At 34.9% G+C, this 60,948-nt stretch overlaps 4 protein-coding genes and 1 long non-coding RNA gene across 9 annotated transcripts; 2 read left to right on the plus strand and 3 right to left on the minus strand.

Annotated features, from left to right (window-relative positions):
• Window positions 1-7,334: 7,334 nt before the first annotated feature.
• On the minus strand, window positions 7,335-10,514 carry LOC114405646 (UDP-glucose:2-hydroxyflavanone C-glucosyltransferase-like). The gene is made up of 4 exons (XM_028368088.1): window positions 10,401-10,514; window positions 10,085-10,297; window positions 9,486-9,597; window positions 7,335-7,615 (listed from the first exon to the last, which is right to left on the minus strand). The coding sequence occupies exons 1-4, from the start codon at window positions 10,512-10,514 to the stop codon at window positions 7,335-7,337; spliced, it is 720 nt and encodes a 239-aa protein (XP_028223889.1).
• A 183-nt stretch (window positions 10,515-10,697) lies between these two features.
• LOC114405647 (protein MAIN-LIKE 1-like) lies at window positions 10,698-13,188 on the minus strand. The gene is made up of 3 exons (XM_028368089.1): window positions 13,150-13,188; window positions 11,174-11,539; window positions 10,698-11,060 (listed from the first exon to the last, which is right to left on the minus strand). The coding sequence occupies exons 1-3, from the start codon at window positions 13,186-13,188 to the stop codon at window positions 10,698-10,700; spliced, it is 768 nt and encodes a 255-aa protein (XP_028223890.1).
• A 598-nt stretch (window positions 13,189-13,786) lies between these two features.
• LOC114405937 (UDP-glycosyltransferase 72D1-like) lies at window positions 13,787-22,077 on the minus strand. Of its 2 annotated transcripts, XM_028368465.1 has the most exons (3): window positions 20,907-22,077; window positions 19,954-20,103; window positions 13,787-14,255 (listed from the first exon to the last, which is right to left on the minus strand). In XM_028368465.1, exons 1-3 carry the CDS (start codon window positions 21,883-21,885, stop codon window positions 13,912-13,914), a joined length of 1,473 nt encoding a protein of 490 aa, XP_028224266.1. In that variant the 5' UTR covers window positions 21,886-22,077; the 3' UTR covers window positions 13,787-13,911. The 2 variants fall into 2 exon arrangements, with proteins under 2 accessions (XP_028224266.1, XP_028224265.1); XM_028368464.1 differs by lacking the exon at window positions 13,787-14,255 and having other exon boundaries at window positions 19,473-20,103; window positions 20,907-21,885.
• Window positions 22,078-45,035: 22,958 nt separating this feature from the next.
• Window positions 45,036-58,375, plus strand: LOC114405938. 4 transcript variants are annotated; one of them, XR_003665311.1, is made up of 17 exons: window positions 45,037-46,105; window positions 48,221-48,763; window positions 48,856-48,975; window positions 49,057-51,018; window positions 51,093-51,209; window positions 51,517-51,699; window positions 51,798-51,860; window positions 52,464-52,535; window positions 52,644-52,904; window positions 53,812-53,931; window positions 54,429-54,488; window positions 54,798-54,838; window positions 54,944-55,021; window positions 55,104-55,188; window positions 56,322-56,488; window positions 56,603-57,786; window positions 58,031-58,375. XR_003665311.1 is itself a non-coding variant. In XM_028368466.1 (16 exons), exons 1-15 carry the CDS (start codon window positions 45,293-45,295, stop codon window positions 56,445-56,447), a joined length of 4,644 nt encoding a protein of 1,547 aa, XP_028224267.1. In that variant the 5' UTR covers window positions 45,037-45,292; the 3' UTR covers window positions 56,448-56,488; window positions 58,031-58,375. The 4 variants fall into 4 exon arrangements, 2 of the variants coding, with proteins under 2 accessions (XP_028224268.1, XP_028224267.1); XR_003665312.1 differs by lacking the exon at window positions 54,944-55,021 and having other exon boundaries at window positions 45,036-46,105; XM_028368466.1 differs by lacking the exon at window positions 56,603-57,786.
• Window positions 58,376-59,052: 677 nt separating this feature from the next.
• On the plus strand, window positions 59,053-60,119 carry LOC114405939. The gene is made up of 2 exons (XR_003665313.1): window positions 59,053-59,138; window positions 59,780-60,119. It is a non-coding gene; the product is annotated as an uncharacterized LOC114405939 (long non-coding RNA).
• The last annotated feature ends 829 nt before the right edge of the window (window positions 60,120-60,948 follow it).

A 60,948-nucleotide genomic window follows, 5' to 3' on the forward strand; every position in this document is an offset into this window, starting at 1 on the left:
ACATATCCAATGAAATACCCAGTAATAGTCCTAAGGTCTAGTTTCTTCTCTTGTGGATTATAAATTCTTACTTCAGACGGGCATCCCCAAACGCGTATATGTTGCAAACTTGGTTTCCAACCCTTGAATAACTCAAAAGGTGTCTTTGAGACAGCCTTGGTTGGAACTCGGTTTAATATATACGCAGCCGTCATAAGAGCATTAATCCACAAAAATTGAGGAAGCTTTACATTACTCCTTATGTTTCTCACCATGTCTAATAAGGTTCGATTTCTTCATTCTGCCACACCATTCTGATCTGGAGAACCAGGCATAGTGTATTGGACAACAACCCCATGTTCTTGAAAAAATTTTGCAAATGAACCTGGTGCTTGTCCATCCTCTATGTATCTACCATAGTACTCCCCACCTTTATCTGATCTCACGATCTTAATTTGTTTTCCACATTGTTTCTCAACTTCAACCTTAAAAACTTTAAAGGCATCTAAAACTTCATTCTTAGAATGAAGTAAGTAGAGATACATATATCCTGAATAATCATCTATAAAGGTTATGAAGTATTTCGGACTATTTGCATCCATGTCTAGACAAAATATGTCTGTATGTATGATTTTTAATAAATTATAACTCCTCTTTGCACCCTTTTTAGACTTGTTAGTTTGCTTACCCTTAATGCAATCTACACAAGTCTCAAAATCAATGAAATCCAAAGTACTAAGTACTCCTTCATTTACTAATCGCTTGATTCTCTCAATAGAGATATGTCCTAATCTCCGGTGCCACAACATAGAGGATTCTTCATTCACAATACATCGTTTTAACCCAACAGAAACGTGCATAGAATTATAGTAGCGTCGCTTTTCAATTCAATCGAATAAAGACCATAAACCAATTGACCACAACCAATAATTTCATATTTATTTAGTAAATTAAAACCAAAGTCTGTAAAATTAAAATAAAATTCCAAAGGTGCAAGTATAGAAACAAAAATTAAGTTTTTACAAAAACTAGGAACATAAAAAATTTTCTCCAAATGTAATTTAAAGCCACTACTTAAAACTAAGACGCACGTTCCAATGGCCTCTACATGCGAGCTCATCCTACTCCTTGAGTAGATGCACTGCTCACTTCCCACTGGCTTCCTTAGGCTTTCCATACCCTGCAAGGTATTAGAAACATGGATTGTAGAACCAGAGTCAATCCACCATGTATTATGATTCACATTAATCATATTAGATTCATAACAAACGAAAGTAAATGGTGTACCTTTCTTCTCAAACCAACTTTTAAATTTGGGGCAGTCCTTTCTTTTTACAGAAGAAACACTTTGATTTCTTTTTAATTGTTGGTTGAGTCGGAATCCTTCCTCTATTGGTGCCTATAGACTTCTTCCTATCCTTTCCAAAAGTAGAAGTAGTCAAATTTACTTTCTCACCCTCTTCCATTATCAATCTCGCCTCTTCTTGAACACACATGGTCATCAGTTTATTAATAGACCATTTATCCTTATGTGTGTTGTAGGAGATTTTAAAGGGTGTATACTGTTAAGGTAAGGTGCACAAAATGAAATGTACCAGGAAGGATTCAGACATGGTAACTTCCAGGGTTTTCAACTGAGCCACTATGTCCCTTAAGCGCATGATATGTTCATGCACACCTCGCGTTCCAGTAAGCTTAATGGAAGAGAATTGCATAATGAGTGTGCTAGCAAGCGACTTCTCAGAGGTCGTAAACTGTTCATCAATGGCTTTCAACATATCTCTGACCTTATCATGCTGATCAACTGAACCACAGATACTAGCGGATATGTTGGTTTTTATGAACATAACGGAGAGACGATTAGATCTCTCCCACTTTTCATAAAGGTCAACAACATCAGGTTCGCTAGTTTCAATAATAGCCGGTGGCTCATCCTTCCTTATAGCATAGTCAATATCCATCCAGCCCAAATGAAGAACTCTTTCCTTCCAAACCTTATAATTATCACCTTTCAATATGGGAAGGTCACAAGAAATATTCATAGATTATGAAACTGCAAACAAACACACATGCTCATTAAGAAAATTTGAGACAAAACAAATGTCATCTTTTGCCAATGCAAATCATGTCTCAATATATGAATCTAGTGACACAAAACTTGCCTGTGGGCTAAAGTCCTACTCAATTAGATTCATCATGCAACTTTATGATAAAACTATTAAATCATGTTTTTTTCCTTAATTCCTGTGGGTAAATTAAGAAATATAATCTAATATTTTATCTTAATTAATCATACAAATACAACAAAATTCCAGTGGGTAGATTTCATCACATTACATATGATTAATCACAATTAATATTTCTAATGTGATTATAAATTTAGCATATAATTTTACTCAATTAAAGATGTTGTGCCTATTCTCTAATTTAATAAAATTATATTAATCACTTAACATTCAAAAATAATCTTTGCATAACATACTTAATAATGCAAATATGCTCAATATTAAATCATAAAAATTACATGTATACCAATTCAAAATAATATTGTACGTATATCCATTCAACATGTAATAAACTTCAAAGGATCAAATCCAATACATACCAGTATTTAACATAATATTACATGTTCAGCATAACTTAGAGACACACAATTTTAAACAGTTTGCACATAAATGATTTATCATTCAGAAGTTATAAATATACATGAACTGCACCTAATAAACAAAAAAAAATCGCAATAGCTTAGTGGCAAAGGGAGTCATTTCATGTTGCAGGGCGAGGGTTCAAAACACGCACATCTTCATCTTTAACCTCCAGTAGGGGGTCATAAAAAAATGTGATTATTACCTCCAAATCCGATTTCGAGAAACCCATACCATTATATGCATTTTAGACACCCAAAAATCCGTTTTAAATCACAAAAAATTAGAAAACTCATATCATTCCTAATTTTGAGGTTATTTCGAATTAAGGAGGCTTAAAACATAACACCCATATACTCAGAAAATAAACTTCATAAACGCATAATAGGAATGACTCAATAAGCAAGACAGAGGTACAAAAAGACTCTGATACCAAATGTAAATGAAACAGGGCACTGATCTAAACATGCAAATTAATTTAAATAGCATATTCAGATCAAACAACAGAAACTAAATATTATGAGCATACCTCTAGCCATTGCAAATCGAACGCGAAGCGGTGCATACACGAACTTGAAGGCAGTTTTGTTCTTCTAGACCCTTACTGCTTTGAATAGATGGTGTATTTTTTCTGAATAGAGAAGCGGGTTTGGTGATACAAAACTGAGAGCACCTCATCCTATTTATAGGGTATGTCTATCACAGAGCTCAACCAACTTGTTATCAGAACGTGAGATAGAAGTTATTAGTACGTGAAATAAAGGATGGGTACGTGATTTGTTATTGAAGGTGGTTGCAAATATGTTGCAAAGATATGGGTTGAATATGGATGGAAAATGGACCAGATTTAGAAAAAAAAACAAAATTTTCCAAAATAATAAAATAAAAATAGAAGCACTTGGAACATGGGGAACATAGGCTTCCAACAGATCCAAGTATAGCCAAGTTCATAAGATTGTCTATAAACAACTTTATATGAGGACCCTTGATAGAAGGTATCTCAAAAGGTGTAGTATTCATCCCCTTAGGAAAAATGTGAGTGATGGAAGCAATCCAAGTACAAAGTTGATAATGAGTTCAAATATTTAATTGATGTTGTAATTGATTATAGAAATATTAATTCATTTCAAAGGATTAGATTCTTAAATGAAATGGATGATTAATAAATTAATTCATTGAGGATTCATACAATCAATTTGATCGTGCAAGTTATATGAAAATGATTATTTTTTCATATCAATCTATCACAAACAGATGATTATTGACATGTTCATGATCATAATAAAACTAGAAAACCTAAGAAAAAATATAGAAACAACAAAAGATGAAGAAACTATACACAAATTGACCTTTGTTGTGATCTCAATCCTCCTTCATAGCCACAAAGTTACAACTCTTTTTTTTCCAAAATCCACAAAAACATGCTCAGGAGGAAAAGATAAAAGTTTCTCTTCAAAACCCGCTATTACAAAACCTAATTTGAGTGGTTATCAACACAAATAGACCACAACATTGGTCAAGTTACCACAGTCATGGTCAGATGACCACAACCATGATCAGGTGACCACACGGCCATGGTGGATGTGGTAGAGTTCATATTTCTTTTAGATTGAAGTTTTTTTACTTTTTTCCACTCTAGAGCTCTTGAACATCTATCTTACACAAACGAAGACTAAAACATGAGTTTTGTTAATGAAATAAAATAAGATAATATGCATGAATATGACCTAAAAATTCGCATGAAAGTACAGTAAAAATACCTAATTATCGCCTTCAACCCTTAAATTCTCTTTCCCAATTACCAAGTCAACCTTATAACTCAATTATTTTATTAATTACAAACACAATTAATCTTACACTATTTCACCATTTAAAATATTAAATAAAAGTTAGCATTAATCTAAAACAACCAACAAATTAAATTGTTAATTATCATCACGAGTACCACTAAACAAACAAACAATTATTTTAACAACCACAAATAAGTTATCACACCCCATTTGAGTGAGTGATTTTTGAAAGTGCTAAATAAGTAGGACCATCATGAGACCAAGCTCTTTTTGCTATGTGCTTAAGCTCTTTAGCCCTTTCCCTCATTACACTCCCTTCTTTGTCACCCTTATCCATTATCTTCCTTATTGCTTTTGATAACTCCTCCCTTCCAACCATGTTGGTAGATGGTGACACCTCTACTCGAATTGCATTGCCAACTTCCTCCATTAGCATTGTGACACCCTCTACCCCGACATATATATAAATAAATAAAATATATAAAAATATATTGGTAAACAAAATCACATGGGTAAAAGGTTCACATTCACTTCAATTACCAAATAAAACTTATTAAAAATATATTCGGCTCGAAACAAGGTCGTCAAGATTTACAAAATGTTTTGTTAAATCAATAAGGTAAAATGAAATAGACTAACATCATGCAATTAATATAAACTTATGCCCCCAATGTCACATCCTATCAGAGCATTGTGTCCTGACGTCCTTCAGCACAAGGTTTCTTGAACAATTCACCTAGTCATCTGCTCCCCCGAACACAAAGTTCAAGATCATCACAAGATCCAAACACAAATAACACACAAGGAGTGAGTTATCACATTCCTAACTAATGAAGAGAAACAAGATAACATATAGTAGCCAAATACAATTTACTTAGCATAGCTCACATTAATTCACCACTTTGTCATTCAAATTTCACTTTGTAATCATCAATCATACCTTTCAATCATCAATCACAATACACAAGAATCACACACTCCGATCAAGACATAATAACACATCAATTTCATAATAAACAATTAGCAAGCATATGCAACAGTTATGCTAAGACTCAAGCCTATATGCAATGTGGTACCATGTCAATAAAAAACCTCATCGGGCGCCTATGAGTACATGACAAGACAAATCACACACTAGTAAGTCAAGTCACTCTCACTAGGTAATATCATAGGGAGACCAGTCAGGGTCACAGTGTTTTGCGAGAATGCTCCAACCATATGGGATCAACATAGGCTTAAAGGAGCACTCAAACCGGGTGACCCCCAAGGCCTAGACTCCGAACAGTCCGTTAGGGCCTTTTTCTCCTGATTCAGGTCCAACCCAGAAAACATTTTAGCACGCAAACTCTATCTATGAACTGTACAAAACACACGACTCCTCAATTGTTCTCAAATATTTTTAACTCGTCACCTTTTAAGGATCTTAGCATTAACTCGTCGCCCTTAAAGGGTCTTAGCATTAACTCGTCGCCCTTAAAGGGACTTAGCATTAATTCGTCGCCCTTAAAGGGACTTAGCATTAACTCGTCGCCCTTAAAGGGTCTTATAGTCGTGTGATTGTATAATCCATAGTTTACAACTCAATGCACGCAACATCTCAATCACGTGCATACTCAATTTATCACATACACTCGATTTCAATCACAATGTTATAATCTCAAAATAACAGGTTATCACACCCCATGAATCATACACACTTTACCTCTGAACTATGCAATACACACAACTACTAAATTATTTTCAAAATCAGTTTAACTCGTCGCGCTTGTGATTAAACTCATCGGGTTCCCACAATGGATCCCATCACAATACTCGTTGCGCAAAACTCGTCGCCCTTAAAGGGTCTTACAGTTGTGTGATTGCACAATTCATAGCTCACAACATAATACACATCTCAATATACATGTATTCCATCATTCATCACATGTTCAATTCACCACATACTCACAATTTGAATCATCATTTCATATTCTCAATCTAACAATTTATACAAAAGACTATCACAACATGGGAACTAAAACCCCTCAAATAATATTACACAATTATATCAAAATCATAGGTCAAAATATACAAATATCAAGAGTGCAATTTATCAAGCAATTCTCATCAGAACATCAATATTTTATTTATAATCATAGATGAAAAATTGCAATTTAATAAACATCCCAAAATAAAATCCCAATTTAATCCTCTAAGGATTCTTACACATGTTCTCACTAACCCCAATTGTGAATAACGCATCCCTTACCTCTAAGCGGACTCACATGTCTTTCGACAGCGATAGGGGCATCTCTAGCGGTTTCCTGAGATTCCTCTAGTTTTTTCTCCGACTACTCCGATAGAGTTCCCAAACGTCAGAGAGATGGAGAAGGGATTGAAGCCTCCATTTGTATTGTCATCATGTGATTCCTTTTTCTCCCTCCAAGATTATTATCTCGTAAATCCCAACGATGAAGGTGTGCGCAATTGAATTTCTAACAACATATCAAAATTTCGTGACATGTTTTTGCAATTTCCAACGATGAGAATGCTAAGAATTGGGTTGCGAATGTGGTGCTCAAATTTCACGACGATCCAACGGTGAATGAGTCTGAGATCGTAATTTTTCTGAGACAGGTTTGGTGAGCTGCGGGAAAAAGAAAGGACTTTGGGAGGAGAAGAAAGAAAAATGAAATTGAGGGGAAGAGGAGGCATCCTTATTCATTCTGAAAACTGACCTAACATCACTATTTATACCTAGGATGCTCATAACTTATTATTTACTCTATTTATTTTTATTATTTTATAAAAAGAAACTATATTTTATTATCTATCAAATGAATAAATAAAATACATTTTTTTCTCTTAAACTATTATTTTATTATAACTATTTTTCTTTATTTATTTAATTATAAAACATCATTATTCTCTAAAAATTTATTTACCAAAAATGGAATGTTACACGCATCGTGGCACTCATCATTTGCTCTCCAAAAAGAGGCAATCCAATTATTGGCACCCCACATGAAACACTCTCTGTTAGTGAGTTCCACCCACAATGAGACACAAAACCACCAATAGATGGGTGCTTCAAAATATCCAATTGTGGTGCCCAATTTGTGATCACAATTCCATTGTTTTGTATGCGGTAGAACTCATCAGGAAAAGAGTTTGATGGTTCATTATTAGACCCAAGGGTAGTTCCGATTTCTCCTTCCTCACCTGCATTGATAATAATTTAAAAATTGTCATATAGGATTATTTTAACAATTCTAATTCTTTCACGTTTCAAAAAATTTACCGACAACTAATAGGGCTATATCTATGTCAAGAAACTTAACTTAAACATATCCAAGAGGTGCACCTACAATTCAACATATAAATTAATAATTATATGATGAAAACTCAAGCACAATATAAAAATTACTAAGATGGTACTCTAAAACACCGATTCTATATCATTAAGGGGAAAAGGGAACTAATTAATTCTACAATAGAATAATATATCATATAATAGTTATGATCAATAATTAATTTCAATTATTAAAATTTAAAAAATGAATTGTCTTTATATATATATATATATAGTCTCACTCTAGTGAAAATACTTGCCTAAGTGTGAAAGTGAGAAAAACTAATATCAATCACAAGGTCAATACTTAAAAATTCATGTAATCATCAAATCTAAAAAATATAACAAAATAAAAATTAAATCTATAAAAATATTATCGTATTTAATAAAATCTCAATTATCATATTATTATTTTTTAAAATTATCGTTAATCAATCATTATCACCAACTTAATTATTATTGTCAACATCATCATAATCACCATAATCATTATCATCAACATAATTACCATCATACTTACCAAGATAAGCAATGATGATAATAACAACTATAGTTATCAATTAAGTAATCTCACATGTCAACCTAACTTGATCCACTTCTTGACTTATTGAATTATGTGATCCAACTTACTTATTTTATTAAGTAAATGAGACTATTAATATTTATTTTGCCAGCTAATTGTGTCTATGTTTTTTTAGTCCCCAACTCTAAATCTATATATATATATATATATATATATATATATATATATATATATATATATATATATATATAGATTGAGAATTTGAGACTCCCAACTAGTCTAAAAAACATATGGCACAGATAAGTGATTCTGCCTTAATTATAATAAAAAAAATAAAAAATGTCACACTGTACCGACTCACCTGTTGTGAGATAGTTGCCGGTTCCAGCTTTGGTGACAGGTGGGCGCACAGACCAAACAAATTTATTTGAGTGTTGCTAGGTGCACCCAGCATTCTATAAAAATGATGAAATTGTCCTTGCTTGATTTTCTTCTTACGGATCAAGTTGATCCGTAACTTGATCCGTAAGAAGAAAAATAATAATTTTTTAACTACATATTTAAAGATATTGTTTAAGGTTATTTTATACATATTAATAAAAATCAATAAATACATAAAAGATAATAATAATTTTATAAAATTAATATTATCATCATTAATTTATTTTTTATTTTTATAATTAATCATATCATTATTAATATTATAAAGAATATAAAAAATAATTAGTATTATATTAAAAATTAAAATACTAACTACTTTATAATACATTTTTTTACATGATCATTAGTATAAGTGAAAAATAGTAATTATAAGAGAATTTAAAAATATTAGTATGTTATATAAAATAAGGATCTTAGATAACGAATGATGTCCATTTTCTGTTTAATTTTTTTTACACCCTTTTCAACTTCTTTATTTCAATTATATTTAAAGTTATATTTTAAATTATTTTTTATTAGTTGGTAAACTAAGTTAACTAGACCATTTTAATAACACGCGTGTATATAGACACAAATGGAATACACAATCAATGAAAATAAATAAAACTAACATTAGTAATGAAAATAAATAAAACCAACAATACCCATGAAATGAGTTCATGTACAATATCTGTATATACAAGGAATATCAATATAAAATATGTACATAAATTACGCCTAATCAGTGTGCCCCCTACGTCTACACCTAACGTATACTAGATGGTCATGTGTCACACTCCTGGCCAATCTGAGGCATTCTTCGATCACCTCATGTGTCGATGAGCCAGGCGTGACCACCCCTAGACTCAGATGGCGCTCCAACCTCTTAGCAATGTCATCACAAACTTCCTGTTACATACAAAACAAACTGATTACACAAATTATTATGCAAATATTGAGGTAAATGACGTAAATTATTAGTATTACTTACCACTGCATGTCTGGGCTCCTCCGCAGATGTCGACGATGCTCCTGGCTCCGGCACGCGAGGGATATCCGTCTGCGGAGCCTAAGGGATGACTCGGGGCTGCGGGGCATGACCATGAGGCAGAGGATCTAATGCGTGGCCTGGTGTCATGAAAGGATGGGAGATGCGGAAGAACCAGTCGATGTAGTCACTGGAACACGCCCCTAGTACAACGCACACCTCACCTGCTGGTACGATATGATCCTCGTAGTGCATCCACCTATCGTGTATATCATCATACGAGACCCATGAATCGATAGGAGGAGCAGGAATGGTCTGCGTGTAGCCAAACTGTCGCACGACCCTCTCCGGTCAGTAATAAACAACAACAGGCCCCCAGCGCAAGAGACCGGAATAGCATGATCTGACGTGGAAGTCTCGGAACTCCCGATGCTCCCCATAAGGGATCCAACAGACATCTGGAATCCGGAGTCGGTCCAGGCGCTCCCTGTACGACGGCGTGCGAATGCTCTTCACGGTCTTCTTCGTAGCAATCCACTTGCACGCACGCGGAGAAGTCTCGTCGTAGTCCCGATCAGCGGTGGACTCCGCGACCGAGGGAAAGTGCTCGTAAATCCAGCACTACAGATGTAACATTCAAATTATAAACATTAATAATGAAAGTGTAACAAAATTTAAAGTTGAACATTGTTTAGCCTGAATGAATGAAAAACATATTTGTTACCTGCAGCAGTGTGATGTAACCACCAAGCTGTCGACTGTGGCTCATAGATGCATCGTTCAGCTGGTCGTACATATGAACCAAAGTAGCCACTCCCCAGGCGTACCTCTCTGTCATACTGAGGTCACGAAGGGCCTCAAAGTAGACAACATGGACATCGGTTGCACTCTTGTTAGCAAACAGAGTGCAACCCAGTAGGTGAAGAAGATATGTGCGAGCCGCAGCTGTTCAAGGACCTTCCTGGCATCGGCGCTGATATATATCACGTACCCATTGCAGACGTACGTACGATCTGCGACACTAGACAGTCTCAGCCCTAGCAGACTCTGGAGAGACCATCAACAAGTCCACCAGCATCTGAACCGCATCGTCCACGTGCAAGGGCTCAAATGCGTGTAAGTCGCCAATAACCGGAAGATGAAGAAGAGAGGAGACGTCGTCCAATGTGATGGTGAGCTCTCCCACCAGGAGATGGAAACTAGACGTCTCCCGGTGCCACCGCTCCACAAACGCGGACAAAAGTCCCCGATCGCCGGTGTCTACCGAACACGCGATCAGAGGACTTAGTCCTGTACCAGCAATAAGTCCCTCAATGGCAGGGACAGGCCTGCCTAAACTGTGGACCTTCCTCCCATGAGAGGATAGCTTAAATTCATGACGCTTCTGAATTGAACTATAAAGGAACGCAAAATTCGTTAAAATTATCATTTAAAGGAAAACTAATTTCAATCATAAAGTATAATTTACAAGTAACTAAAAATAAATAGTATAAATACCTCTCCCATCCATACGCTGTAAGCAACGTGATCCGCATACGCTGTCAACACGGATGGGTCGCTCGGACCACCCGGAAATCCCTGATGTTGATCCTCAGCCGCCTCTGCGCTTGCGTCCGCAGGAATGTCCGCAGGAATGTCCTCCACAACAGCTGGTGCCTCCATCGGGTCATCCTGAACATCTGGCGCAGGGATGACTAGCTCATCGACGTGATCCGCAGTCACAGCGACTCGCTGCCTCCATGCGGATGCAGTAGGCCGTCGACGCTGCGGAGCATCATCGGAATCATCACGATCTCCTCTGCCCACACCTCTGCCAGTGACCTGACCTAAGGCACGACCTAATCCTCTAGTCCTAACATTGATCTGCAAATGAGTGACGCAAATTCAATCACCCATTTCATTCACTCAAATTTCATTGGTCTAACGCAAATTTCATTGACTGAAAGTCGCACTTTATGCTTTTATCGGGTTAGTTTTTATTCAGTACACTATATGATTGAATGGAAATTGATTATGGATCCTAATATTATTGATATTAGATGAACAAAGCCAAAGAAAGAAGAAATCAATCTTCTTGATATTAGATGAACAAAGCCAAAGAAAGAAGAAATCAACCTGATGTGGACTGGTCAAGCTTTATGCTTATTCATTTGGTTCAACCTATAAAGGAAGTACATGGTCATAACTTAGTTAAAGGATACTCTATCCTTTATGAGCTATTTCTTTTCTAAGGATACTCTATCCTTTATGGTCATAACTTAGTTAAAGGAAGAAATGGAAGCAACTACTCATTTGGTTCAACCTATACTGGCAGTGAAGTGCATTCCTATGAGCCCCAAGCAATATTAATTGAAATATTAACTACTAAGTAGTTTACCAAGTGTTTTTACGATTCATTCTAATATCTCATGCAAGTTGTGATAAAATAATGTTTAGTGTAGCCCAAAGTCAATTCAAGGATCTCGAGGTTGTGATTAAATTTAAAGTCCCTTTTATTAATTGAGAATTTGTGTTTTGTTTCTCTACCTTTTATGTTTTCAGTTTTTGAAATTTAATTGATGATTATGATAGGGTTTTGGGAATTGAATTAGTATTAGCATTAGGTGATAGAATGGCTGCTTAATTGATGACCAAAATGCTTATTGCTCTAAAGTTTGATATAAAACCATTTGTATGGAATAGTTGGTTCATCATTTGTGATATTATATTATAGCCGACCATGTGGCTTAGAGTTCTAAATAACTTAAGGGTTTGGGATAGTTGGTTCATGATTACAAATGCATTTCTTCACATACAGGCTCAGAGGTTCTAAGCAAACTACCATCATGTCAAATTCCCAATTCTATCATGTCAAATTCCTATTTCCTAGTTTAATCCATTAATTGCAAGTATTTGCATCTATCTAAGGTATGAATTTAGGTACAAGAAGCTGCAGATTGTTATTCATTGTTGTTCTCCTCTAATTTGGATTTAGGTACAAGAAGCTGCACATTGTTATTCATTGTTGTTCTCCTCTAATTTAGGTACAAGAAGCTGCAGATTTTTATCTAAGGTATGAATTTAGGTACAAGAAGTCGCAGATTGTTACTCACAAGTATTTGTATCAATCATATTGGTCATAACTTAGTTAAAGGAAGTACATGGAAGTTGGCTTATATGGAAGCACATGGAAGTTAGCTTATAGGGATATCAATCATTAGCATACATTCATGGCAATTTGTATGAAACAATAGATATTCATGACACTATTTATCAAATATTTAGCATACATTCAGAGGTATCAAATAATATTTGGCAATTTTTGAATTAAAATCAAACTGTGAGTTTTACGGATCAAGTGATCCGTAAAGTATGTTGAGTATTTTATGGATCAAGTGATCCGTAAACTACTCAACATACCTTACGGATCAAGTGATCCATAAGCATCTTCCGGATCAAGTTGATCCGGAAAATGTTTACGGATCACTTGATACGTAAAGCTCCCAGTGATTTCCGACAGCGCTTTCCGCCATCGCCGACAACACTAGAGCAAAAAAAGGTAAGGTTCACGGTGCTTACCTCGACGGTGGACGCGCAAACCTCCTCAATGACCGTTGCTCTTTGCGGAAGCTTCCTCGCAGCACCACCGCAAGCTACCTCGGCAACCTCCTCAACGAAGAAGAAGAAGAGGCACAAAGAAGACGCGCAAGCAATGAAGAAGAAGACGCAAGAAGAAGAAGCAGGAAGATGAAGAAGCAGGAAGAAGAAGAAGCAGGAAGCTGATCCGAAAGAAGAAGAAGCAGAAGCGCAAACGCGGGGAGGGAGAGAGAGAGGTTTCATTTTTTAAAAAAAAATTAATGAAGGACATTATGACCTTTTCACAGTAATTGTTGGGTGCACCAGCAAAACTGCTGGGTGCACCTAGCAACACTCAATTTATTTCCACTCAGCTCCAACCCCAAAGCCATCTCTTTCATTTCCACAAATGACATTGTGTATCCAGTCCCAAGTGACACAGACAATATTTGACCATTTAAATATTAAATAGAAATTAGCATTAATTTAAAACAACCAACAAATTAAATTTTTAATTTTCATGATGAGTACCACTAAACAAACAAACAAAAATACTAGTTTGTAAGGAATAAAATTAAATCATAAAATTTCAAACAAAGCAGTAATAATGATTGTTTATTCTAGAATAGAATTTCCTTTTACCAAAGTGAGTATTTATTTTAACCACCACAAATGAGTTATCACATCCCATTTGAGTGAGTGATTTTTGAAAGTGCTAAATAAGAAGGACCATCATGAGACCAAGCTCTTTCTGCTAAGTGCTTAAGCTCTTTAGCCCTTTCTCTCATTACACACCCTTCTTTGTCATCCTTATCCATTATCTTCCTTATTGCTTTTGATAACTCCTCCCTTCCAACCATATTGGTAGATGGTGACACCTCTACTCGAATTGCATTGCCAACTTCCTCCATTAGCATCGTAGCATTCATCATTTGCTCTGCAAAAAGAGGCAATCCAATTATTGGCACCCCACATGAAACACTCTCTATTAATGAGTTCCACCCACAATGAGACACAAAACCACCAATAGATGGGTGCTTCAAAAGAAAAGAGTTGTGTCTATATATAAAAAAGAAAAGAGTTTTTATATGTAAAAAGTGTATGGAAATATTTGGTGTGTGTGTAAATAATGTGTGAAGAGAAATTCTCGTGTGTGAGTAATGAGTGTATATAAAGAAATTTTTGTATAAACCACGAGTGTATCTTTGAACAAGAATAGAGTTTTTATGTAGACCGTGTGACGTAAAGAGAAAGAGTTCCAATGCGTGTATAGAAAAAGTTTGTCATGTATAAGAATGTAGATGTACAAAGAAAAGTTTTCCTCATAGAGGGTCATGGGTGTATAGTTTTGTGAATATAAAAATGAAACAAAAAAGGAAAAATAAAGAAAGACCTCGAAGGTCGACATGTTATAGTTAGGAAGCATAAATCATTCGTAAAGAGCAGACATATCTTCTGGAAACAAGGGACTGACGCTAAGAGTTTATTTTCCTGAATAACCGAGATAAGAATGGATGAATTCATTTAACTGATGAAAGAACATAATTGGGAAACGTTGGGTCTGTTTGTGTAAATTCCCGACCGTAGTATCACAATGCCGTAAATGGGATGCTTGAGTGCCCACCTGGCTGTGGCCATGACTAATTTTGCACGTTGTTTCCAAATCATCATTGTCGCGCGTGCCTTGTGGAATAATATGGAAGTTCGGCACGAGACCGACACCTTGACACCCAAATTTGTTTTACCCCAGATATCAAGATCGGGCTCCCATGATAAAAGCCCCCATTGAGACACAACCTTAGAATTTTTTGAACCTTGGCCTATCAAAAGAATCCTCATCCTTTCCCCCAAAGCAAAGGACAACGAAATCTCATCTCCTCGAGGGAGAGCGAATAGAATGCTAAAACCCGATTTCCCAAAGAAAGGAATGGAGAAAGAGAAGTGAAAAGAAAGAAAAGGAAGAAATGGAAAGAAAGAAAAAAGAAAAAGATGAAAACAAAGAAAAGAACAATAAAAAAGGAAAGAAAAAGAAGGATTCCCGATCGAAGATCGAAAGGAAGTGAAAAAGGAAAAGATCGAAGGAAAACAGAGTAATTCCCGATCAATGAAAGAAAGAGAACAGAAATTCTTCAAGCCAGATAAATTTTCGGCAAGGTAGGTGATTGCCGGCAAAGGAAAACCCATTTTTTGGTGGTTCTTCCTTTCAGATTGCCACTCAAAATCATTCTCGACTGGCGATATCCCGCCCCACATAAACAAAGAGGAAAAGACCGGAACACCCAGTTTCCTCTCAAAAAACACTACCCTCGAGAAAATCCTATTGATCCGTGATCGTACGTGTGATCTTTGATTCGATAGGAAATCGTGTGCAAAATAAAGTCGTGGTGCAGTTATGGTTTGGGATTAGGGTAAAACACTTTCCTGTGTGAGTTTTTATACACTATGAGTGATTTATTCCCAGTTTCAGCTTAACCTGATGTTTCCCCTGAATGTTCATTCAAAAGCTAAAAGTTGACATCCTGCCTTTCATTTTCGGGTACAAGGAAGATTACCCTTGGCATAAGTATATCATTTTTCTAAGACATTGTGCTCTCGTGAATGATTTATTTTTCTTTGCAAAAAGCATGTTTGCCTTTTTTTAGGTGGAAAAAACCCAGTGGACCATTCGGTCCTGCCTCGCCTTTTTCGGAGCCCCATGAATTGCGTTTTCGTTCATGCATCCTCCACCCACGAGTTTGGAGCCATGCGTAGTGATTGCTTAGTGCAATTCTCCATTCTCTACCCCTTTTTCGGAGTCCCATGAATTGCGTTTTCGTTCATGTATCCTCCACCCACGAGTTTGGAGCCATGCGTAGTGATTGCGTAGTGCAATTCTCCATTCTCTACCCTTTTTCGGAGCCCCATGAATTACGTTTTCGTTCATGCCTCCTCCACCCATGAGTTTGGAGCCATGCGTAGTGATTGCTTAGTGCAATTCTCCATTCTCTACCCTTTTTCGGAGTCCCATGAATTGCGTTTTCGTTCATGCATCCTCCACCCACGAGTTTGGAGTCATGCGTAGTGATTGCTTAGTGCAATTCTCCATTCTCTACCCCTTTTCCGGAGCCCCATCAATTGCATTTTCATTCATGCATCCTCCACCCACGATTTTGGAGTCATGCGTAGTGATTGCTTAGTGCAATTCTCCATTCTCTACCCTTTTTTCGGAGCCCCATGAATTGCGTTTTCGTTCATGCATCTTCCACCCACGAGTTTGGAGCCATGCGTAGTGATTGCTTAGTGCAATTCTCCATTCTCTACCCTTTTTTCGGAGCCCCATGAATTGGGTTTTCATTCATTCATCCTCCACCCACGAGTTTGGAGCCATGCGTAGTGATTGCTTAGTGCAATTCTCCATTCTCTACCCTTTTTTTTCGGAGCCCCATGAATTGCGTTTTCGTTCATGCATCCTCCACCCACGAGTTTGGAGCCATGCGTAGTGATTGCTTAGTGCAATTCTCCATTCTCTACCCTTTTTTCGGAGCCCCATGAATTGCATTTTCGTTCATGCATCCTCCGCCCACGAGTTTGGAGCCATGCGTAGTTATTGCTTAGTGCAATTCTCCATTCTCTACCCCTTTTTCGAAGCCCCATGAATTGGGTTTTCGTTCATGCATCCTCCACCAAAGAGTTTGGAGCCATGCTTCATGATTGACTAGTGAGGACCCTCTAGTGCAATCCTCCATCCTCGCCCTTTATTCGAAGCCCCATGAATTACGTTTTCGTTCATGCATCCTCTACCAATGAGTTTGGAGCCATTCTTCATGATTGCTTAGTGTGGACCCTCTAGTGCAATCCTCCATTCTCCAATGTGTTCTTCATTGTCAAGTGCGGACCCTCTTGACTGGAAAATGTGATCTTTGTTATTTTCCCGATTGATTCCTTTGCCAAACGTGTATATTATGTTATTGTTGTTTTTGTTGTTGTTTGTATTTTGTTTTGTGTTGTGTAGAAAAAAGAAAGAGTAGAGACGAGAGTCGTCATGGACTAATCACGGAAAGGGCGAGACGGACGAAATCAGTGTCTTATCTTTGCTTTCCTCTTATCTCCGATAAAAGGTAAGTAAAGAGGGGCAACTGTCATACCCTAATTTCGTCCGGGAATTATTACTTGACGACATGCAACCTTTGATTGGCCGTTTCAAGATACTTGGCACCCTTTGTTGCACAATATGTAAGTCTCGAGACGCGCCGGAAGTCAGAAGGAAGCAGGGTTACGCGATCCGTGAAATTCCATAATGTGGCGGAAACCAAAAGGAGGTGTTGTTGCGCAATTCGTGAGTTTTCGTAACTTCTTCGAAAGCTAAAAAAGAGTAAATACATGATCCGTAACCTTACGGAAAGAAAATATGTATCGTTACGAAATTCGTAAAGTTTCGTAACGTTACGGAAAAAGAATCACCAAAAAACAGCAAGGGTGTATTTAGTAAAATGGGGGTGCAAATAGTAATTTTCGAATCTGGGCCTTCTAGAGGTTTCTGGCAATTTCTTGCTTAAGGTGGAAGCAACCTAGCTCGCCTGGGCGAGCTAGGTGGCAACCACCTCCCCCGTTTGGTTTAAAAATGGAATTCCAGGGCTTCCGGGACACCCGTAATGCTTCCGTAAAATTCCCATAATCCTAAATAAGCATATTTCACTTAATACGGGTGAGAGGGAAGAGAAAAAAAGAAGAAAATAAAGTCCTATATGCTTCCGTGAGGCTTCCGTAACTTTTCCGTAAATTATGAAAGAAGGGGGTGAACTTATCAAAATTTGGGGGGTGCAAATAGCAATTTCGAAATTGGGGGTGCAAATAGCCTGGGCGAGCTGGGCAGCAACCTCCTCCCCATTTTTCCTATAAATAGGCTGAAGGGGGCTGTTCTAAGGGTCCCGGATCCCCCTGGTGATGTATTTCAGCTGTTTTAGGTGAAAAAAATTTTTTCCGTGAAGAAAATCCAAGCCGAGGTGCTTCCGTAACGCTTCCGAGATGTTTCCGTAAGCAAATCCATGAAGGTTTTCTTCTGTTCTTCATCCGTTCATCGTTCTTCAACGGGTAAGTTTCCAAATCGAGCTTTTCAATTCATTCTATGTACCCGTGGTGGTCCCCATTTATTTTGTGTACTTTTATTCTCGTTTTCATTTACTTTCCGTACCCCCTTTTGACGTGCTTCAGTCATTTATTTAAGTCATCTCTCGCCTAATAAAAAAAATAAAAAAAATTTCCACTGATCATTTGATTTGTAATATTCGTTAATTTCTGTTAAAATGAATTCCGACCGTTCGGTCGTACCGTAACCACGTTGGAAATCAAAAAAGAGGTAAAATAATAATATAATAATCAAAAAATACCATTTTGGTAAAATGAAGCGAAAAAAAATCAATCGGACGTTTTCTCTTTGGGATTTTTCATTCTTAATCGAATTGACTAATAACTAAAGTGAAACTAAGGCTAAAATCAACTCGCCTAGTCAAGCTCGTCCACAAAAAAGTCACTATAAAGGGTTTGAAAGTTTATCATTTCAGTTTTCCTTATCAAGTAAATGGATCATTTTTAAGGTCCAACGCCTTAAAATGATCACCTTTCAAGTAAAAAGAATCGCTTGATTCACTCTTAAGAAAGAACTACGTAGGTCTGATTTCCTCTTCGATGGAGGGTACGTAGGAGCAAAAGCCCCACTTTTGTCAACCTCAAAAAATAAAAATAAAAATAAAAGTTAAGGTAACACAATTTTCACAATTCTAAAAAATAGGTTGTTGTCCTTTGAGACAAACGTGAGAGGTGCTAATACCTTCCTCAAACGTAAATACAACTCCCGAACTTAGAATTTTCGTTTTGACTGGTTTCCTTCGGTTTTTCTGACATTTTCCACAAATAAACGTTGGTGGCGACTCCGCGCATCTTTCCTCCTTTGGAAAGCGCACCCGTGAGCCTCGCCTCGCTCGCCCGCAAAAGGGCATGTTGCGACAGGACATTATGGCCTTTTCACAGTAATTGTTGGGTGCACCAACAAAACTGCTGGGTGCACCTAGCAACACTCAATTTATTTCCACTCAGCTCCAACCCCAAAGCCATCTCTTTCGTTTCCACAAATGACATTGTGTATCCGGTCCCAAGTGACACATACAATATTTGACCATTTAAATATTAAATAGAAATTAGCATTAATTTAAAACAACCAACAAATTAAATTGTTAATTTTCATGATGAGTACCACTAAACAAACAAACAAAAATACTAGTTTGTAAGGAATAAATTTAAATCATAAAAGTTCAAACAAAGCAGTAATAATGATTGTTTATTCTAAAATAGAATTTCCTTTTACTAAAGTGAGTATTTATTTTAATCACCACAAATGAGTTATCACATCCCATTTGAGTGAGTGATTTTTGAAAGTGCTAAATAAGAAGGACCATCATGAGACCAAGCTCTTTCTGCTAAGTGCTTAAGCTCTTTAGCCCTTTCTCTCATTACACACCCTTCTTTGTCATCCTTATCCATTATCTTCCTTATTGCTTTTGATAACTCCTCCCTTCCAACCATATTGGTAGATGGTGACACCTCTACTCGAATTGCATTGCCAACTTCCTCCATTAGCATCGTAGCATTCATCATTTGCTCTGCAAAAAGAGGCAATCCAATTATTGGCACCCCACATGAAACACTCTCTATTAATGAGTTCCACCCACAATGAGACACAAAACCACCAATAGATGGGTGCTTCAAAATATCCAATTGTGGTGCCCAATCTGTGATCACAATTCCATTGGTTTGTATGCGGTAGAACTCATCAGGAAAAGAATTTGATGGTTCATTATTAGACCCAAGGGTAGTTCCGGTTTCTCCAAGAGGTGCACCTACAATTCAACATATAAATTAATAATTATATGATGAAAACTCAAGCACAATATAAAAATTACTACGATGGTACTCTAAAACATCAATTCTATATCATTAAGGGAAAAAGGGAACTAATTAATTCTACAATAGAATAATATATGATATAATAGTTCTGATGAATAATTAATTTCAAAAGTCTCACTCTAGTGAAAATACTTGTCTACGTGTGAAAGTGAGAAAAACTAATATCAATCATAAATAAGGTCAATACTTAAAAATTCATGTAATCATCAAATCTAAAAAATATCACAAAATAAAAATTAAATCTGTAAAAGTATTATCATATTTAATAAAATCTTAATTATCATGTTATTATTTTTTAAAATTATCATTAACCAATCATTATCATCATCATAATTATTATTGTCATCACCGTCTTAATTATCATAATTTTTATCACTATAATTATTACCATCAACATAATTACCCTCACACGACCAAGATAAACGATGATAATAATAATAACTATAATCATCAATTAAGTAAACTCACTTGTCAACTTAACTTATCCACTTCTTTACTTATTGAATTATGCAATCCAACTGACTTAAATTATTAAGTAAACGAGACCATCTCTATCTACATCTAGATGCATAGTATCCCATATATATATATATATATATATATATATATATATATATATATATATATATTGATCAAGAGTTTGAGACTCCCAACAAGTCTGAAAAAACATAGGCACGGTGATTCTGCCTTAATTATAATAAATAAATAAATAAAATGTCACACTGTACCAACTCACCTGCTGTGAGATAGTTGCCGGTGCCAGCTTTGGTGACAGGTGGACGCACAGACCAAACAAATTTATTTCCACTCAGCTCCAACCCCAAAGCCATCTCTTTCATTTCCACAAATGACATTGTGTATCCACTCCCAAGTGACACATACACAACAGACTCTTCTTCTTGTTTGTCCAGCCACTCAAAAACATCACTTATTTTTCCCTCATTGCTACCATTAGGGCCTCTTTGATCCCTTACTATAGGCCCAACCGGGTACACGGGCACCTTGGCAATGATGTGTCCACTACCAAGTGCTTCAAGTGTCTTTGGCTCCAACTCATGAAACGTGTTAACAAAGATCCCATCAGCAAGTGCTGCCCCTTCACACGCGCCAACAAATTCATGGTAGATCCTTTGTGTCCTGTCATGCATCATAGGAATCAAATCAAGGGGGTGAACGGATTTGCAACCTGGGATTGGGATCGGTTTGCTTTCATTGCTATATTCTCCTTCTATTTCTTTATCCAAAGTGGGGGTGTGAAGACCAAGTGCGACGAGCCATGAATTGGTTGGTGCAAAAGCAAATATGGGTAGGTTTAGGTTTTTGGCTAGAGGTATAACTTGGCTGAAGAAGAAGTCAGTGATGATCATGGTTGGGTTGAGGTTCATGGTGGATATTGTGGACATAAAAAGTAGTGGGATTTCATGCATTATAATTGCTAGTTTGGTTTCTAAGGTGTCATGAGGACTAACATGGATGGTGAGATCAATAGGGGGGAGTTGAATTAGATCGAAAAGGTTTTCCTTTATGGCTGATTGGAGAATTTGTGTCTCAGCTTTTGATGGAGTAGAGGTTTTGATTGAACCATAAAAGAAGGTGAGTTTGGAAATGATTTTGTGAGTGACTAAACGCTTGGCAAGTTCTAGGGCAGGGATTATGTGACCCATTCCTGGTGAAACAAGGACTAGAGCATGATGATTATTGTTTGAGATGGCCATGAGATGGGAATTATGAAATGAAACTAATGATTTAATTGGAATAGGGTAAGGGAATTAATGGAGGATTGAGCTAGGCAGAGATGCTTATTTGGTAATATTTATTTTTGAGATAGTCAGAGACAAAACGAAGACAAACGATATTGGAGGAATGGTGTGCATTATGTCAAATTTAGATGATTGTGCCAATGAATATTTTTTTGTACAATCATATGTAATATATAATTTGGTAGCTGAAGAAAAGATATATAATAAGAAGAAAAAAAACAAGAGAGAAATACAAATGGGGATAAGACCACTTCCCACTCCTTGGATTCGAGCTCCTTGTAACAGAACAAATTACTGCTCTTTATGTATATAAAAAGAGTTCTATTTTTTTATAGTTTTTTGTATATAAAAAGACAAATACAAACACTTCTTTTATACAATATTAAAAAATATATACTTTTAAAATTAGTAGAGTTTATACAAAATAATAATTAAATTAGTTAGACATTGTGGTATCGTTTTATATGGCTAACCGGCCAAACCCAAAAAGTCATAAACGTGATTTTGAATAGAGACACTGACGTTTTAGTTGTTTACAGCATCAAGTTGACGTTTTTGTTGTTTACAGCATCAAGTTGACATTTTGGCAGGGGATCTTGATCAAGATGCCCTAGGTTTACCTAAACTTTTTAACTTCACAAATCTCAACCCTTTTTTATTGATTATGTATCACAACCCTTTAAAATATTTTATGTTAAAGAAAGCATAAAATTGAATCGAAAAAAGTACTACATTTTATGCAATTCAGTATTGAACTTTGGCATCTATATCTATATAAAATTATATAAAGGAATAGTCCTTCAAAATTATCTTCTGTCTTCACTTGTTGACTGGTACGTGTTATTTATTTTTTGGTTTTTTTTTTTATCTTTTCGGCTTTATCACAATAACAATATTTGTAGTCATGGAATGGGGTCGGAGTGGGGATGATGGATCAATATTTTTTGGTTTTTTTTTTTTTTATCTTTTCGGCTTTAAAGTTGTAATGTTTTTTTAACATGTTTTAGGTTTTATTAATTACCTGTATTTTATTTTGTTTTGTTTTCAATTTTTAAAAATTATAAATAATTTTATTTATTTAATTATTAAATAAATATTTTTAATTCTAGTTGTTATTAGTTTTATTTAATATCTTGTATATTTTTTATGGTTATATTTAATATGTTATATATTTTTTAATATTATTTTATTCAAAATATTTTATTTATTTTTAGTATTGTTTTATTTAATATATTTTGTATATTTAAAATTTAGATAATCTTTTAATAATGTTATTGAATTTGATTTTTTTAAATGGAATAAAAAAACTAACTTAATGATATTTAATATTTTTTTTAATACCAGTTTTATTTTAAATACTTGAATTTTAAAAACTAAAATTTTAAACCAAATATTAAAATATTTTGTTACCAATATTAACTTATAATTTAAAAAATAATATTATTTATTTTGTGTAAAAGAATTTACTATTAACAACATCTAATAATTTAATAATAAAAGTACTTGTTAAATTAAAAACATAATACATTAATATAAAATGAACAATACAAATTAAAGAAAAACATAAAAAGTAGAAATTGTATTAATTATCTACTTGTTTGTATGGACAATTATTACGATTATGTCCTTCACTTCTACACAATAAGCATTTCTTAGGCTTATTCAGAATTGGTTCGTCCATCTCATTATGTATATGAGTAGTAGTTGGCCTTCTCGATTTCTTTTGTTGTTTGAAGGATCATACATAAAATATGGACCTAAATACTAAGGCCATTTGTCTTCACTTCCAATGGAATGAAAGTGATGCTGATAAACTTTGAAAATGTTTTCCAACTTGTATACAGGGTCAACAAAGTCATCATAATTTAAATTGCAAGAAGCACACGCTGCAATCGCATGCCAATAAGGAATTCAAAGTGCTTGAAATTGTCCACAATCACACGACCATTCATTCAATTTGACAGTGCATGTCATTGCTCGTCGACCAAGCCGCATATTTGCAATTTCTTGAACTTCAAACTCTCGTGTTTCTTGAACATGCATGAAGACATAATGCAAGGTAGAAATGTGTTGATTTTCTTGCATCATGACATATACATCTTCAAATTACCTATGTCGTGCCTTTATCATATTCATGATTTTCATGCCATTAATAACAAATGAATAATTTATTTTATTTTATTTTTTGAATCATCCAAAAATGATTATTGTATATGGTTTCTATTTTTGTCATTTTTATGTCTCATTATGAGTGTGTGTCAATTGTTATTATAAGAGAAAAAATGATTATGAAAATATGAGGAGAAAGATCAAGTATAGTCTGATTGATTCTTAATCTAATCATAGTTTCTCTACTAAAACAAAAAAATATAGTGGAGTGCAACTGAGTGACCCGTTTGCATGCACAGGTTCAAGGCTAGTTTTTGTATACATTGAGTGTTCTGTTTAAGGAAGCTTCACACTCAATGAAATAGTCTGAGTATGCATGCACGCGGCATTATATAAATCTACTATATTTTCAAAGTTGCAACGTACAACTATGGTTATCAAACTCTTGAGTTAACTCGTTAACTCTTACGAGTTTACGAGTTCACTTACCATCTATAAGTTGACTCTTGAGTAAACTCTTTTTTAGTAGATTCTATAAACTTTAAGTAAACTCGGTAGACTCTCGAATTTACTATCGAGTTAATGAGTCAGCAAGTTGAAAAAAATAGACCAAAATGTAAGTCATTTTGAGTTGTTTTCTATCTGTTTAGTATTCAACATACCTTTATTTAGTGTATAATTCTCAAATACAAAAATTCTCACCTTTAATAACATCAAACTCTTATTCTCTAATAACATCAAATCCTGGATGAGAATGATTTATCACTACTATAACATTTGTAAGTTATTATCTAGTAATGATGCATTACTAGACTTGGTTATTTAAGTATTATGAAAATTATGATTTACTATTTTACTTTATTATATTGTTGAAATGTTTAATTGGTATTTTATTTATAGATATTTTGTTATTATTTTTATATGAAGTGGATTCTTACGAGTTTATGAGTTGAGTCCACGAGTCGAGTTTATAGAACTTTCACGAGTCTACGTAAACTCTCGAGTTTGATAACCTTACGTACAAGTATTTGATTATTAAAAAAATGTGTTAGTAACATACTCTATGATTGTTATGAGAAATGTAAAAGAAAATGAGAAGAAAATATCTAGGCATTAATAGAGACAGGAATATAAACAATACATATAGGGAAATGAGGATGTTCGTACTTTTAAAAAATAATTTGATATCAAATTATTTTTTAAAGGTGTGGACATTTTCATTTGATTTATTTGTTAAAAAACAAATTTAATTGTATTACATATAAAGACACTAGCAAATATATTATTTGTGTTGTATCTAAATGGTGATTTGGTGAAAGAAAGAGAAAGCCATATGAACTTGACTTGATGATAAAGTATGGTATTTAAGAGGTGGTTCAAATATGATTTGGGTACATAATAAATTAACGAATTTTATTTTAAGTTTCTAATAAAAAAATTAGCATTAATTTATTAAAAAATGTTTTAAATCATTTTCATTAGTTAAATGATAATATGTCAGCTAAAAATTTAAAAATGAAATTTATGGTGCTCAAATTGTCACTATTTATTTCAAAACTTAAATTACATTTTTTGACAATTTAAAAACTGTTAAAATCAATTAAAAAATAACACAAGAAAAAAATTCACTAATAGAGAGAGGAATATAAATGTTGGATCAAGTGGCCTCGGAATAATTAAGAAGGAAGGGTTGAATTAATTATGAACATGTATTGACTAATTAAAAATTTATCCTTCTAAATGTTACTAGATTCAATTAGGTTTTATTATTAAGTTATTTAATTTAAACAAAAGTAAAGCGTAAAAGAAAAGTACACAGCGGAAATTAAAGAGTGTAGGGAAGAAGAAGGCAAACACAAGAATTTTATACTGGTTCGGTAACAACTCGTGCCTACATCCAGTCCCCCAGCAACCTGCGATTCTTGAGATTTCTTTCAACCTTGTAAAATCCTTTACAAGCCAAAGATCCACAAGGGATGTCCCCTCCTTTGTTCTCTTTGAAAACCCAAGTGGGTGTACCCTCCACTTGAACTGATCCACAAGAAATGTACCATCTCTTGTTCTCAGTATAAAAATCCCCAAGTAGATGTACCCTCTACTTGTACCATAAAGGATGTACCCTCCAATGTGTTGGGACAAAGAATTCTCAGGCGGTTAGTCCTTTAAATCTTTGTAAAGGGGAAACAAAAGATATCTCAGGCGATTAGTCCTTTGAGATCTTTTGTTTAAGGGGAAGGGAAGAATCAAAAGAATTCTTAGGCGGGGTCCTTTGAATTCTCTTGGAAAGGGAGAAGAGAGACACAAAAGAATTCAGACGGTTAGTCCTTCGTTCTTTTGGCAAAGGGAGAAGAGAATGAAAAAGATGAATAGCACAAGTTTTTGAACAAAGAGCTTTTCTTGGAAGAGAAAGTTTTGAACAAAAACTTTTAAAAAGATGAAGAGAAAAAAGAATCAGAAAATTCTGTAGAAAAAGTTGAAAGATATTGAATGATGTTGAGAGAAGATTGAAAGATAGTTTGAAAGATAGATGATTATGATCAATTTTATTTGTTTCATGTCAAGGTCACATATTTATAATTTCTTGATGACTCAAGTCAAAACTTGTAACTCTTGACAATTTCTTTAAAACTAATTACTTAAAAAGTTATGACTTTTGAAAGAATCTTCAGAAACAAGTCACTTGAAGAATTGTGACTTTTGGAAATGAATTTTTCAAAAACAGTCACTGGTAATCGATTACCATTAAGGTGTAATCGATTACACATCAACATATGTGACTCTTCATTTTGAATTTTGAAAATCTTAACGTTTTAAAACACTGGTAATCGATTACATGATTATGGTAATCGATTACAGCTTTGTAAATCAGTTTGAAAATAATGTTGGCTACTGGTAATCGATTACTACCTTCTGATAATCGATTACCAGAGAGTAAAACTCTTTGGTAAATGATAATATGTCAGCTAAAAATTTAAAAATGAAATTTATGGTGCTCAAATTGTCACTATTTATTTCAAAACTTAAATTACATTTTTTGACAATTTAAAAACTGTTAAAATCAATTAAAAAATAACACACGAAAAAATTCACTAATTTATTGTAAAACCAGTCACTATTTATTTTAAAACTTAAATTACATTTTAAAACTATTTATTTTAAATAATTTTTTTATTAGGGACAAAAAATTCGTTAAATTTAATTTGACCGAATTATTTATAATGTAAGTTATACACTTCTGGCATTGGATACTTTGAATAACTATTGGACAATTTCAACAATCAAAAGCATTAATATTTTGAACAATAGAAACATTAAGTGGATGTTTAATTCTAAAATAGGCATTGAACGATCAAAGTTTATTGGGCGATTACAGTCATTAGTCATAACGCGCGTTATTAGACATGGATGAAGAGTCATGGGATATTGAGTCATTAGGAGAAATTTACAACAAATAGAACTTTGTAACAAGTTTTCTGCATAACCTAGGTATTCCCAAAGTATCCCAAACACACAAAAACATAGCTCAAAGGCTCAAAAGACAATCCTAACACTAATAAAACCAATTTAAGGAGAAAACAATAAATTATAGTTAAAAATTCACACAATTGCATCATAGGTCACAAGGTTGCCAATCATAAAAAACACACAAGAGGGAAAACTAAATTCATCATAATAAACAATTCAACATATATAGAACCCAAAACTAAATTCATCATAATAAACAATTCAACATATATAGAACCCAACTGCTTCAAGCTATTCACAACTTGTCCAAATCACAAGAAATGTAAAAGGCCTACACTACTAAAAAAGTTTTTTTTTACGACGCACATTCTAAGACAGTTCTGAGGAACCGTCTTAGAATGTGACGCAGTGACATTTCTATAATTAAGGGAAAGATAACGACAACATTTTTATACAACCTTCTTTGTAGGTAAGGCGTGATGGCAATTTTGTAAATTGAAGTTTTTATCAAAGATGGTTTAAAGAAGAAACCTTCATCATTTGCGTGATCATTTCCTTCAAAGGCACTTATTGAATAAGTCTCCAGCCATGACTCTGATCACTGTCATGTGCCCTAACTAAGATCATGCTTGTGCCGCCCCGTCGAAGTCAGCCGCAGTCCATCAAAGGTGGTTCCCGTGCCGCCCTGGCTTCGTACCTTGACCGTACTTCACTAAGATCGTGCCTTAACTGAGATCGTATCCTAACCGTACCACCCCGCCGTTGAAGGTTTGTATCCCCATTTTCATTTTCACCTTTAACTTTCTACCTTCATGGAATATGCACAGGCGCTGACTATTAGTATGGCCTATTTGGTATAAGTAGTGAAGTTACTTAATGGAATGTGCAACCTGGTACTAGCCTAAGGTCCTGTATAGCCCACCTTCTTTGTCTCTGAAAGGAAATTAGGAAGTGACTTCAAGACCAATTTATTTATTAGCTGATTTTGTATTTTGATACTTGGCAGCTAGCTAGCTCATTGGTAGTTTTGCACCACTTTGGAAATTTTTAACGTTCATCTAGTTCTAGAAACTTCATTTGTCTATGCTATAAATAAGACTTTATTTTGATTGATTGAAGGAATCACATGAAAGGATACACATACTACTTATACTAGAGTTAAGAGATGTGATTAAAACTAAAGAAAAGTTAAGTTGATATTATGGGTCTATATGCCTTATTTTATACGTGCAATTGGAAATTGCATACCACTAACTCATTGTCCTTAATTAAGGAAAAGTACAGGTTTGGTTGCCTAACATTAGCCAATATGAAATCACTTGTGTCCCCAATGGAGAGAGTGTAAAGTTAAGCACCATGCAAAATCAAAACATTTTTCCATTGGCTACATGCAACCATGCAAAAGCAAAACATTCTTCAAATGACTATAGAAAGGAAATGGCTTTGATGCTTTCTTTTTGTATTGACTTTGGCTTCCTTCCAATTGATTCAGATTTTGTTCTCTCTTTCCCTCTCTCGCATGGTTTCCTTTGTCATCTTTCTCATATATATATTTGGCATGGTGGCCATGTGAAGTGAAAGGAAACATCCCTCCACGTGAATAATCCCTGAGAATCAGAAAAAAGCAAAATGAAGAACAGTGCTAAACTCATCTTGGGATCGTGGGTTGATGATTGCTTGAGAGAATGCATTCCTTTGCTATGGTATAGAAGGATACAAGTGATTGGTTGAGAAATGATCCTACAAGTCTATGGTTGAGGCATAGGGATCAAGATTCAACTCATTGGAGCTTATTGGGCTGGTTTATTGAGCCCTGCAAAGTCAAACTCACTTTGCAAATTGAGTTTAAATCATAGTAGTAATTGTATATACAAATTTCTTGTTCATTGGGTTAATGAAATATTCTAGTATATAAAGGGATTTCTTTTGTTACACATGACTAAAAAGTCTCAACATCTTAGAAATTATTAGCTGGCAATTAATAAAAATGTATTGGTCTAAATGATTGTAATATAATTGGCAATGAAAACAAATGACATTTTTTTTAGAAAAAAAACAACATTTCCTCATACGGTTCTGTCGAAAAACCGTCTTAGAATGTGTCACATTATAAGACGGTTTTCGAGCCGAGAGTGACTTAGAATGTGTCATATTCCAAGACGGTCTCGTTTCGAAAAACGTCTTGGAGCACATTCTAAGACATGTAGGGAACCATTGTCGTAGACGCTCAGACATTTTACGATGGTTCATAACCAACGTCGTATGTCTAAAAAAACCAACGTAAAAGGTCATTTTTATAGCAGTGCTAATTGATTTGGGGTCTTGTGTAACCCTTTTACCCATGGCTAATGTCATTCCAACAATGAGAAGTCTCACTCCCCCTTACCTCATAAGAATAAAAAATGCAACAAAGGAAGAAGATGACATGATAACACTTCTCTAATTCATCTTTCACAATTGTGAATGTGGTTCTTGTAGGGTCTTTTGCTGGCAACTCTGCAATGACAACCACAATATAAGAAAAAGTAAGAGAGAAATGTTTAGGTTTAAAATAATAAGAAAAATTTTAAATATTATTGGGCTGCAAGCACAAAAGTTCAACTAGAAGAGAGTTTTAAAGGAAAAAAAAAGAGTTTAACACTACAAAACAAGGGCTACTACAAGCAAAATGCTTTAGCCTCCAATAACAATGACCAACTAATTAATCTTTTGAACAACTTAAATGTTGACACTTGTCAAATAAAATATTCATTTAATTTAATCTTTTAATTTTTTTCTCTTTCCAAATGTACCCCCTGTCCTACGTGATCAGACCCAATCAAAGGTACATTTGAATTTTGAACTTTTTTTGTTCCATCTCTTTGTAAAATCATTGCTATAAAAACCTATCAAGATAAATCTATTAGGGTTTTAGTTTGAACAATGAGTCTCACTTAGAAAACTTCCCTATCATTTTGAAATCAAAATAATGTATTATTGTTGAGATAGTTTTGTGTTCACTTCTGGTAAGTGCACTGGATCGCGCAAGTAGTATAAAACGGTAAGAACCAAATATCAAACTCTCGGGGAACTTGTGTTACTTGGTAAAGCTATTTCAGTAAATAGGTGTCTAGTGTGAAAAGAGATGTGTTTATTATGAACAGGTGTGTAAACTAACTATTAAAAGGGAAAAATCACGTGAGAAATTATGCGTAAAAATAAGTAGACGACACGTTGGTCTTCCTAATAGGTGCCTAATGCTAGAAGAATATTCTCTACTTAACAATGTTCATGCGTTCTATGGTGTCTCTTGAAATGCTAAACCCCGATTCCTCATGATAGTCTAGCCTAATCCTGATCAAGCATCATCCGCAGATTTCTCTTATTGGACTAAACTCGGTCAGGATTGCATTAAGACAAACATACAACCACTAGGTTACCGTACCCCGATTCCTCATGAAAATACGACAAACTAGCCCTGTCCTATCAAGTTCTAAGAATCCGACCAGTTTCCATTGTTGAATGATCCTAAAAACACATGCATCTACATGATCAAGGCAAAAGCATGGTAGAATGAAGTTTTGATAGCACAGTGAACACACAAAACATCATTAAATAGATAAAAAGATATTTACATCAAGTACTTACAAGGAAGATCCAATAGAGAATTTAACATTCCATAACTGGGAAGCTTCCTTTACAACAAAGAGAAGAGAATGAAAGATTGCAGAAATACAAGTAGTGGGGATGTCTCCTCCACCTCTAAGACCTCACAATCACTCACAAACTCATCTCAAGCTCTCAGGACGGCTTCCTCTTCCAGCTCTGGTCTCTGCAGATCTTCACACAACAAAATCTCTCAAACTCTCTGGTACTTGGACCTTTCTCTCTCTAAAACTCTCTAGACATGCAGAAGCTTCAAGAAAAGGCCAAACTCCCTTTCTAAATTTGATTTCAAGCTTAAATAGGTGGCTTTGTTCATGCTCGTGCGCTTAGCGCAACTATGACCCGCTCAGTGCACATAAGTGAATATCAGCTTAGCGTATGTTTTTCTCGCTCAGCGGATGGACTGAAGTGGTGCGCTTAGCGGGATGACCCTTCGCTCAGCGAACATGCATAGCTCATCCTTCTTCCAGATTCTTCCTCGCGCTCAGCGGATGTCTTGCTAAGCCAGCAGATTGGCTCAGCGAGAGGGTGAAAATCAGCACTTCACAAACTCGCCTAATTAACCTGAAATTGAGAGAAAATGATTATTAAACACACAAAATAGAATTACTAAGTATTTATTACCTATCTTTAACTAAAAGTATTTACAACACTACAAAATAACTATAAATTGGAGGAATTTGATACAATTTACACAAGTTTTTGTAGATGCAATTGCCTTTGATGTTTTGATGATGATGATGATGATGTGTTGCAATTGATGCAAATGGGCTTTTCAAGATTAAATTCAAGACAATACTTCAAGATTACAAGTCTCAATATCAAGATGATCACTAGAATATTAGGAAGGGAATTCCTAATTGAATTAGCAAAGGTTTGGCCAAGTGATTTAAATTAAAAAGTGTTTCTCAAAGGTTTTACTCTCTGGTAATCGATTACCAGAGGATGTAATCGATTACCAGTGGCCAAATACGTTTTATAACAGCTACAAAAATTTGAATTCGAAATTTTAGACTGTGTAATCGATTACACAATTTTGGTAATCGATTACCAGCAGTTAGTAAACGTTTTAATTCAAATTTTAAAAGTTGTAATCGATTACACAATTGCTGTAATCGATTACCAGACAGGATTTTCAGAAAAATAATTTTAAGAGTCACAATTTTTCAGAGGCTTTATTCATGACCACCAATGGTCTATATATATGTGACTTAAACACGAAATTGCTCAGAGATTTTGAGAACAACAAGTGTTTATCCTCTCAAAGAGCAAATTCATTTTATCCTCTTAAGAATTCCTTGGCCAATTCAATTGCAATTCATTAAGGAATTATTTGAGTGCTCAATCTGTAAAATCCATCTCTTTCTAGAGAGATTTGTTCTTCTTCTTCTTCTCATTCTCTAAGGGATTAAGAGACTGTGAGTTTCTTGTTGTAAAGGAATTCTAAACACAAATGAAGGATTGTCCTTGTGTGTTTAGAACTTGTAAAAGGAATTTACAAGATAGTGGAACTCTCAAGCGGGTTGCTTGGGGACTGGACGTAGGCACAAGGGTGTGGCCGAACCAGTATAAAACTGAGTTTGCATTTTCTCTTCCCTTAATCTCCGTTATTTATTATTGCTTTATATTCATATTTAAATTGTTTCATTTGAATTAATATTTAAGAAGATTGTTATTAAGGGAATTCATAACTTGAGTAAAAAAGTGAAATAGATTTTTAATTAGGGGAAATAGTTTGGAATATCTTAATTCAACCCCCCCCCTTCTTAAGATATCTGAGGCCACTTGTCTAACAGTTTTATACACAAAAGTTAGTCGTATTCACCGACTAACACTTTGCAAATTAGTTGCCTATGTTTGGGATAAAGTAGAACGTGGGTTTATGACCAACAAAGGCATTGTTTTAGTATTCAAATTCTAGTGGTGTTGGGTTTGGTTCACGTTGTCACTGACAACACCTCCTTTTAGAATTTCTTCAACTCCTTTTGGCTCTACGATGTCCCAGACTTTCATTACGATCCTTCCTTTGATTGCTGGAAGGTGATTCAGAAGCTGAAAGCCAAAGCATACAATAGGGAATTTTTTTCAAATAGTGGAGATTTTGTTTCAATTGGTATGCATGTTGGTGTGATGTGTGACATACAGTGACATGATTATGTTTGTGTAGCTATATATGAAAGGGTAACTTTGGAATGAGACTAAATGTTAATTGTTAAATTTTTAAATGCAAAATCAATGACAATTGTGCCAACTTTAATTCACTTAGAGGATAATTCAGTCTCTAATTTTTGGAGTCAATATCATTTAACAATTATTCACACATAATATAAGAAAATAACTAGTAAGGTATTACAGAAGAGACAAGGAGAGAAACAAAAGCGGTACCTAAGATGGGTTGTGTTACGACTAAAGAAACTATAAAGAGTTAATGGGCAATTAGGGTAAAAATGAAATGAATCGATGTTGGCTAGTGTATGGGAGCTAGAGAAGTACCAACTCTATCGTGGGTAAATATTTATAGACATTAAATGATATATCAATTTTTAAACCAACTCTATCAATTTTGCTATTTTTGTCTTGAGCTTCCCGAGATGATACTTTGCACAGTACCTATATTCAAATTCAAATGCATTAAATTATCAAAGACATAGAAGATAAACTCCAAACCAAAATTAGATCATAAGGCAAAGTGAGAAAAAAAAACATGCAACAAAAAAAAAATCACTGAGACCAAAGAAATCAGGTTTGTAAAAAATTAGTGACCAGAAAGAAGCATGCAACTCCTATCATCACAACATAAAAAAGGAGTCTTCAGCTAGATCCTACATAATAATAATAATAATAATAATAATAATAATAATAATAATAATAATAATAATAATAATATGTTTGAAAAATCGAGGAGAAATAAGAAATTACTTCCAAAATGTGAAAGTTATAACTATTAGTTTCCGAGTAGAAAACATATGAGAAGTGGAACCACACACACTACAATCAAAGTAAACAACACATACCTCATCAAGCATACCAATTAGTTTGTCTTTCTTCATCTAAATTTCTTGTCTTTCTGTAGTTGATAGCTTTGAAAACCCGTTCTCAGTTTGGATTTTATCATAAACCATGCTAAGTTTTATCATATTTCTTGGAGCATAACCTTTATTTTTTCCTTGGAGGGATTTTGATTTCAGCAAGATGAACCATTTGAAAGTTTTTGTTTCCCTCTGTTATTCTGGATGCTAGCTTTGTATGTTAGATACCTTCAAGGCTTCAACATATAACTATTTCAATGCAAATTACGATAAAAGAACATAACAAAGCAAAAATGATTAAAACAGGATGAAAAATTTTGGGCTTTTCTAGTTCGGTCAGAAGGAAATTTCTTTGTTGTCATTTCAAACATCAATTCATTCGATACAGGATGAAAAATTTTGGGCTTTTCTAGTTCGGTCAGAAGGAAATTTCCTTGTTGTCATTTCAAACATCAATTCATTCGATTGATCATTGTGTGTGTGTGTGTGTGTGTAAAGGTGTCACTGTCACAGATGTGAAAAATCAAATTTATAATGCCACAAACACACAAAATAGCAAATAAATATAATATAATAATCAAGAAAAAAAGAAGAAAATTATCTCATAATAGAAAATTCAAGTTGAGTTAAATGAACAGAGTATTTATCCACCAATGAATCATTCATCTCATGGTAAATAGTAAATATCAATCAACAATCACAATTTCTCCATTAAATGACCCTTAAGGTGTTTTTGTTTTGTTTCATTTAAAAAAAATAAAAGGAAAAATACACAATTGATTATACCAAAAAAATAGAGCTTCTTAATATTGAATGCGCAGAGCAATCCAACCTGAAAAACATAATTATACCAAAAAATATATATATATATCAATAATCCCAAGCAAATTGCAAGAACATCAAGAAAGAAGAGGGGACATAATTAGAAAGTGGCAGGAAAACTTACAAAGATTCCCAACACAGTGTTTCCAATGAATAAATACAAAAAATTCACTAATAATGGTAAGGCAGTGGTTAAGTCAATGTGAGAGAGGTCAAAATTCTGAATTGCTTTGAAGAGAACTACGGAGGTAGCATCATTTACTACCCCCTCCCTAAAGACCAGGCTATATAGTAAGGGAGTCTCATCCTAATTAAGAACCTGAAGCATCCATATACACATCATTATTTTTAGTACAATAAATGGAAAATTAAAACAAAGATTTGTTGTGTTTGTTTTGACATTTATACCTGCAACGTGCAAACAAAATTTGTTGCTGAAAATATTGCTCCAATTGCTGCATTCAGTTGACTCAGGTAAGTAGAGATAGGAGGGAAGAAGGAATTGTTCCAAGTTTGCATTTAAGTCCAACAAATTACTGTAAAAGAATGAGGTAATTTAAGCACACCTAGAAAATCACCAATCTTGAGGGAACCAATGTCTAATTTTTGAAAAAAGTGTATGGCATCTATTCAAAATAAATAAGATTTATAATCAAATTGGGACACAAAGGCGTTGAATACCAAATATGAATTGTTACTACTTTGTAATGTAATTTATAAAAGAAGCATTAGTTGATGACTTCAATTACCTAGTGATATTATGCAGAATGATATCAAAGTACCAACTGCACCAAAGAGCATTATAGCCATAAAATTGCGGAAAAATTGTTTCTTCTTCACCTGAAACCTGGAACGGTTAAAGAATAAATTGAAATTGAAGTCAGTCTAAGAGAAGCAAGCTCAGTCATTCAATTAAATCCATTCTGATTGAAGTATCAGTTCAGCGAATACAACTATTGATTTTCCTAAACTGTTGGAATCATTGTTTCCAACTAATCATAATGTAACTTAAATTATGCAGTTCAGCATGTAAATGAAAGTTGAATAAGGAAAATAATAAAAAAAGAAGCAAGAGTAGTGAACTAACCCGACATTGAAGATGATGGGTGGAAGAAGGTAAATGAAGAAAAGATCTTCACTAAAGACAAGCATATGAGAGTTTTTTCCTTCAGTAGGACATCTTTGGGGGACTACAAAATAGACCAACATGAACAATATCACTAATAATCTTAAGCTGCCAAAGTCAAACAAATATTACTTAAAACAATAGAATTATTAGTATTCTAAAATCTAAAAATTACTTCAGGGGTCAATCTAGAACAGAGCACAACAAAAAACTAAATGGACAATTGATCCATTTTAGGAGAAAATTATTTTTTAAATAGAGATCTATAACAATATTAACGATCATGTTATTGACAGAGACAAAAACATAACTATGAAAGATGATATTATGTGATACAACAATAATGAAAAATGAAATATATTGACAAACATTTTAAGGAGAATTATTGTAAAAAAACAAATAAAATTAAGGAAAATGGAGTGTCTACAAATCATTACTGTTCAAAAATAATAAATCTGAGACTGACAATATATCAACCAAGAAAAAGAAAAGAGAGATATTATTGAAAAAGTAAAGCATGCATAGTTCCATTCTTAAATACCATATCAGGCAGCCAACATCAATGTCACAATCGAAAAAAATAACTATTAGTTAAGAAGAAAACATGCATAACAACAAACAAAATTAAAACCTTGCAAATAGAGACAAATAGTAATGAAACAAACATGCATAACAACAAAAGGGAAAAAACTTGTCTGTTGGATGCTTCTTTGTCGATAGCCTGATAAGCGGGAAAATAAAAAAGGAACCAAATTAGTTAAGAAGAAAACATGCATAACAACGAACAAAATTAAAACCTTGCAAATAGAGACAAATAGTACCGAAACAAATATGTGCAACAGCAAAAGGGAAAAAAACTTGCTTGCAGGATGCTTCTTCGTTGATAGCCTGGTAAGCGGGAAGATAAAAAAGAACTAAAAACAAAGTGAAAAAATCAGTAAGAAAGCATAAACACGAAACAAAGAACTATAAATTACCAAGAAAACATACATAACAAAAAAGAAAAGTAAAACTTTGACCATAAAAAAAATGCACAACAGCAAAAGTAAAACCTTTATTTGTGTGGCAAACCCAAAATGGAAAACCTCAGTAGCTGGAAAACTCAACAAAAAACAAAAGCAAAAATTGGAAGTGAAGATGAAAGAAACGAACCCCAAAATGAAGAAGAAAGAAAGCAAACGGAGGAAGCAAGTTGGTGAGGAAATGACGAAAACGGAGGAAGCAGGTTTCAAGTTGGTGAGGACATGACAGGAGAAGGCTGTAGAAGAAGGCACGTGGAGCAACCAACATAGGTTGAAGTCTCACGTGGAAATGCCCAAAAATCCAACAAACGAGCCACGTGTCAAACTCTTAGGTATGGGCACAATAGGAATTTCATTGGTCTTCTCTTTTATTATATAGTAAATAGATATAAGTGTTGGAGAGATGGAATCATGGAGCATGTTTACGTAGTGAGTTCGGTAGTGAGTTCGGCATTGTCCCATGAAATAAGTGAAACATACTAGAAGGGAGGTTGAGTAATATGTATGTGTAACTTATAAATTTCTTTGAAATCTTTTTGCAAATATAAGTTACAAAGCAAGTTCACAAATGACTCATCCAAAGACTAAAACGGGAGGAAAAGATAAATGCATAAGGTCAAGAATAATCATTTTTATACTAATTCTTAAGTTACGTTTAATTCTCTTTCAACCTAAAATTTTTTAGAATTTCATTATCAATAATTGAATACAAACAAATCTTCTTTCCCAATTATACTTTTTAGTTATAGATCATTTTTTACATAACAACAATCTCTCTCCCAAAAATTATTAACCTAAGTACTCTTTAGTCACGAAGTTATTTTTGACTTTTTCAAACAATAATGTTTGAAAGATTTATAAAAAAATCAATTCAAGTGAAGATAAACATTTATAACATAAAACAAAAATGATTGAGCTTTTTGTTGTAGTTTATTGTCCAATAACTTGGATTGAAACATCGTTACTTTGTTATTCTTCAAAGTTCAATCTTGGTATACACAGTTTTCATTGAAAAAGGTGACCGTGATGAAAATGAGTGCTTTGGTATATATAGTTTTCATTGAAAAAGATGACCATGATGAAAATGAGTGCCTTGGTATATATAGTTTTCATTGAAAAAGGTGACCGTGATGAAAATGAGTGCCTGTTGATATTTTTCCTATTAGGAGATACAACAATTCTACTTTTGACGCATATGCTTTTAGTGAAGAGAGAAAAACATAAAGGTACATTTCTTAATTTGTGAGCAGCGTTGACTTAGGGATGTGTTCAATCTACCTTATAATAGATACTTGAAATTCAAATAATGAGACAATTTCAAAAAGTATCATTGATTAGAGCATATGTATACATCTTTGTGTTGGATGAAAGAAAACTTAGTATAAATATAAATTTAAGTGAAAATTCTCTTTATCTTTTGAACGAAACAAAACGCAATACATTGGATGTTGAATTTCTATTATAGCGCGTTGGAAGCTAAATTTGACTTGTGAAATTTTCTTAAAGCATAAGTAAACGAAACGATTGGCTTTATGTACATATAATTTTTTAATGATATAATATTAATATATTAACTTATATACAATACTAAATATTAAACATATATTAAAACATGTATGGTTACACGTTTGAATCTTGATCGAGTATTCCTAGATTCTCTACTTATTTCATTTTGGTCGAAAAATATTATTTTAGTATTATAAATTTATTTTTGTAATTAAATTTTTAATATTATTTTATGTGTTATTTAAATTCTATTTACATCTAATAAGTATAATTTAATTGATAACACATATTGAATTGGTTAAGTTATAAAATAATAATAATTTAATTATTATCATATAAAATATATATTTGAATAGGAATGAAGTGTCTTATGTAATTAGTTAGACACGGTAAGAAAACTCTTACCCGTGGGTACCCATCCGAATTCGTCCTGACTTTGACGGGTAATACCTGAATTGACCGGATATGGGTTCGAGTTTTTCTCGATAACCAAAAGTCGAATACAGGTACGAGTATAAGAATACTGTTAGTATAAAGTAATAAGAAGAGAAAGGAATAAAGAGAAGAGAGAAAACACAAAGTTTAACGTGGTTCAACATACAATGTATGTGCCTACGTCCACGGCTATGGCTACACTAAGAGAACCTTTTATTACTTGCACATATAAAAGCTTACAAGGTGTCTCTATATATAACACTAATGAGACACAAGTTTTTACAAACCAAGCGATGTGGGACAAAGAAACTAAGACCACAAACTCTAACAATTCTCCTACTTAGGGTCTAAGTTTTAAACTCTAGCAACTCCTTGTAAGCAATGAGTTCATTGACTTTTTACCTAATGTAGCACCTTTATCTTCAATTATCCTTGAAGGCCAACTGAGGCAATGCAAAGCCTTAGCTTGTCAGTTGTAACAACTTTAGTCAACATATTTGCTAGATTCTTTGATCCTAAGATTTTCAACAAAGATAAGTCTCCATCATTTATCAACTCCCTGATAAAATGGTATCTTAATTGAATATGCTTGCATCTAGAATGGAAGACTGGATTCTTAGCAAGACTTATAGCACTTTGACTGTCACTAAACATTGAAGCATTATCTTGGTCTTTCCCTAATTCATTGAGAAAATTCTTTAGCCAAATCATCTCCTTAGTTGCTTCTGAGATAGTTATGTACTCGGCTTCCGTGGTTGAGAGAACAACTCTATTTTGAAGTTTAGGCTTCCAACTCACAGCAGTACCTCCCAAAGTAAAAATGTAGTCTGTGGTGCTTTTCTTGGTATCAAAATCTCCTCCCAAGTCTGCATCTGAAAATCCCTGTAAAGTGAGATTGCTTTTCTGAAGCATAAACACATCTCTGAAGTACCCTTCAGATATCTGAGTATTCACTTTACGCCTTCCCAATGCTCCTTTGCTGGATTTGATAGGAACCTACTGACAACTCCACTACATGTGCTATGTTAGGTCTGGTGCACACTATAACATACATCAAACTCCCGATTGTTGATGCATATGGTACTCTTGACATGTAACATTTTTCTTCATTTGTCTGCAAAGATTGCTTCTTTAAAAACTTCAATGAGATCCCAAAGGGCTATTCCTGGTCTTAGAATCTTCAAGGTAAAACCTGTCAAGCAACTTGTGTATATCTTTCTCCTAAGACAACTTCAAAATTCCTTCTGATCTGTTTTTAATAATTCTCATACCAAGGATTTGTTTAGCTAGACCAAGATCCTTCATTTCAAAGTTTTCTGCCAATTGCTGCTTCAACCTATTAATTTCTGCCATACTAGATCCTGCAATCAACATGTCATCAACATGCACGACAAGGATAACATAACTATTAGTATATTTCTTAACATAGCAGCAATGGTCCATGTCACATCTGTTGAATCCTGAGTAGCTCATAAACTCATTAAACTTCTTATACCACTGCCTCGGTGCTTGTTTCAAGCCATATAAACTTTTATGAAGCTTGCACACAAGATTCTCCTTGCCTGACACTTCAAAACCTTCTGGTTGGGTCATATAGATGTCTTCCTCTAAATCCCCATGCAAGAATGTAGTTTTAACATCTAACTACTCCAAGTGAAGATTCTCTGCAGCTACAATACTTAGAATAATTCTGATGCTAGTCATCTTTACAACTAGAGAGAAGATCTCTGTGAAATCAATTCCTTGTTTCTGCTGAAACCCTTTCACCACAAGTCTCGCCTTGTATCTTCTTGTACCATCAGATTCTTCCTTTAGCTTATAGACCCACCTATTCTGTAACGCTTTCTTTCCTTCTGGCAATTTAGTTAGAGACCACGTCTTATTCTTCTGAAGGGATCTCATCTCATCTTTCATTGCTAGCTCCCACTCAATAGAGTCATTCCCCTGCGTAGCCTCATTGAAACATTCTGGCTCACTAATATCAATTAACAACAAATAATGCAATGAAAGGGAATACCTATTTGGTGGTACTGAAATTCTGCTAGATTTTCTTAGAGAAGTTGATGGTTTTGGTTCTGACTCAACCTCTACGCCTGTACACTGGTTTTCGTTGGCTACATCACTTTCTGAAATTTCTTCAAGTGTTGCTTTCTCAGAAATTTCTGACAGTTTACTTGCACATGTAGATTCTGCAGAAAATCTGTCCTTATAAAATAAGTTCTAATTAAAAGTAACATTTCTGCTTCTGATAACTTTCTTGGTTTGGTCATCCCAAAACCTGTAGTCATACATGTCAGATCCATAACCAATAAAATAACACTTCCTCGCCTTCGGATCCAATTTATCTCTACTATTAGAGTCTGTTAGTATATATGAAACATAACAAAAAATTCTCAAATGTGAAAGTTTTACCTCTTTTTCAGACCATACTTCTTCGGGCAACTGATAATTCAAAGGAACTGATGGTCCTCTATTGATGAGATATGCTGCTGTGTTTATTGCTTTTGCCCAGAATGCTTTAGGCAAGCCAAATTGGATCTGCATACACCTCACTTTCTCGTTCAAGGTTCTATTCATCTTTTCTGCAACACCGTTTTGCTCAGGTGTTCCAGGTATTGTCTTGATTATTCTGATCCCATGTTTTGAACAAAAGTCTTTAAACTCCTGACTATCATACTCCCCGCCATTGTCATATTTTAGACTTTTAGACCTGTCTGATTTTCAACTTCTGTTTTTCACCTTTTAAACACAGAAAACACATCAGATTTATTTTTAAGAAAATAAACCCATACCTTTCTGGTAGAGTCGTCGATAAAGGTGACATAATAGCGTGAGTTTCCAATAGATTTCACTAGGGTTGGCTCCCAAACATTTGTGTGCACCAATTCTAGCCTTTCAACTTTAGGAGTCTTCCCTGCCCTTGAGAAGCTGACCTTTTTCTACTTTCCAAGGATACAGTGTTCACAAACACCAACACCAACATGCTTCAGGCTTGGTAGCTTACCCTTTGCCGCCATAAGCTTTATTCCCTTTTCACTCATGTGTCTAAGTCTTTGATGCCACATGGTTGAATTATTGACAACCTCAGTAACTGCTATCATATCCTCATCTGCAATCATGTAAAGAAATCCTCGCTTCTTTCCACGAGCCACAACGAGATTGCCTTTTGTTACCTTCCAAGCTCCATCTCTAAAAGTGGTGTGATGCCCCTCATCATCCAACTGCCCTATAGATATTAAATTTCTCTTTAAGACGGGAATATGTCTGATATTGTGCAATGTCCATAGGGATCCACTGGAGGTCTTGATGTTGATATCACCTTTTCCGACAATGTCAAAAGATTTTCCATCTGCAAGGTAAACTTTCCCAAATCTTCCAGAAATATAGTTAGACAATAAATCTTTACAGGGAGTGGTGTGGAACGGCGCACCTGAGTCCATGATCCATGAATCAACAGGACTATCCAAACAACAAATTAATGCATTATCAAATTCATTAGTTGCTGCATTTGCGGATTCATCATCATCGCGCTTCTTGTTTTTGTGTGACTTGTTCTTCTTTGGTGCCTTGCACTGATTGCTAAAGTGACCTCTCTTGTCACAATTTCAGCAAGTAATGTCACTTTGAAATTTTCTCTGACCTTTCCCTTTTGACTTTGATCTGCCTTGACCATTCTGACCTTTCTGGGTAGTCCTTCCCTTGCCTTCAGTATTCAATGTTGAATTGGAAACATGACTAGAAGATTCTTCTGAATCTCTCTTGCGAACATCTTCGCTTAAGATCAAGTCACGAATGTCACTAAGCTTTAATGTGTTCTCCCTTGTAGAACTACTAACTACCGTAACAGTTGCAACCCAACTATTCGGTAGTGATGACAATAGAATCAATGCCTTCACCTCATCCTCAAATTTAATCTGCACTGATTCCAACTAAGCAAGAATAGTATTAAATTCATTAATATGATCAGTTGCAGAGATACCTTATCCCATCTTGAGGTTGAACAACCAGCGCATCAAGTATACTTTGTTGGCTGCCGACGACTTCTCGTACATATCTGATAACGCCTTCATTAAGCCTGCAATAGTCTTCTCGTTTACGATGTTGAACGCAACGTTCTTGGCTAATGTCAATCTAATCACGCCAAGAGCCTGTCGATCTAGCAAGTTCCATTCTTCTTGCTTCATGTCGTTTGGCTTAACCCGTGATAAGGGCTGATACAACTTCTTTTGATATAGATAATCCTCTATCTGCATCTTCTAAAAGCTAAAATCTCTGTCATTGAACTTCTTGATCTTCACCTTTCTCTTTTCTAATGCCATTGCTCCCACTGCCTCCTCTAGACTGAGAAGACTCCCACTAATTCCTTTAAACTAAGGAAATCCCGTGGAGTAACCAAAAGCTCTTATATCAGTTGTTAGTATAAAGCAATAAGAAGAGAAATGAATAAGGAGAAAAGAGAAAACACAAAGTTTAACGTGGTTCAGCACACAATGTATGTGTCTACGTCCACGGTTACACTAAGAGAACCTTTTATTACTTGCAAATATAAAAATTTACAAGATGTCTCTATATATAACACTAATGAGACACAAGTTTTTACAAACCAAATGATGTGGGACAATGGAACTAAGATCACAAAATCTAACAATTACTTCATCCGCCTCGACCTCGAACCCGGACCCGTCCCGCCACTTAAATTTTTTAGAATTTTTGCATAATTTAATCAAAACACTTAGAATTTTTATTGCTAGTTAATTTTATTTTAGAATTTTTACTTAATTTAATATTCTTTTCTTAACGATTTTTGTAGACACATGCGTTATGATAAATTTATTGATATATAAATAGTTAAAAATAAATGTTTAACAATCAATTTATTTTTTCTAAAATCAAGTTTTTAATATTTTTTTATAAAAAAATTATTTTTCTAATTTGAATCGGGTAGAGGACGAGGTCGGACATACCTGATACCCGACAGGTACGAGAATGAGATAATAAATTTTAATCCGTCGGACATTGGGTACGAGTAAGAGGACATATTGGAGAGTCGGGATTGAGGAGATGGTCCCCACTCCACCTTATTGTCATGTCTATAATTAATCTCTCTTGATCCAAAGTATGAGAACTTATAAAAATTCCACCAAAACTTATAAAAAATACCTTAAAATTTAAGGAGAAATTAAAGATCTTAATTAATTATGATGATTAATTAAAAAAATATTTTATCATTATTGTTTTATTGACACCAATTCAACTGCTGTTCAATTAACTAATAAAAAACAACAACTGTTCAATTATTCATTTTTTAATGCTTAGACATGTGACTGATTTTTAAAATATTGGCTCTAACTCACAACCAAACACATTAGTAGTCTATAGACTATAAACAACTAGCAGTAACGTTAAATTAGTTTTAAAAAAAAACAGAAGAAAGAGAACATAACGTTAAATTTGTGTTCTAAAAAAACCTTCTAAAATATATTTTCAATTTCAAATGAATATAAAATTTTTTTCATTAAGTTTTTAGTAAAATAATAATTTTATTTTTAGTTCTTTGATATTTTTTAGTCTAAAATAAATTAATAAATTTTATATTTATTATCTGATAATTTTTTATTTGTTATTAATTTTTTAGAGGAACTAATAATAAATAAAAATTTATCTGTAAAAAACGTCAAATTCAATAATTTGAGTATTTATAAAAAAAATCAATATATTCTAACCTAAAAAATATTACGAAAAATCTAAAAAAAAGACAAATACTAACCTATATCCTTAATATTGATTAAAGAAGTAAAAAAATAAATATTTTTATTTGAATACATAAAATTATATTCCCTATTTCCATTATTTTTATAATAATTACGGGCTAGAAAGACAAAAACAAAAGTTATTGTAAGAAAAAATAATGTGTATAAATAAGAAGAGTGCCGACAGAAGAACGGAATACAAGGAAGAAGGTCTCAAGGTCATATATTCCTCGTTTCAGTTTCACTCTCTCCTTTTCCTTTATCCGTTGTATCCAAACACGGCCAAACAAACAAACACATAAAAGGAACCCAAAAAAACAAAAAGAAATATCTAGCGTAGATTCCTCCCTTTCGCCATTCTCTTCTCCCTCACACCATGATTATCCCTGCAACCTGCTAAAGCAAAACACCGAAAACGAAAACAAAAACCAAACAATCCCTAAACTCCTTCCCATGGCTCACCACCAACTCATCGACACCCTCACCTCTCACATCTCACTCTACCATTCCCAATCCCCAAACCCTAACCCCAACCCTAACCCTAACCCTCGATCATCCATTTTGAAATGGTTTTCTTCTCTTTCCATTCACCACCGCCAGGCTCATTTAACAATCGTGGATGCGAATTTCGTTCAGATCCTTCTCCAGATGCTCGCGAAGCTCCGATCTCACGGCCACGGCTCCTTCATCCTCCTCCCTGATCTGCCCTCGCGCGACAACCTCCCCACCCTCTGCTTCAAGAAGTCCCGCGGCCTCCTCGCCCGCGTCGCTGACTCGGACGCCGCTGGGCGGGCCGTCTTCGAGTCCTCCCGCCTGTTTGACTCGCGCGAGGGCGAGGAGGCCGCCATTGCCACGCTGCCCTCGGCCAGGCGGCTCGACGCGCTGGCGCTTGCCGAGGGCTTCGTCGGGGACGTGGACAGGTACGTAGAGGCCATGGACCGGATTTCCGGCGGTGGGTTCCTCCGCGGGGAGGAGGCCGAGCTCGGCGAGGACTGGGTGGAGTTGCATTGGCTGAAATCGAAGGGATACTATGGAATTGAGGCGTTTATTGCGAATAGGATCGAGGTTTCAATGAGGTTGGCGTGGTTGAATTGCTGTGGAGGGAGGAAAAGGGGTGTGAAATTGAAGGAGAAGATGGGTGCTGCGGGTGTTGGGGTGAATGTGTTTTGGAGGAAGAAGGGGTGTGTGGATTGGTGGGGGAATTTGGATGCTGGGACCAGGAGGAAGGTCATTTCCACCTTCCTCATGAAAGCTGCAAAACCCTTGGTACTTTTCTGGGAACTTATAGAACTGTTAGTGTGATGTGTGAATAGTTGGTGATATCTGCTTAACTTATTTCCATTTTGTTGGCACTTTCCTGGGAACTCATGGAACTGTTAGTGTGATGTGTGAATAGTTGGTGATATCTGCTTAACTTATTTCCATTTTGTTGGCACTTTCCTGGGAACTCATGGAACTGTTAGTGTGATGTGTGAATAGTTGGTGATATCTGCTTAACTTATTTCCATTTTGTTGGGACTTTCCTGGGAACTCATGGAACTGTTAGTGTGATGTGTGAATAGTTTGTGATATCTGCTTAACTTGTTTCCATTTTGTTGGCACTTTCCTGGGAACTTATGGAACTGTTAGTGTGATGTGTGAATTGCTTAGTTAGTGATAACTGGTTAACTTATTTCTATTCTGGGAAAAATTACAGTTCATGGAAGATTTCTAGGGAACGTGTAAAACTTAGAATTTTAAAAGTAAAGTAAACAGTTGTTTTACGGTTTTAGCTTAAAAGCTCCATTTCAATGCTACAATTGATCAGTTGAGAATGAGAGGAAGAGAGAAGTTAGGATATGGAACGTATTTTTAAAAGCTATTTTTTCATTTTTTTCTTTTATAAAAATTTAAAGTTTTCCTCAACAAACTTTTCCTTGTAAGGAGAAGAAAAGCTGTAACAAACTGGACTAAATACTATCTAAATTGTGGAATTGGTGGAATAGTTAATAAAAGTTGATAGTTGGAATACATCGATGATGTTACCCAGTGATTAAAGAATTGGAATGCTTTTATTGAAGAGGGTAACATTTAATGTTATGAATGTTACTAATGCATACATTGTAATTTATGGGAAGAAAAATTCTGTAATCTTTGCCCCGGCAATGATTAGCAAATCCATTAGGATAGTTCAACTTGGTTTCATTTTGTTGTGGTGTATATTTTGAGTACCGGTAGTGTCATGCTTACAATTGTAACTGTTGACTTAATTGGATCAACTATATTTTTATATTTGCCCAAATTTGGCTACCTGAACAAGTTTGGAAAAGTGGTGAGGGAGTGCAATTTTTTTTTCCACTGTACACTAGGAGTAAAATCTAAAAAAGTGACAAATCATTCAAAGTAATATGCAACCATTCATTCTTTGTCAATTATATCAGAACATAATTATGGTTCTACAAGATTGTGTAATTCCTTAAAAGGAAATTTTTGGAATGTCAAAGAGGAGCTTCAATGTAAAACTCATTTTTAGTGAACTTTGATATGTGCACCCATGGTTTTGGCCTTTTGGGATCACAAAGCTACTTCCTTTTTCTTTCGTTTTAAGCTTAATTGATGTGTGAACATTAATGAATGCACTGGTGGTGTTTACTGCTAGTGATGATGTTCATTATAAAGTACATTCTTAACTTTATAGTTATTTGTGGCTATATAAGATAGTTTTTCATTTTTGGGTGGGGAGGGATTGCCGACTTGTTAGGAGAAAAGGGGACTGGAGGAATAGAAGAGGTCCACATAATAATCACTTATGCCTTTACTTTTGAAATTGGACTTGTTTCATATTTTAGCTGCTGATGTTTATTGTGGTACCTTGAATTTGCTGATACTTTGATATTGTTAAAGATATACTTATAGTGAAAACTTAGAGTTGTCTTTTGGAATTTTATTTTATATAGCTTTTGATAATTAGGAATTTGTATTTTATCCAAAACAATATTGACTGTAGTAAAAAATATAGGAATAATTTAATATAATAAGTATCTGTAAAAAGAGAAGAGTACAATGATTTAGAAGGCCAAAAAAACTCTCACATTTCTCTCTTTTTTTAAACAATATTCTAAGATTTATAAATGAATCTCTAAATAATGTAATAAATTGGATGAAATTTGGTCCAACCACATTTTATTCCAGCTAACTACTTCCATGCTATCAAGATGTTAAAGCTCCTTTGGAATATCTAATCTTGGATGTGATGAGTAGTTTTATACTTTCTGTTTTTATGACTTCTCAATATCAGGGTTTGTTATCAGTTAGTATATTCTTACATGTTATGATCTAGGTTAATATATTTTTATGGCCTTCTCTAGGTACTAGGCTGACTTATTTTTCATAAGTTTTCAGACTCATGATGTTTTGGAAGTGGCAAGTAGTTCCTCTGAAGATGAGATTTGGCTATACAGTATGGGAGTGGATAAATTACTGCAAAGCAATCATCCTGTGCCATCTAAACGTAGCATTTCCGCTCTTCCTGCCGATATGGAATTTGGAACAGTTATTTCGTCAGTCACTTTTTGTAAAAAACCTGCTGCTTTAGCCAGAGCCTTTAATTCTTTATTAGTACTTCATGATGTTAATATGATGGTTACATCAAGTCTTAATAGTGAATATGACATAGAAAACCTTTTCTTTAGTTCGTTGGGTTCTGTCTGTACGATATCTGATTGTATATTAAGAAAAATGCGGGGATTTCTGATGGTTATTTCACTTGACTGCACAAAACTTGAACTATTAGGAGAGGAACATGACAAGTCTTCATCAGGTAAACCTAAAGAAAAGCCTAGTGTTTCTAACCGTAAAAAGAAGGGACGAAATCGCAATAATAAAAGGCAAAATCCTGTCTCTAAGACTTGTGTGGATGATATTTCACATGAAAATCCACTGAAGGTACTAATCTTTATTTAAAGAGATGGCTGAAATAATTTTATCCCATTAATGCTACCAATTGCAATTCTGATTTGTTCCATATGATATTACAGGACATTGATTGTAAAGTGGATAATAAAAAGAAGACTGATTTAGTGGCATCCAGTGAACTTCCTGCTGTTCATATGGGGAAGGAGATTTCTATGGAGTTCCCATCATCAACTGTAAAAATGGTTGCAAATCTTTTTTCTTTAATCTAATTCATATTTCATGTTAAAGATTTAAATGGTTTTTAACTAGCCACTTGTCATCAGGATCATACTCAAGGATTGGATATTGGCAAAATAAAAGTACGGACCACTTCAAGAAGTAGAAAAGAGAAAAATAAAAGTAAAAATATTCTCATCAGTGCAGGTGGAGATTCTCAAAAGTCAAGTATCCATGCTGCCTCTACCACAGTTATTTCTGAAGGTGAGGTGGCAATATGTGATAGGTTTTTGAATAGTTCTACCATTCAGAATGTCAAAAATGACAATGCAATTGGTAATGACATCCTTGCTTCAAATTCAAGCCTTTGTAGTTCTCTTAGTGGGCTTAGTAGGGAGAACAGTTCTACCAGGAAAGTTGAAGGAAAGACTGAAGATCTTGCTGAAAGTGGCAATAGTTTAGGTCCTCAGTGTTGTTTATTGTCAGATGAAAGGAAAACTTTATGTTCTGGATTAGATACTTTAACTTGTGACATAGATTGTACTGCTGCTACAACTCCTCCTGTACCTGCGGTGAAACAAGGTAGTTTCTTCAGCAAGGAAGATACCTGTCCTTTGAACTCATCATGTGCTGCCAAAGCTGATTTAAAGACCACTGTTCCTGACAAACCAATTAGAGAGGTTAATGCAAAAGAATTTGGGTTGTTGAAGGAGCGTGATAGATGTCTATTTGAAAGTAGAAATTCAGCTTTCTCAAAGTGCAGTCCATATGAGTGGCCTGGCTTACCTTCTATCTATTTTCCATCTTTTAACTCACATCTCCCTCCTGCCACAGATAGATTACATCTGGATGTTGGGCACAATTGGCATAATCACTTCTGCCACCCATTTGTTCCCACATTACAGCAGGCAAGAAATCCTCCTATTGAAGGTGGGTGCAACCCAATCCTGTCTCGTCCTATTCCTATGAGTTTTGACTGGCCCCCAGTTTTTCGTGGTGGCATGACCCCATCACCAAACTATAACTATGACTCTGGTTTTATATCTAGGAAGCAATGTACCTTTTCAAAAGGATTGGCTGTTCACAACATGCAGGTTGATGCAACTGCTCCTGATGATGAAAGAAAATATTCCGGGGATGTATGGGATTTACCTGATCTGACAAATACATTGGAGCTAGCTGATGAATTTGACAATCACTGTGTATCTGAGGAAGAGTATGAGGTTCATACTGTTTCTGGTATAGATTATAATCAATATTTTGGTGGCGGTGTAATGTACTGGAACCCTTCTGACTATCCAGGGAAAGGTTTCTCCCGGCCTCCCTCGCTTAGCTCTGATGACAGTCTATGGGCTTTGCGTGATGCTGACATGAATAGGACGGTGGATGATATGGTTGCTTTCTCTTCTTCGTATAGTACGAATGGTTTAACATCACCCACTGCTGCTACATTTTGTTCTCCTTTCGATCCTGTAGGAACTGCTACCCAGACTATTGGTTATGTGATGTCAGGTAATGAAGTACCTGGAAAGATGCTGCATTCTTCTTCAGTTACAGATGCAGCAGTGGATGAAGATACTTCTGGTTCTTTGGGTAATAATTTGCCTGGAGAAGTTGAAGGAAAGGCAGGTGATTCACATCCATATCCTATTCTACGGCCAATAATTATTCCTAACTTGTCAAGGGAAAGGTTTGATCATAAAAGTCCCTGTGTTCCTCCCTCCAGGCGGGAGCAGCCTCGTATAAAGCGGCCACCATCGCCTGTAGTGCTTTGTGTTCCACGTGCACCTCGTCCACCCCCACCATCCCCTGTGAGTGACTCCAGGAAACACAGGGGTTTTCCCACTGTTAGATCTGGTAGTTCCAGCCCTAGGCACTGGGGAATGCGAGGCTGGTATCATGATGGGAGTAATTTTGAGGAAGCATGTTTAAGAATGGATGGTGCTGAAGTTGTGTGGCCTTGGAGAAGTAATAATCTTGCGGTGCGACCTTTGATTCAGCCTTTACCTGCTGCCTTGCTGCAGGACCGCCTGATTGCATTGTCACAGATAGCACGTGACCAGGAACACGTAAGAAAGATCCTTACTCAAGTCTTACTTTTTGTGTATATGTTGGTGTTCATTGTGGGTTTTGAATTATACAGCCAGATGTCACCTTCCCCTTGCAACCTCCAGACTTACAAAGCTGTTCTGCACAGAGTGCATCTTTAACTTTGATGCATGGCATTCTACATGATGAGATTGACTCTTTCTGTAAACAGGTACAGGGCTTATTTGTTATACTTAAAAAACATACTTGCACACTTCTCACATACTCCTTTGCAAGCTAGTGGATAACATCCCGTCCATTCTAATTTTTTCCCTGAATGATCCACATTTGAACTTTACATAGGTTGTTTTAGTATCTTTATCCTTATATTTTCATCATTGTTTCTTATCAGCATTCCAGTCCTTTGTTTAAAATCTTTCCAAATAGAATTGCTATTGAATCTGTAGAAACCTTATATTTCTTGATATCATCACCCGAAACCTAATCATGTTACTTATAATTATTATAATGGACTCCAGGTTGCTGCAGAAAATATGGCCAGGAGGCCTTACATTAATTGGGCTGTCAAGAGAGTTACACGATTTCTGCAGGTTCTGTGGCCCAGATCCCGTACAAACATATTTGGTTCCAATGCAACTGGTATGTCCCTTCCAACAAGTGATGTTGACCTTGTGGTTGGTCTCCCTCCAGTGAGAAACCTGGTAAATTTTTTCCTTTTTTCTCATGTTTGTGGTACTTGCCATGTCATTACTATGATGGATTAACACTCTTTCTTTAACTTCTGAAATAAAATATTCAGGAACCTATTAAAGAAGCTGGAATACTGGAAGGTCGTAATGGAATTAAAGAAACGTGTCTTCAGGTAATATTGGCAATAAATGAGGCTTTACTTTTGACTCTCCATCTACCTGTTGCCTGTTGCCTGTTGGGTGTGCACATCTACATTAATAGGATTTGTATTAGAATTTGAGTTGGCACTTGCCATGAATATATGAAGTGCACTATGATATAAAATAGTCTGCACTTGCCCTGCCAGTTCATTGACTTGTTTCTTTCTCTTTCATACTTTACAAACTGGTTTTTTATTTGAAATAAACTGGAAGCTAGTTGGTGGTGTGGACCTTTATATTTTGGATAGGCTTGAATTGAACATGACTTTCCTGAAAATTGAGACATTAAAACATGTTTTGCTTTACCTCTCAATCTTCCTGCACAACTTGCGTGTTACAGATCTTGTTAATTAATCTTTCGAATTCTGTTTGAATGATATTTTATTTGATCGACATGCAAAGAGAATTTTTTATTGCATTGCTGTTTATTCTTTGTCTTCTTCTTTGTAACGAAATTGTTGGTGGATATAATGATTTCTGCTTCCTAGTTTGTATATATTTTATCAATAGTAATAATAAGAACAAGAAGATTTTCTGTATATCAGACAATTGATGCCATTATGTTTATTTGCCAGCATGCAGCTAGGTATCTTGCCAATCAGGATTGGGTGAAAAATGATTCTCTGAAGACAGTGGAAAATACAGCTGTAATACCTCTTCTCTCTCTTAAGCTGTTAATTGTTATTATCTACTTAATAAGTGTACTCTTATCTTGATTTCTGATAAGATATCATTCTGTATCTTTTTTCTATCAGATTCCTATTATTATGCTTGTGGTGGAAGTACCTCAGGATGTTATTACCTCTTTAGCTCCTATGATACAGTCGTTAAATGAAGAGCCACATTGTACTCCTGGAGAACATGGTAATGACAATCAATCTGATAGCATTCGGTTAGAAGATTCGGCTTTGCCCAAAGGCTCCCAAATGAAATTTGATGCCTTGAAATCGAAATCAGTTAGACTGGACATCAGCTTCAAGTCCCCATCACATACTGGACTCCAGACTACAGAAATGGTGATTTTCCAATGTCTATAGGGCCCTCAATTACATAAACTCTTCCTGTTTCTGTGGTTATTTATATTGTTTTTTCTTTTTCTGTTGGATACCTATCCATCTTTTGGTCAAAAGGACATGCAAGCTTGCGTGTGTGCACCATATGCATGCACACACACAGATGTATGCCCTAGTTCAAGAAGAGAGTAACCTGCTTTATTTGTCTAATCATAAATCTTGAAGAAATTTCTTTATTTATTTGATTGGGATAGACTATTTTTTGGAAAATAATTTTTTCCCCAAATCTCACTCAGGAAGTTGGAAAAATTTCTTTGAAGTTGTACCAAACATGCTAATTTGTATGAACAAATACCTTCAATTTTTTTATTAAATTATCTTTTTTTCACAAATATATTTTAACCCCAAGCCTAAACTTAGGGTGGGTTGTTAGGATTGCTTTGTTACATATGTAGAATGCAGAATTAGATGGCTACCTGTGAAATGGTCCACTTATTTTAACAACATTGATGAGAAGAAATGCAACAAAAATTGTACTTCAAAGAAGCTTGATGTCATATATATAAAATGCTTTGATTTATATCTTATATTTTCCTCTTGTACCTCCTCCCTGGAATATTTTTAAATAATTCAGCTTGATCCCATGGTTTAGTTAACATATCACAAGAACTTGGATTAGACACAGCATAACACAACTATTTTTTATTTTTTGTGTTGATTGTTAAGAGCAGCAGAACTGAATAAGTCCATTGGTTGGGATTGTTGAGATCCAATGGGCTGTCAACAAAATCAACTATAAGTGAATTAGTTGTTCTATATTCATCTTTGATACTGTACTTGAGGTCAAATGTATCATGTGGTTCTCTTTATTTTGCTTGGTAATTCAAAGTAATGATACTGCTTCCTGTAGGTTAAGGAGTTGACAGCGCAATTTCCTGCTGCTACACCTCTTGCTTTGGTACTAAAACAGTTTTTGGCTGATCGGAGCCTTGATCAGTCCTACTCTGGTGGCTTAAGTTCCTACTGTTTGGTATGCATGATTGCTTCCTTTTTCAGTCAATTTTCATTTCTCGATGAATTTTCTTAGTCCCTTTTCTACTGTAGTAACACAAATTGACCTAGCTTTTCAGATAGGTTATGAAGATTTGAAGAGTCTTTGATTTTATTACATTTTCAGATCTATCTGCAATTGCAACTGGCATGATAATTGTTTCATATAATCTTGTCCTCAGTAGTTTAGTGATAATCAGTGGAAAAAGTGAAGAAAAAAAAGATTTTTATGATCTCAGTTTCTTTGGGAATATGTGCTTTAGATTCACTTGCTTTTTGAAATTGAGGCGGAAGCTGTGTAGGAAACACACTTTAACATATCTTACTGTCTTCCTCTTAAACCCAATTTTTTTTTGCAACTATGTTGCTCTTGAAAAATTTTCTTTCTGGATTTAATGAGTCTGCTTTGTCATTGTCATTGTTTTAGTCTGGATCTGCTAAACTTACATTTGTTTTTGTTTTGTATTTTGTATTCAGGTCTTACTAATTATACGATTTCTTCAGCATGAGCACCATCTTGGCCGGCCAATCAACCAAGTAAACTTTGATCGCTCTAGTTATTCCAGTCTGTATCTGTTGATGGCCATCGTGGACTAATAATAATAACATTTTCTATCATCTTCTAAATTATTATGAAACTAAGGGTAGAATGCCAGAATTTAAAGAGAATGAAAAACTAGACTTTACTCTTATTTTGATTTTTCTTTTAATCAAATGAGGATTTAGTATAAAAAAACAAGCTGGGTTATGGAGAGCTGTAGTTTTTACTTCCTCGGCTCCTTTTTTCTTTTTTTATTTCAGATATTTTACTGTTACTAAATAAGTTTCTCTTACATTTTCTGGCAGAATTATGGAAGCCTTCTGATGGATTTTCTTTACTTTTTTGGGTGAGAGAACTAGTCATAATTATTTATTTTATTGTTGCTACTAGAGAGGACTTGTATAATCTTATTTTTTTTTGTTAGAATTCAATTCAACGGTTTTTCTTTTAGGAATGTGTTTGATCCTCGCCAAATGAGAATATCAGTTCAGGGAACTGGACTTTATATAAAAAGAGAAAGAGGTTGTAGGTAATATAGAAACCAAACTTTTTATCTGCAGTGCGATATGATTCCTTTTTCTCCAGCTAAATGATAATTACCTTCTTTACAGCATTGATCCAATTCACATAGATGATCCTCTTTTTCCAACAAATAATGTGGGAAGGAATTGCTTCCGAATACATCAATGTATTAAGGTATTGATTACCAACATGTTTTCCATATTTCAGTTCTCATACTTGGCCTTTGCTATGCCATGATGACAGGAAAAAGAAACCTGTGGTTGATATTATCCACAAGCTGTTAAACTATCTGTAATTCAAACCAATAAAAAAGAAAATCTTTCGTTTAATTTTGGCAGTAAAGCAGCTTCTAATGTCTTTATTAACTGATCAAGGTGTCTATAACTTTTTATGCAATAATGTGCCTGAAATTCCTGTGAATGACAAATCTACTTTGAATAACAATGTGGCATGTGTCAGCTTGATATTTTGAGAGGAAATGTGTTCTTGAAAGTTGTAGAGGATGGACAAATTTTGTTGGAAGTCTGGCAAGCCTTGTTAACTTACTGTTAGAATTTAGGCTTAGGACCTAATTCAACCCCAGAAAACTGAATTGTAAGGTGAGGATTATCCAAGCTTTATAAGCTTTATTTAAGCCACATTCCTTGTCATGTGGGACTAAACACACCCTCAATGCTGGAATTAAGGCAGCCCAAAGATGCCACAACTAAGGTGCTCTATGGGTGACAGCAATTAAGGTGGTTTTCCAACACTTATAGCATAATTGACTCTAAAAGATTAAGCTGCAGTTTACCCACAAGTGGCTAGTAGCTTGGACCAGAGAGAAAAAGTTTAGTACTTCTTTCAATCACTGGTCTTCCAACCTTGTGGAATATTTTGGTTAATATGGGTTGGACATATCTATCCTATGTGGTGGGGTCAATGTTGGTTTTTCTCAAATCTTGTATTGGAGGGTGTTATAATAGGTGTCTTGTACCTATGTATATGTCACCAGCAGTACCTCTGGTGCTGCTGTGTTTCTGATTAATAATATATATATTTTCTGCCTTCCAAAAAAAAAAATGTTAGTAGAACTCTAATGGGTACATAATTACATATATATTATATTTTGAGTACTGAGTTTAAACTTCTTGAAGTTCATCAAAATCATTGTATATTATTAACAATTTATGTGTCATCCTTGAATCACCAAAATATTGCACTAAAATAAGATTCTTGAAAATTGAAATTGGTTTTATTTAAGAATTGTGCTTTGATGAATTTGATTTTTCTGGTAGTGTTTCTCATTAGTGATAATATTGTTGCAGGCATTTTCAGAAGCTTACTCTGTTCTTGAAAATGAACTCAAATTCCTAAATAGTGATGGTGAGTCATGTTCAAGGCCACCTGACAGACTGCTTCCAAAAATCATTCCAAGTCTTGATATATCATAAGATCTCACTACATGAAGACTGAAATGTTATTTTGTCTAAAGGTATAGTTCAAGTCCCTAATGATTGGTGGCAATTGTTAAGATGTTTCTAATTTAATTTTGCTTCATCTTAAACCAAATTATTGAATTTAGAGTTTGAATATCTTTATTATGTAGAAGTAGAAATAACTGAACTAGAGGGATATGGAGGCCTTGCGCTATGTTATTTGCAATTGGAGACTATGGTTTTTGGTTGAGGCTCCAGCCAGCTTATAAGACATTGACTGTACCTGAATCAGAGTAGTTAACAATGGTTGGAGTGGTTGCTACTGCACTGTCACAGAATGGAGCCTCCTTGCTCCCAAAGCTTGTTGCAGAGCATTTAACTATTGCGGAAGTGTTCCCCCTTCATTCTCCTTAACCAAAAATTTCGCCACTCAAGTTGGGGGTGGGGGGAAATAAATCATGTTTTGGTTATGGAAAATGATTCACACACACCCAAAATTTCACACATTTTACCGGTCGGCTGTGTTAACATGACATATTTGCCCATAGCCTGATAACCTGACAATACTAGATAACCCAAGACTTCTACATTACATGTTAAAAATTTGGAAATTTGGGGAGTGCTTATAATCACACTCTTTGGTTAACTATTAAGTTACATGTAGACCATGGACTTAGCTTCTCTGTAGTGTTGTTCTCACAAGATGAGTATGCCACCCACTGGCTGGCTGGGGTGAATCTAAAGGCCTTGTTTTTTGCTACAACCATGCGAACAAGAAGACTCTATCCCTTTCCTTTTCTTTCAATAGTACAGAGGATATGACTTCCACGGTGGAGCTTGAACTGGCGGCGGTAGCGGAGGTGGTTGGTTTTCAGAAGCCATGGGATATGATCAATATGCTCTAGAGACCATATTAGGTCTGCAGAGAATATAGAAAATAAAGTTGTATTGATTTGTGATAAAATTACAAAGATGATGGAGTTGTTGACTTACAACCCAAAATATACTGCCAGGACTCCAAAGATAAAAGTCAGTTATAACTGCCTGAAAATGAAAGTTATAACTGACAATGACAGATACAAAAGAAAGAAAATTATAGTAAATGACATAAAACAAAAACAAGAAGAATTATATCAGAGAGATACTTGAGAAGGGTATTCTGTTACATCTTTGCACCTCACCTCACCTCACATGCTGCCATGGCTGTTCAGATCAGAAATGCATTCCTTCCTGTTTCACACGACTGTTAGTTTGTACAACCAAAACAGAAAAGGCTGCCCTATGAATTTCTGTTTTCAATCTTCCAAGTAGACTGCTCATCCAAAATTTGAAAGACACAACTGTCCTTTTTCTGGTAATTTATATACTGACCTTTTGCTTTTGGTAACTAGCAACATTTCTTTTTTAGGGGTAATAAGTGTCTTTCCTTTCATATGCTTTTGCATGTTACCTAGAGGGTATGCATGTAGGTTCTCATAAATTAGGTCTGTTCTTTGAATTGGGTATTTATTATGATTCTGAGCTGTGTTTCTTTTCAAGTTATTTATATTTATGCATTCTTCAACTTATGTTTATAGTCAAATTTTTCTGTTAAGCAGGTTCCTGGCTTGTGCAAAGTTATGCATGTCAAAATATGGTCTGTTACTCTGGTCATGCAGAGTATACATGGAGAGGATCACTAACTGACGTCTGGCATTGCAAATGGGGGTGTGAAAGTTGGCATCTAATATCTTTTTCATGCTTTGAAATCCAAGCTTTCATGTATTCATTAGTTTTTTCATAGTTACATGGTGGCAAGAAATGAGTTAAGGACTTTATCCTAGATGTTGTCGTACTGATGGAGGAGTGGTTGATCGGTTGGTCTTGATCATCTTGGTTGGTTCAAGCTACATAGTGCTCAATCACTGATCCGGAGTTCTGTCATACATTGCTGATGCAAAACTGTATGCACATTTTTTTAATTGGAAGTTGGTAGTAATTTCTACATCATTTACTTTTAAATATTTCCTTATTTTTTTAACACTTTTAGTTGATTTGAAGAGGCAAAGATGGTAATTTGATGCACAGGAGTCATGAGTCGTCTTTGTCGCATAAAGAACAGCAAAGTCAGGCAAGTTTTTCTCAGTCCTCTGAACTACGTGAACTCATTCTTTTTTTGTTTGCTATCCTTTGATAGTAATTTTACCTTTGTGTGTTTACTGATATAAGCATCTATACTGAATCTGCTTCTAACATTTGGTTTATTTTGTATTTATATACTTTGGAGTTATTCGGAAAGCCAGGGGGGATCTTCCTGCTAGTTTTTTTTTGCTTGACATTTGATCTTTTCCTTTTTCTAATTATTTTCACATCAAAATGCACAGTTTTGGGACACATTAAAAATCCCTCATATCAACTTTGGTTTGCTACGTAACTGAACTTTCTTATTGCTAACACTAAATACACCATGAAATTAACAGTCATTGTCTGCCAACTGATCCGAATAAAGATCTTATTGTTCTCTAAAACTTTATTTATAAAACTGGTATGATTTTTAATTTTTTTTGGCTGCTGCTTGGTATTCGAGATTTTTAGAGGCTAAGCCTTGGTGCAATTGTAAGGTTTCTTTTTTACATGTTGATTATAGGTTCACATTTCGGAAACAACTTATCCACTAATGGAGTAGAGGCTTTGTACTTGTAAACCCTCCCTATATCAAAAAAGAGTGTAAGCCTTTTGCACTGGACCACCCTTTTTATGATGCTTGACACTTGTGTTGATAATGAAATCTCGTTTGTGCTTAACATGCATTTGTTTTGATTTTCGTTTTCTTTTTCAGTGTATATGTTTCTCCTAATAATTACAAAAATGTTTCCTTGTTTACTATTTTTCCTTCATGATTTTTTTAAAGGAAAAGCTGAAAACAAGAATGTCTGTTTTTAAAGAAAAAACTTGTGATTTTTGATTGAATGATAGTGTAAAAAACTTTTACACTGTCAGTGCATTCTAATTAAATTTAAAAAAATTGTGCATATTAGAATTTTAATTTAATCTGTAAGCTATGTAGTACTGTGGTCTGTGTTTCATACTTTTCTCATGGGTTTCTTGATCATTTATGCATATGAAAGTATGACGCAGCCATCAAAATTGTATTCTATTGTTGAGTCTTGTTGCTCCCACTTGTTTATTCACCTCAGTTAAATAAATCCATTTACCTTCTCTTTGCTGCTGAAAAACAAATGCTTTCTAGTTCACGGGTAATGCAAGTTTCTATCGTCTACCTCTGGCTTGACGGATTGTGTACCAGGTGGAAGTTTGTTTCATCTCTGCTTGTTTTGTTCATCACCTCTAGCTTTCTACTCTTACAGGTTTTCGGCTGCATAGATAGGATGGAACGTGAAAGCAACTGTAGAACAAGTTGGATGGACTTGATCGCTTGAGAAAATATGATGTGATAAACCGTTCTAGTTGCATCAAATAATTGGGGTATAACATGTTTTGTAAAGATTGAAGTTAGAGAAATAATTGTATAACTTTCCAGAAGTTCTCAGAAGTTGACAAAACTAAGCAATTATTTGTGGAAAATGAATTAAATTAAGAGCACACTAGATCTTGTTGAACGTTCTAAGGTGATCCTCAACATAGGGCTTCTTTGTAAGTTATGGTGAGATTTCGAAAGTAATAAATTCTTCTAGCTTTACAATACCATGTAGTATAGTCCACTAAGGGAACTACCTATTTTCCTTTATTTTTCATTGCGTCAACTAACTTAAGTTGACGAAAGGTTTGAGTTTCGACAATATAGCAGAGAATAACCATTATTTGACTTGTAGACAAGTAGGAATTAACTCTTAAAATTTATAAATATGGCCACTAATAAAATGATAGATTTCGGAAGTTCCGTTATGTGGAAGGAATGAATACTCAAAGGGACTCGAGTAGCAGAAAACGCGCAGTTGATAATGGCTTCGTTAACTAGTCCACAATCTGGTGACTCGAACAAACATGCAACACTTGAAGCTGTTTGGAAGTGACTAGATCACGCACAAAATGTTAGTCTATTGCAAGGTGCCTCATCCTAGAATGGAAAACAGGATTTGCACGTAGATAAGTTGCTCCAAGATTGTCCAAGTGCACCAGCCACCAGAGGCTTTCTGGAGAGTGGAAGATGAAGCACATTTAACAGTTCTTGGATCCAAAGTAGCTAATGTAGTGGTGGAACCAATTGTTCTATATTCGACCTCTGTTGAAGACTTTGCAACAGTTGGTTGTCTTACATGACCATGATATGGGATTGGATCAAAAGTAAATGATGTAGCTAGACCCTTGTGTACTTGCAATCTGATGTGAATAAGAGGAGTCTCGCTTGAATTGTAAACCATGATCAATGGTGCCCTTGAGATAGCGCAAGACAAGTTTAGCTGCTTGCATTTGTAAATTAGTGGGGCATTGCATATGCTGAGAAAGCCTGCTTACTGCAAAGGAGGTGTCTCATGTCAGGTCTTGTGAAAGATTAAGCTTCTCTAGAAGCACTTTC

This window comes from Glycine soja, chromosome 3 (genome assembly GCF_004193775.1).
Source record: "Glycine soja cultivar W05 chromosome 3, ASM419377v2, whole genome shotgun sequence".
NCBI lineage: Eukaryota > Viridiplantae > Streptophyta > Magnoliopsida > Fabales > Fabaceae > Glycine > Glycine soja.

Bases quoted from the DNA above. Each gene is read 5' to 3' on its own strand.
- LOC114405646 (XM_028368088.1), bottom strand. From the start codon at position 10,514: ATGACAGAGAGGTACGCCTGGGGAGTGGCTACTTTGGTTCATATGTAC. The intron at 9,598-10,084 runs GTCAGATCATGC...TGTATGTAACAG, and splicing joins GGGAGTTCCGAGACTTCCAC to GAAGTTTGTGATGACATTGC. The intron at 7,616-9,485 runs GTGTGACACATG...TTATCAATGCAG, and splicing joins ATGCCTCAGATTGGCCAGGA to GTGAGGAAGGAGAAATCGGA.
- LOC114405647 (XM_028368089.1), bottom strand. From the start codon at position 13,188: ATGGCGGAAAGCGCTGTCGGAAATCACTGGGAGCTTTAC. The intron at 11,540-13,149 runs GTATCAAGTGAT...ACTCATTTGCAG, and splicing joins GAAATCACTGGGAGCTTTAC to ATCAATGTTAGGACTAGAGG. The intron at 11,061-11,173 runs GTATTTATACTA...AGTTCAATTCAG, and splicing joins ACAGCGTATGGATGGGAGAG to AAGCGTCATGAATTTAAGCT.
- LOC114405938 (XM_028368466.1), top strand. From the start codon at position 45,293: ATGGCTCACCACCAACTCATCGACACCCTCACCTCTCACATCTCACTC. The intron at 51,019-51,092 runs GTAAGAAAGATC...TGAATTATACAG, and splicing joins TAGCACGTGACCAGGAACAC to CCAGATGTCACCTTCCCCTT. The intron at 51,861-52,463 runs GTAATATTGGCA...TTTATTTGCCAG, and splicing joins TTAAAGAAACGTGTCTTCAG to CATGCAGCTAGGTATCTTGC.
- LOC114405937 (XM_028368465.1), bottom strand. From the start codon at position 21,885: ATGGCCATCTCAAACAATAATCATCATGCTCTAGTCCTTGTTTCACCA. The intron at 20,104-20,906 runs GTGAGTTGGTAC...GTTGAATTGTAG, and splicing joins CGGCAACTATCTCACAGCAG to GTGCACCTCTTGGAGAAACC. The intron at 14,256-19,953 runs GTGGTTTTGTGT...ACCCATCTATTG, and splicing joins TTTGAAGCACCCATCTATTG to GTGGTTTTGTGTCTCATTGT.